Source organism: Indicator indicator, chromosome 18 (assembly GCF_027791375.1).
Source record: "Indicator indicator isolate 239-I01 chromosome 18, UM_Iind_1.1, whole genome shotgun sequence".
Lineage (NCBI taxonomy): Eukaryota > Metazoa > Chordata > Aves > Piciformes > Indicatoridae > Indicator > Indicator indicator.
The window spans coordinates 6,685,789-6,757,457 of NC_072027.1; the positions used below are offsets into that span (position 1 = coordinate 6,685,789).

The following is a 71,669-nucleotide window of genomic DNA, read 5'->3' on the forward strand; positions in this document are numbered from 1 at the left end:
AGAAAGATCTGTCCCTCACCTGCACTGCATCAGTAGGATGCAGGGGGCGAGGAAATCAAAAGAAAGAAATAAGACAAAAATGCAATGCATGGATTCTGTTAAGGGTTTAAAAACCTGTGAATGCATGCCCCAAATGTGCAACTTTCAACTCAGTGTTTGTTAGAAAATGCTTTCTTAGACTAAAGAAATTTTGGACAAAATTTTGTGCCATATCATATACTTACAACATTGATTATGTGGGATAATTTTTTCGCAGCCAAGGTGGAAAAGGCTGTACAAAACAAAAGAACAAGACATTTCCCGTGGTTCAAAGGACAGAGCAGGACAAGTACTCAAAACTAAGCAAGTTACTGGGGCAAACAGGGTCATAAATCTGGGTTACAAAGTCCACAGAGACGATGTCTTGTGGGTATTACCACAATAGCTCCTAAAGAAGAGTATTTAGTGAGATGCAACTTCTATAAAGCTTCTGCAATTGTTCAGGCTCTCAAACCGTGTCTCAGTTCAGGAGTAGTACAAGAAATGCTTGCTTTCATTCAGTAAAATAATTTGTGTTTCTGCAACATTTCAGAGGTTAAATACTGGATGTCTGAGTCTCTGGGTTCTACCACGTACATGTCACTTCTTTCATTATGCATAAACTAGCACTGAGAGCAGAGCTGTTCCCACAGTTGTTCTTACCCACTCAGTTCTGTTGCTAAAATATTACCCCCTAAGTGATAGTCTTTGATGTCAAGTCTTTTCAACACTATCTTTCTAGGAGTAAATAAGTCCTTGCAGAATGAAGCTCTTTTCAGTCTGAGGATGTTTTTGTGGTTATACAGACAGCCAGCACTTACTCAGAGGAAGAGCAGGAGTCAGTGAAGCTACTCACCTGTGATGCAGCAAAGGGCTGGAGCAAACAGCAGCAACATGCCTGTTGCCTTCATGGTGGCTGAAGCAACTGCATGCAGTGGAGCCTGTGTTTTGCCCAGTAACTATAGCTTTAATTCTGCCCTTAGGTGGCAACCATGCTTATATGCACACCTGCATGTTTGTGTGTGTGTATTCTGAAGAAACATTCCTAGCCTTTTATCAGGGTGGCAATCAACAGAGGTAAATCATGTTGTAAGCCAGGAAGAATGCTTCTTCATCAACAGGAGTCACAAGAAGTTCAGGTAAATTAGATACACCCTCTGTGTCATTACCTCAAGTGAAATATGTGACAGGTTCCTTCTGGAGAAGCACTGAAAAACTCCTGCAGGCAAAAGAGCTGCTCTGCAAACCTAAGCAGCAATGTTTTTCAAATTTTCTCTGTGTGCACCCATCAGGGTCTATTTACATGCAGTGTTTTCTTGTGAGCAACACACTCAATGAACTGCTTCCAGAGTGGAAAGCCTCTACTTTCATTCTCTTGCTTCATCCCAGGGAAGCATCATTAAGTTACAGTGAAACCAGGAAAGCAGTGAACTGAGAAGGCAAGCAAGAGGGTGTCTCAGATACTGAACAGAGTCCTTGGACTGGACAAGAGATGGAGCAACTTTTATGGGCATATGAAAAGAATTTACAATTGTTATTTCCCCTAAAGGCCATTAGCATTGTGGGTTAGATTTGCAGTAATGGACTGATAGTCTCGTGATGACAGAATGATATGAGACCTTAGCCTGGATCCTAGAAAAGTTGAGCTCAATCTGGATATCACTGCTTCATCCATCTGCCTATCTCAACATAAATCCTTTGCTTTATCACAAAAGGATGGCATTTTGAATGACCTCATTCCATCAAGGGAAAAAACAAACACCCTCCTCCCTTTGGCTTCCAAGAAGAAATGCACAGGGGGAGGGGGGGATGTTACTTTTTAGACAGGGTATCCCAAATTTATTTATGTTCCTCTTGCATGAATAATAAAAAAAAACAAACCAACAACCCAACCCTCTAATTCAAATACTCCAACAGAGGACAAAAGCAAAATAAATTTTGTGGACAATACCCCAATGACAGGTCACACTCTCAAAAAACAGAAGGATACTTTGTGCTTGTGTTGTGCAATCCTCTGTGGGCTGGCAAAGAGTGTTATGTTATTAAAGACTAAGAGAGAACACAAGTGGGCAGGAGTAGGAACCATCCCTAGTGGGGCATTTATCTTAAAACACTTGCAGGTTATTCAAGGGTGATTTCCAGATGAGAAAAACCTAGAAGTAGGTAACTTGGAGGACCTAGACAAACAGACAGGTGAAATACAGATTGAAATGCTTTGGGTGAGGGCTGTGCTCAGGAGGCCAGAGATCAGCTGTCAGCATGGACACTACCACAGTCTGAACAGGCTTTGCTAACGACGCCTGCACAGGGAAAGTGCACCAGAAACAACACCTCAGAAGAGAGCAGCTAGTGCCAAGGCTCCAGAGCAGTATTTCAGCCCTTTACAATGTCAAATGTCTGAAAAGAGTCTGAACACTAATGTAGGCTGACTATCAGTTATGTGAAAAGACACATAGCTCTGAGGTTTATGTATCTTTATTTAATTTTCTGCCTTTTATGAGAGGCAGGGGAGCAAGATGCGGTTCTTGTTATACCCCAGAGCTAAAAGCATGTAACCTATTCAGTCTGGCATCACCATTCAAAAAAATCAGAAGAAAATGTTTTATGAGACAACACATGAAACAAGACAAAGAAATGTTGCTGATGCAGTTTATTGAGAAAGAAAATCAGGAGCGAGCTGAGTTCCCCAGAGGGCAAGATGAACTGAGGTGAGATCTTTAGCTGGGATTTGCCAGTGGGGATACTGTGGTGAATTCTCTCAGCACTGATACTCAGCATTTTCCAAAGTGGCTTAAAGTGAGAGTCCCATTGCTGTCCCTGAAAGCAAGAAGAGGGGGGAAAAAAAAAAAAATCGATTAAACACAGAGCACTGCCTGCTATAATCTGCCCATCTGCTTGGCTCCTAGAGAAGGCATCAAAGCCCCAGAGCCAAAGAACTTGCAGACTCAGAGTCCCATTAGCTATTTGATTATTAAGAGATGAGTGAAATGGTTTAGCCCATTCTTAAGACTAAAAATATTTGGGGGGAAAGTATAATGAAACTTCAAATTTAATTTTCTTTGCAACATGCAAGAAGAAAAAGAAAGAAAATCCATTAAAGTTAATGGCCTTCAAACCATTCACTCTAATGAACCAGCCATAGCTCATTGTACGCTCTAATGAAGAAACTGAATGGTTGGCATGATGGCTGGTGTTCTCTCCTGCCTCAAGTCCCTAATTCAGCACTGGTCAGCAAACAGGAAAGCGGCAAAAGACACAGGAAAGTGGGAGACAGCAGACAACACGGCAGTGATCCGTGTGTGTACATACATGGCTGCATTGCAGAATTCACACTTATTGCTGTATGTTTTGCTGTCAGATCCACAGACAGGCCTGTAATCAACCACACAGGCAGGTTTGGGGTAGTCACTGCAGTCAACCTGCTAAAAAGAGAAAAGGTCTAATGTGAAGGATATGAAGGAGTCAATAGCAGAAGGGTTTGAACCCCTATCTACAGCTGCGGTGCTAATGATAACGATCTAACTAAAATTAACTTCCTTGCATAATCTGATATAAACTGAGGTGTCAGTTTCTCCTGTGCCAGAAGAATTTAATAATGTAAAAATAGATCATAATTTCCTGTTTGAAGAGATGGATATCAGAACCTGACCGCAGCATTTCTAAGCAGCAGCACTTCACTCTGTGAACGTGCCATGCCTGTGATCACCTTGCATCGTGTTCCCAGCCTGCCCAGGAAATTAAATGGAAAAACACTGGTGTCTGGAGAAGTGTGGGTGCTGATGCTTGTATAAGGGTCTTAAAACAGGAAGATCAGCACTCAGCTAGATGCTGCAAGAGTGAGGTTTTGTTTCTATGTGCAACGCATGCCACGCTTGCCGAGAGGTATTATAATGCAAAAATTGTGTATGTCCAAGAAGAGGCTGAGGAATTGCATGAAGGAGAAATCTGTTGAGGCTTACAGACTACACAGAAATTGAAGTTCAACACCTAAGAATAGCCGGAGTGTGGAAAAATAGAAGTCCTATACATCTTCACTCTACTCTTACAGCCATTCTCTGTTCCTATTCTCAGTTCTACCCTGATGGATTATTTCTGCGGCTGCTCTTTAGCTGATCCCTTCCTGTGCAGTCACTCTCTTCTTTTGCTGACACGAGCATGGATAATGTGTATTACGTGTGGAGAAAGTAAAATCTTCCCTGTGCTGAAGCACAGCAGCAGCTGCACTCCTGTAGGGTACTGCTAGTGAGGGGGCTACTGCAGACACTGGCAGTGCTTTCCCTGACATCAGCAGGACTGAAATCTGATTTCTCATCACACAGGCCACTTACTGTAACAATGTCCTTCTTACATTCACCATCAGACTTCTTGCCAATACTGCTTCCAGACTCTCTGGGAAGGGAAGAGAATCTGTGTTAGGAAGCTGTGTGAGCAACCAGCTTTGTTGAACCCCATGTCACCACAATGCTGATCAGCCTCAGATACAATGTATGAGGGACAGACATGCAGCTTAGGCTGTGTCCACACAGATCAGGTGGTGCCACAGCCTGCCAAAGTGCTGTCTGTTAGCATGATGCAAAGGACAGAGGAGGGCCCAGGGTATTAGGGTGAGTGGGGAGTTAGGTTGTGTGAAAGTGCAGATGCACCTCAGGTTACTTGCTGGTGTCTGCAAAGCAGCATCTGCCACACAGACCCTTTTAACTTAGTTAACAGAAGGATTCTGTCCTGTGTTAGATCCTCACCCAGCACTCTGCTTCTCTCTTTAGATCAAAGACATGGTTTTCTTTCTAATCACTAAGGAAAACAGGGTCTAATTATCAGGCAAAGAGGAGGATCAAAGTCCAAGCACCTTACAAAGAAGGCCTTGGTAGACGTCCTGATATTCTGAAAAGCAGCTGCCAGGAGCGCCCAGCACTCCTTGTCCCTCACAGGAGAGCTCTGCACACACGGTACTCACATGCTACGGGCACACAGCTGGCACTCATTGTCATAGGTGATCCCATCAGTGCCACAGACGAAGCTGGAGTCTCTGCTACAGAGCAACACTTCTTTGCCTTCCTCATTTGTTGTGTTGGGATATGTACTGCAGTCCACCTGTTGAGAGAACACACAACATAGCAGTGGGGAAGTCTTGTTTACAGGAAGCAAGTAGATCTGACGTGTGTCTGGTCTCCTAGGATAATACCAGAGCAGGAAAAAATGCTTTTGTGTGTGTCACTGTGATGACAGTTCACTTGAAGATAGCAAAGGCAGGATTCTAATATCTCATGTGTGCTCTTATTTAGTGTTTGAATTATTTTGGGGGTGAGTCAATAGGCAGCTTGGACATGCTCCTTCTTTTGCCCTTGGTTTCACTTACAGGAGCACCTTCCTTGCATTCTCCATCATGGTCTTTGCTGACATTGGTTCCATATTCTCTGGAAAAAGAAAGACAAATATCAGGAAGTTCAGCAAAGACGTCTTACTACATCCTAGGTGCTGAAAGTATGTAACTAATATAAGGGAAAGCTGACTCTTTGGCAGTCAGTCTTATATAGATATGTTCTCTCTGGCTTATATTATATCTTCTCTGATCAGCTAGCACTGCGTGGCTGGCAGGAATGTAAAGATCCTGAGAGCTTTAGGACCATCTTGGGCAGTTCAGAGCACAGCATCTCTCAATCCTTTTGCTCTTGTTCTGCTGTGGTGACATGTGCCCTGCAGGCTGTCATCTGTCTGATCCTTGAGCTAGAGAAGAAAAATCTGAATAAATTACATCAGCAAAAGAGAGACACAGTGACTAAGGCTGTGTTTAGGCAGCAGAAAACCATACAGTGGTACCCAAGCTCATTTTGAAGGAATTGACACAAGTGACACACTGCAGGTCACTGTTGGAAAGTGGTGCTGCCAGGAGTCCCAGGCACTGCCTGTGGGGTACTTACATATTGTAGGCACAGAGCAAGCACTCATTGCTGTAGGTGATTTCATCACTGCCACAGATGGGGCCAAGGATCTCATTGCAGACCAACATCTCTTTGCCTTCCTCATTTGTAGTGTTGGGATACTTACTGCAGTCCACCTGCCGAAGGAAGGTACAGCAAAGGTTAGTAACTCTTATTTTGCATGAGGCAGAGAGTTTTTCACTACCACAGCACAAAATTTTGCTGGTGGATCAATCTGGTAACCAGTGAATCCTTCCTGCAGAGACATCTCCACACAGCAGGAGACAAGGAGGAGAGAGCTATATCCATACAGCCCCCCTCGACAGGGTAAATCAGTGGTAGTGTCTCACACTCACTTGGCATCATTATACAAAGGCTATCCATCAGTCCCTCGTTCTTATATTCTTGTAGCCCCTCCAGTGCACTTCTGTTATTTCTCTTTCATTCTTGACAATGATTTTTTTTTCCAGAGGAGCAAGACTAATCACCTAATGACCAGTTTAAAGTTTGTGAAAAATTAATTTAGCCAAAAATTTCATATTACTCCTGCTACATTATTAACACACAGCATAGATGTAGAGCTAAGAATAGTACCATTTAATGTTTTACACTGTGGAATCTGATTACAATGACACGAATTTCACACTAGATGAAAAACAGCTGAGCATCTACAGGCTTGAGGTTCTTCCACCCCTTTGGTTATATCCTTACCAGGCCACAGACCTAAGAAAAGTGACAGAAAGAAATCTTCCACTCACCTCAACCCCAAGGGCAGCATCTGGAAAAGGATAGAGAGGCAAAACATGTGAAACAAAGCCAATACGATAAGGCCTCAGTTAAAGCTGGAAATCTGGACGTGAAATTCCTACCCACAGAACCAAAGGGAATGATTTCCAGTGACGAATTTCCTGAACTAAATAAACTATGTACGACATTTTTTTCCTCTGTTGATAAGTATAACAGCATTGCTTATTGCTAGCTGTGATGAAGCATGGTTTTGAATAGCTTTGTTCTTTTAATTGAAAACAGAACAGCTTTCCCTTCCTTATCATTTTACACATCCGTTTTGACCCTAAAGTGTTGCTGCTACATATCTGAAAAGAAACCCAAGTCAATACAGATAAATGCAAATGCAAATAGTCACCAACAGGATAAGCAAACACATAAAGGCATCTGCTGTCAGGAATATGCATTTTAAGGGAGATGAGTGTGAATAAAATAGTGTCTTTGTAATTCCATCAAACACAAATATGCTGTGAGTACATCAGACTCTGGCTTGTTTTCATCTCTCGTTTCTCCATTAGCAGCAAAGTATTGAAGAAAAGCTGCCAGGCTCCTGCAAAGTACTTGCTTGTGCCATTACAACATTTTCCTGACTGGAGGTCTGATGACCTCATTACAGCCTTCTTTCATTAATCCATTTCCTGTAATGTACACTTGTACAACAACAAGTGTAAGCAGTGTAACAGTGTGAAACCAAGAATTCAAGAAGTATACCAGCACTAGATACCAGCACAGGAGTCTGCTTGCAGTTATTTGTACTAATGACAGACAACCAACTACAACAATCATCCATTTAAGCCAATCCTGCCTTTGCCTCCTACACGATGTCAACGTACCGAAGCAGCCTGGCCCTTTCTAGGAGAAGATTTTCTCTCTTTGAAGCCACTCTCTTATCCTTTAAAGGACAGTCAGGACTCAGACATGAAGCTTTTGTTGCACTTTGAGAGTTACTCACCCGGGAAACAGCAAATCACGAAGGAGAGGAGCACAAACACACCTGCCGTGGTCATCACGGAAGTATTTCTTGAGTCTGCAGGTTGCCTGCTCCTGCTCTGCTCACAAGATGGTCTCTCTCTAAGGCTGATTGCAAATATATACAAATCCAGTGTCTAAACTGGTCAACTGTAACATAAAACAACCCACAGAATCTGTCACCAGTACAATGAGGCTGGCAATATTTATTGAGGTCTTGACTTTCAGGTAATGGCCTGCATCTGCTAGGCAATTGATTTTGGCTGGACATTTAGTTAATAGCTTGAGACAAGTTCTCAGAGGTCAAAATCAAACAAACAGCTTTTTATACAAAAGAAACTGCTTTAGGATTCTGTGTAAGGAGCACAAAATATTGGGAGGACTAAAGAGCAGGTCCTTCACTCCTCTCTGTGGAGTGACATCCCCTGCCAGGGAGCAGCTTAGGCAGAGCATGTAGTAGTACCCTGCTTGCAAATCAGGCTGACACTCTCTGCTTTCCTTTTCTGGACTTGGGTGGGGTTTTTTTTTCCCCTGCATTCTCAGATATTCACCACTGTGTATGAACATGGGTCAGGTGTGGTTTTGCCATTAGTAGAACTTGTAAAGCTTTGTCAAGTGAGTCTGGCAGGACTGTGTCTAACCTGGGAAGCTAATGGTAATTAGCACTGGTTTGATAAAAGAAAGGTCTACTTGACAGTTTCAGAGCCTGGCTATAGAAGAGCTCAGTAGAAGACTTGAAAGCAAGTTAAATTTTGCCAAATACCACTAAAAATGTCACTTGGACCTTATCAGCAGAGAGCATTTATTTACAGACCTAATCACAGTTAAACACACTGACCAATTCAAAGTGTTCTGCCAAGCCGTATTAAGAACAAAAGACACTGGAGATTTGGGAACCTATTTACATAGCACCAACTGCACTTGTAAGTACAGTAGGTCCTTTCCTCCTACAGATATTTTAGAAAATGGTACTCAAAACACAGAGCCTGTCCCAATTTTCCTATCTGTCTCGCACCTCCAGCTTTTGTGCCATCTCCAAACTGCTCCTTCCTAGGAGGAGGGCTGAACCTCTGCTGTTTTAGTAGGCGTAATTTTTGCAGGAGTGGGCTCTGTCTTTAACCCAGGTTTCTCACCATGATCCAAAATGGCAAGCATACCTGGGGTTTTTTGATCATAGGAACTGAGCATTGTGTTTAGGATAGGCCTCAGCACTACAGGTGCTGCAAAGTACAAGATGCTTTACAGGTGCTCCCTTGAACAAGCAGGGCACCACCCATGAAACAAATGAAATTCAGCTGAAATCACTGAAAGTTGAGCCAAGTAATTGTGTTGGCCACACCACAGTGATCTCAAGGACATACTTTGGTCCTTAAATGTATAGATGGCATGGTGCATGGAATCACCTCTCCTGGGCACTGGCGTATTAGGAAGGCTGCAGCACAGCTGGGTGGATATATGGGGTTACATTTTTATCTATAAGAGACGGATTTCTTCACAGGGAGAAGCATTCAAACGATTATGCTGCTGGGTTTGTTTCTATAAATTACAGGGAGCATGCATGATTTGGCATGTCTTCAAGATGTATTGTCCTAAAGTGCCTCGTGGATGGCATCTCTGGAAGCCAGAAACTTTTCTCTGAGAGTGTTCAAGGGGCATGCTGAGGCTGCTGTCACATGCCATGCTTCTTGTCTTCATCAGTTCACACGTACAATCTCTGCACAGTCAGAGGAAGGTACATCTTTCTGGGTCAAATATGAACTTTCCCACTGTCTTCTCCAGCCAGGAACTGAGACCTCTGCAAATCATCCTCACCAGCTGTCCCAGCCACAACCTGGCAGCTTTAGACAGGTTGCCTCCTGACTGGTGCATGCATGCTGCTGCTCCAGATTGCTCCCTGCCCCAGATGGTGCTTTTCTCTGGGCAGGACCAACCTCTTTCCTGGTAGGTGGATAGCACCTTCCTGCCCAAGGCTGGTGTATGTTGCCTTTACACACCAGAGAAAATTTTTCCACCGTAACTGCCAGCTTCAGCACTGGGTTTGGTACTTACTGACCCTGAGCAATCCAAATTTCCTCCAACCACCTCAATGCCTGTCTGATGTTCAGCAGATCCATTCCTTCACTCTCACCTACAGACGCTCTAGGAAGTGACTCAAGTCTCTGACTGTTAAATGCTGATTGGGGAAAATCAATCTCCCCTGAGCTGCTCAGGTACCTGCTCCAAGCTACAAAGATGACACCCAGTCTTCAGACTCCAGTCAGCCAATGTCCACTGCCACTCAGGGTTACAGTTCCAGATTATCCTGCCTTTGATAACAGTGTGGAAAACCCCCACAGCTGCTAAGGCCAGGTTGCTCAGTTCTTAACTACTCCTAGAAAAACAGTTGGAAAGAGGATTTGGTCTGCATTCCTGCCACTGAGATCCTACTATAATCCACTTTGCTATGGTCTTCTAATTCCCAAATTCAGATGCAGCGCATGGCTTAATGACCTTTTAGTTGAAGTAAAATCTTCATGTGTGCCAAAATGAGGATGAGGGCAGGGATCTGCAAAGTAAGCAAAGGCAACGCCACATCTCTGGGTCTCACATGTATGGTCCTGACCATGACAGGTGCTGCAGGCTGACATCAGAAAAGGATCTGACCATTAGACAACATCCTGTCTCACTTATCCAAGGAATTACTTGGTTTACATTTCCCATTAGTTTTTGCCAGGATTGATTTCATACTCTCTGGAAGCATCCAAACTGATGTTGGGAGATTTCCTTAGTGGATATCTGACCTCTCAGTGCAAGTAATACACCCATAAATGAATCACAAACCATTCATACATTTTTCCAAACATTCCTGTGTTTTGTCACATTATCTAATTAAAAAATAGCTGTTGTAAAAGTGGAAAATAACAATAATTACTTGTAGTTGTTTGATGAAATTGCCTCTAATCACTCCAAAATGCCTGCTAAATGCAATTCAGACTGCAGTTTCCATCTTTGTCTTCCTCTTGGCTGCAGCGCAGCCAATAACTATTTGTACTGAGCCATGTGCCTGGAGAAACCAATACAGAACAAATGGAAGATCTGCCTCTCACCCAGTGCCTGAAGGCACTATTTGAGCTAAGCAATAAAGCAAAGTCACTGATATGATTAAAATTTATCGATATGAAAACACATCCATGTGTTTATGGACTTATTAAATAGAGGTTGATTCAGGCAATGCTGCTGAATGTTTTCCTGAGCTAATAAGATCATGGGCAGAACTTTGTACCCTGCAGGTGAAGGCTGTGTGGTTTCACATTACTTATGCAATTAATTAAATGTACTTGGCCTCACAGCAGGGACAGCTCTTGACAGACGGGAATGAGTCCAGCGGGCTGGTCAGGGGCTGAAGCCATTCAGGCTAAGATGAAGGAGCTGGACTTCTTCAGCCCGAAGAAGGGATGGCTACAGGAGATTATATCTCTATCTGCAGCTCCCTGGTGGGGTTATAAAGAAGATGGAGACAGAGTCTTCTCAGAGCTGCAGAGGAAAAGAATTAAATCCTGACCAAGTCTGAGAAATTATTCTTCACCACGAGGGTGATCAAGCAGTGGCACATGAATCAGAGATGCCATCCGTGTCCTAGCTCTGTGGTAGTGAAAACCCTGCTGAACAAGTAAGGCCTTGAGCACCCAAAGCTAGCACTGACTTGAGCATTGCTTTAAGCAGGAGCTGGACTAGAGACATCTAGAGAACTCCTCCAGCCTGAGTTATTTTATGTACACAGTACTCACATAATGCTCTATCCTCTAGATAGTTTTTATTAATGAAGGAACATAAAAATTTTCCATGACCTATGAGAACAGCCTTGGAGTTTTCCTACAACCTTTGCTAAAGGGCCACAGGTAAGTTGTACAAAGAGCTCCCAGCACATTTTTAACAGGGGATGACCAGTAACATGCAATCACTGTTAAATCCACACACATGCAAACTAAACTATTCAAATTCGAGAACATTATTAGCTCTCAGTGATTTCAACATCTCTCCACTTATGCAACAGCTCAGGTCACTGGCCATCACAACACTTCCCCAGAAGAGCACCAGAATTTAAACCTATAGCAAAGTTATCTGCACCACAGATGCCAAAATAGTGATCACTTCACCTCTGTGCTGCAGCTTCAACCAGATGTGGGTCTCAGCAACATCAGCTCTGAGGACGTACCTTCACCTCTTGCCTCACCGGCTCATGCTGTGCACCACCTCTGAGCAGTTTCTGGATGAAGACATCAGGTCAGGGCTTTATTGCACATGGCAAGAGTTACTCACATGAAAGCAGGAAAATTCTAGAAGGAGCAGCAGAAAAACAAGGCATTAACCAGCAAAACATTTAGCTAGACAGTGGTCCAGGATTTTGCTCTTTGAAGCAATCACACTGCAGGGAAGGTGGTTTGGAGGTAATGTAGACAAATGCACGTAATGCTTACCCTACAGCTGGTCACGGGAAGAGAAAATCATTTGTTTAATCAGTTTTCCTGACACTTTGGTGATCTCAGCTGTACATCACTGAGTGACTGTTTCACTTTTGCCACAGCCCAAGCAGGAACAATAAAGAGATGGCTGAGGGGAGGTAGCAGCCAACCTGGGATTGACACCATTCATGGCTACCTGATAGGAGAAAGTAAAGCTTGGCAGCTTTACTGATAAGGCTAGGGAAGTCTCCTTCAGGAGTTGTCGTCAGGAGAAAATTTTCCAAAAGGTAGGAAAAGAATTTTTTTTAAAGTTCAATAGATTCTTATCTGCAAGGGGATATTATTTATAGCTCAGTGCACAGTTAAAATAGAACGAATAAGCATGTTCTGCCATGAAAGCAAATTGCTTTGTGGTTATATAAACCAGGGGAATAGATGAACATATCTCCAAAGGCCAGCAGATGAGGCATTTTCAAGCTACCAGGCATCTAGCAGCACACACGTCATCGAACTAGCACACAGCAGGGGGACCATGGCTGTGTCCCTTGGATTTCAGACAGCTACACAAAGCCACCAAAGACTGTCATTGCCAAGAGAGGCTTATAAGCAGAAATAAGATATTTTAATTGACTAACTGGCAGGGCTGGGAAAAGTAATTCAGTCTGACTGGGATGAGCAATTGCCGCATACTACTGAGCAGCAAAGAGGAACATGAAGGCCTGAAGGAAGATCACTTGACCCTGGTCAGCTGCATTCGAGAGTTTGTTCACAGAGGGCTGAGCATCCCGGATGCCACTACAGCACGAAGGCTATGGCAAGGCTGGCTGGGGAAACAGGTTACAGTCTTCTGTGAGCTGCCAAGGCTCATTAATTTGTCATAGGAACATGCCTTCAGTGCTCGCTCCCCTCAGTTCTGTTCATAAGATTGACAGGCATGTCTGTAGACCACAAAGTGTTCTTGACAAGAGTGTAATTAACCTTCAATGTTTACATCTCCCTGCTCTTAGTAACACACCAAGTTTGTACATTTTGGGGATGACTGTCTGTAAACGAGTGAGTTTCCTTTTCTGTTCTTGATCAGAGGTCAGGATGGCTGGAAAAACAAATTTTCTGAACTTTATCTGGAGTAGCTGCCAACTGAATAAGAATTTCCTTGAGTAAGTGGGCCAAGCCTTGAACTCAGGTTTGTAAATGAGATCCCCACTAATCTTCGGCTCCACATCCTTTCATGCCAAGATCTGAGACCTGCCTCATGCAAGTTCAGGAGAAGGTGAGCTGAGGTTCTGCCCAACTTGAGGGAGCTAGAGGTGCAGAAGTTAATACACACATGAGATGCATGAAAGAGAAATTGTTCTGAACTGATTTTTTTAACGTGAGGAAACAACCAGGAGTGCAAAGCAGCTGTTTCTGGAAGTACTGATCCATCACTGTCACAGCAAGAGAGGCATCACTCTGCCTGATAAGTGTCCCAAGAAACATCAACATATCACATCTCTGGGAAAAGTTTTCTTTCCATATGAAACCACAGGATGATGCAATGTAGAACAGGAGCAAGCAGAGCATCAAGCAAAAAAATACACCCCTGGATCCCAACTTATCAGACAACAAACTAGCAAAAATTCATTTCAGAAACAATGCTTGAAAGAGACAAAGGTGCTTCACTTTCCAAAAACCTCTGGGATTTGGGATGAATGGTGATTTGTTTTTTAAGAAAGATATTGTAAATAAAGCAGCATCAAGGGATTTTTCTTCCTGAAGGAATAGAGTATGATTGGCTAAGAATTCGTCTGCTTTCGGTAGTAGGAAAGAAAGGGGAGAATAGGGTGAGAGACAGGATGCATCATGGTGCATTGAACACTTGGCTGGATAGGGAAGAAATGAATGGAAAGAATTCTTATAGCTAAAGCATCACAACCACTGAACACTTCTTCCGTCATTATTAACATCAAGAGAAAAGGGAATAGTTTCATTTATTCTGCAGAGCTGAGCTGTAATGAGACCACTGGCTGGTTCTTTACAGCTGGGTGTGGTTGAAGCACCATTGATGCTGACATAAAGAAACATGCTGCTGAATTACAGGATTTTGCTTTCTCATAGACACTGAGGCAGATCACAAGACTTCACAAGACCTCTTAACTACTCCACTAGGCAAGTAATGAAATTATTTACTTAATATGTTAGTACCTTCCCGAAAGCTGCTATATTGTACTTGATCATACAGCCCCTACATCCCCTGGCTTAGGCACTTGTGCCCTATTTGCAACCTGGAAAAAAATTCTTATCTCACTAGAGCTAGATGCACTGATATCTGCCAAGGTTTTGTGTGTTTCCTTTTCTGGACTTGCAGCAGGTTGTGCTGCACTTCCCTGATTCTGGCAGTGAAGGTTGTTTGTGCTTGCTTGCACAGCAAAGAAATATTTCTGCTACTCATCTCATATTTTGCATCATTTTGCCATCCCTCTCTTCGTACATTTGAATGCAGCCTGTGGAGAATAACAATATTAGGAAGCTAGCATTAAATCACTGCCAAATGAAATGTCAACAGAAGGTATATGCATCACTTACATCCAATCGTACGCTGCCTGCTCAGCATCCGGCTGACAATATTTGGGATGCTGCCACAGAGAGCAATGGGAGCTCAGGCTGCTTCTGGGTTTGCCTCCCTTCTTAGTCACTGGGATGAGTGCCGTTACTGAGTCCCTGGGTGTGCCATGTTCCCTGAAGAAGGGAAAGTCTGCCATTAGAGGCTCAGTATGACCATTTTCCCACAGAGGGAAGGGTGCTGGGAATGTAAATAAAATTCCCAAATGATGCAAGTGAATGAGAGCTCATCTGAGCTAGCTACCAACAACGAAGTAGTTTTACTGTCTCTGACTATTATAATCCTATCAGTCAAAAGACCTATGCCGTTCAAACATGCTGCATCACTTTGATTTCTATTCCAGCTATTTTCTTTTGCCTGCTAAATCTTCACCCCAGGCACAAATAGCAAGTTAAGATGGAGAAAAGCACGATAAATTAGAAAAGCACAGTGAGAGGCCAGGGGCTAGGGCATTGCCACTGGAAAGCATGTTCTTTCCATTGGACTGGCATGTTATAGGCATGGATCCCACATTCATTGGTGTAAGTGAAGCCATCTGTGTCACAGATCTGCTCCAGTGCTTGGCTGGGGTCCCTGGGTGGCCATGCTCAGTGATGCCCATGGGACATGTGCTGCAGCTAAGCTTTAGAGAGAAGAGCCAGGGTTTAAGGCAATATATTTCCAAACATTCCTCATTCCTCAGGCTTCACTTCTACAACTGAAAGGCAGGAAGCGATACACTATGCGAATGCTCTTTGTTTGCAAATTCATAGTATGTTTAAACTTATGGGGCTGCACCTCAGCTGGTGAGAATCTGGAAAAGCCTCCAAGTCTGAGTGGATGTCTGCCAGCTGGAGACAGGCTCCCTTCCGCTGCTGCTCTCTGCTTTTTTCATATCTACTCATTAATCAGTGGTGAGCCCGCAACCAGTGCCCAGAGCATGGCAAAGAATCAAGCAAAATTGTATCAGACATTAAATTGCAGCAAGGAAATCAACATTTCTGAGTGTGAACACAACAATGGATAAAATGAGTGAATACCAGGATTATATTCCTTTAAATACAAAGGCCCAAGGAAAATTTTTCAGTCCCCAAACTATTTTTGTTTTGTAATTGTTAACAGCCAATTAGACAGACTTCTGCAACTGATACAATGAATCTGCCTAATTATTTCTGGATTTCTCCCCCCCCCTTTTTTTTTTTTGAGGAACATATTGTTATAGAAATGTAAAAATTGATTTGAATATTCTTCTGAAAAGAACAGTTAAAAAAAAAAAAAATCAGTGGGATGAGCCCTGTCATTCTTGATTACTCCTCAAGAGAGTGACAGTCTCTAGGCACATCCACATGCCTCTTTAACAAATACAGCATGTGAAAAGTCCAAAAAGCTCAAAGAAGGATGATTAGCAGGTGATGTAACTTTGAAAGCTAAAGATTTTGGGGGAAAGGGTTTTAAATGAAGCTTAGTTACAGACTCCATGAAGGAAGAGATGGGGGGTGGGGGGAGTTCAAGTCACAGGTGGGTGAATCCTGATAAATGTGAAAAAAATTCTTCCAGCTCCACACAAAAAGGCTAAGTATTGATTTCCAAATTCCACTCATCAATCCAGACTTAAATGATTCACCTCATTCCTCCTTCTCTTTGTATTTTTAAGAAAAAAATACTGTAGACTCAGGAAACACTGATAGGGCTATAAAGATAAGTTAGACAAACAAAGGAAAGAGAGAGGACATTTATATTTCTAAAATATTGCCTCTGTGATGTGTATTGATGCATTTACAAGCCACAAATCCTGAGGCTGAGCCATCATCAACACGAAACACAAAGGTCATCATTCCTTGGTGTGGCTCAACTCCTGCTCTCCAAAGCCGGAGGGATGCAGCAGTTGCTGCAAGGCAGTGTGCAGAACTAGACCAGCTGTGTTCAGTGGTCCATTTTAGCTGCCTGACGTTGCAGTCATAGCAGACATTGGAAAATCAGTTTTGTCTTCACTGCATGCTTGACTGAGGGTATAAGGCTGCACCTGCAACTATTTCTGTTTATGGCAAGAGTGTTAAAAAAAAAAAAAAAAAAAAAAAAAAAAGAGTCCAGAGAAGCAGGACTAAATCCATGCTTGCATCCGATCTTTTTAGTGCCTCTTTCCAAGTTCAAAAGCAGGCTTTCCTAGCACACCACTTGAATGGTTTTTGAGAACAAACCAAATCATTTTGAAGCTGCTTAAGCTTTTGCCCAAGGTGAGTAAGAAAATCAGCCTTGGGTTTCTGCAGCTTTATGCATTTGGGAAGTGATGGAGTAGCAGGCTGAGCAGCACCAAGGACTCTTTCACCTTCACCTTGGAGACAGTTACTGAGTATATTTGCAGTCTGGTAAGCACTGAGCTTGATGTTGCCCAGCACAGTAATCTCTGCCTATCCATCTACAGAGCCAATTCTCCATCTGTGGCCAAGCAGGCACCCAGCTCAGTCAGCCATACCTCAAAACCACCTTTCAAGTCTCCTAGTGAAAATGTAAACCTTGTATTGTTCTACCTCTCTCCTAAGCCACAAAAATTCAATCTTTCCTCTTCAATGTGCTCATCTTTGCTTGACCATTGCTTCCTCATCAACACAAAGCAGAAATAAATCATCTAATTAACACACAGAGTAAATATCCCTGCAAGAGCTGAAAACCCACGTGGAGGCACAGAAAACAGCTCTGTCCCTGAGAAGGCTGCCTTGGTTTTATAGAGTTTTATTGCTTCATAAAACACCCACTGAGCCTGGGGCTTTTCCCATATTCTTGCCCAGTTTTAGTGATTTATGCCATTATGTACTTCTATGTGAAACCTATTGGCCAATACTGCATGGAAACCTGTCTAATGATGACTTTTGCTTCTTCCTCAAATTGCTCTGACAATTTCAACTTTGTGCCTCCTTGAGTTCATGTTTGCCTTTGGTGTCATCAGACAATGAGCTCCACAGAGGAAGCTTGGCACAGATGTGCTTAGCTAATGCCATCCTGTTGGATCTTGACAGCTTTACAGATCAACAGGCTTGCAAAAGCCAGGAGTCAAAGCTAAGTCCAAGTGAAAGTCTGCCAAAGTTCACCAAAAAAGTTTTTCAGGTCTTATCCTTGCAACTAATGAAGCAAGACTTAAACAAGACTAAAGCAGCATGCTCTGCAAAAACACCCTGATGGAATCAGAGAATGCATTGGGTTGGAAGGGACCATCAAAGGTCATCTTGTCCAACAACATCTTGTCCAATGGCAAAAAGATTATATAAACCAAAATAATGTTTACATTAGGACACAGACCCAAGAAAAGAACAATAACCCATTGTTAGTTACTAATCATCTTGAGAGGTACATGCCAGCCACAGACACTAATGGCATGGAGGTATTATGGCCTCGCTTCCTGGTACAATGCCCACAGTATCTCCAAGTCATTAACAGTTGCCTTCAGCCTATTCTTCTAGCCCGACAATTCAAAGTCTGGCTTTCCAAAGCAGTCCAAATAATTGTGCTATTCTCTGGTAAACAACAATGGGACACTGAATCAGAGAGGCACTAGCTATAGTCCAGAAGAAACCCTCTAACCCTGAAATAGTGGACTTGCAACAGCTTTGGTGACCTGGTGTGCAGGTAGTTGTATTGGCTGTGCCTATGTTGTCAACAGATGAAGGGCAGCCCCTAGACCCCCCCCCCACCTCCCTGCCAGCCATACAGGCACCAACAGCAATTATATCATGAGGTCCTGAGCTCTTTGACCTTAAAAAAGTAGGCAAAACGTAACTATGAGGCAGAACCACTTCCCGATGACTTGTTACACATTCTGTTAAAACTGGTCACTTGTGCCTCCTTTTCCTTCCCACAGAGCTTTAGAAGGTAGGCAGCTGCAGTGACATGCAAAGGCTGCCTCCCTCCCCAGACCAGATTTCTATTTCTGCTCAGCAGGCTGGAGACATTCTGTTGCAATAATAAATCAATAGATTTCAGGACACTTCTGCTGTCTGTGACCCTGAAGGGAGCTCAACATCCCTCTCCTGTAAATTATATCCTATAACAGGATTCAGCACAGAGGACAAATTCAGTGAAGACAGACTGGAATCACCTTTCCTGACAGCCACTGTTTTTTCCATGGGCCAGGTTGACCAGGCAATAGGAATCAGGACAGCGACACCTCTATGCTAGGCAGCCAGTTTCCCTTTCTAGCCCACAGCAAGAAAGGGCTGCTCTTGAAAACAAACCACCACCCACATCCTAGGCACTGCTCTGTGGAGGAGGTGGACCATGGCCCTGAGGTGTATGTCTCCTTGCATTGATTATAAAGATGGAGTTCATGATCAGGTCATGAAGATATAGTAATGGTTAGGTGAGACTAATACCCTCAAGGAGACTTTGAGGACTAAGTGCATACCTGGGAGCTCCAAGGGGAGGCCAGGCCCTCATCAGAGCACAGGTGTCAGGAAAAGATTTACCCACAATGTTTGGTAGAGCAGAACATCAATAGAAAAATACATATGCACCACTAGAAGTGCCATGTCAGGGACGAGAAGGGGCAAAAAGAATGAGATGTGGCATTAAGACAGGGAAACATTGCCAAGTGAGTTTATTGAACAAGTGTTTCAGGAGCTAAGGAAATGAGACAAACTGAAGGGAGGTTGCTGAGGAAGATCAGCCCATGGGAAGTCACATGCAAAGGAACATGCTTTCTTGGGCTGGAGTCCAGCATGCACTTAGCATTCAGTCATGCTCATGAGGTTGAGAGTCCTTCCACTTTTCCTGGTAAGAAAAGGAGAGAGAAGGGTTTGACAGAGCATATTCAGTGCTGAAGCCCTGTTCACCACTTCACTAGTCCAAGTGTTGGCTGGAAATAAAGCACAGTCTCAAAAAGCCCAAATACTCCCTTTCATTATCATCATTGAAGGAAAAATGAAAGGTTTCACACATTTGATACAGTTCAGTTGGTTTGGTGAAGTACTTTCCACATGCCCTGAGTGAGTCTGTGGGACAGATTATGTGACTAGTGAAAATGAGTAAAGTATGTTTGAAGCTAACAAACAGGAGGCCACATACTAATCGCAGAAACGGGCCTTTCACATCTTCCCTTCAAATGCAATAATACCCCATGTCTTTGCACAAGTCATGGTGCATATCTAGGGTATGGCCATAAGCAGCTAGTTAAAAAAACACAGAATGAAAACAGCCCTGCATTTGGGGTAGGTACAGGAATTGATCCTGAAAGGAAGGGGTTTACTCTTGTACGTACAGATAGGCATTGCAGAAACCACATCTGTTGCTGTATGTTTTGCCATCAGAGCCACAGTGGGGCATATATTCAAGGGTGCAGATAGAAGAGATTTCATCAAAGTCCTTGCAATGCTCCTGCACACAGAAGACAGACATGAGTCTCTGCTGGAGAGCAGACTGTGCCCCCCCAGCATACGGAATGCCACCCCATTCAGATGTGAAGCTTTATGTACCATCATAACAACCAACTCCAAGTTCCTCTGGTGGCAGATGTGATCTCGCACTCTTTCTGCCCACTGCCACATCTTTTCATGCACTGTACAGAGCAATGGAATGGATGTTGGCTGCTTTATGACCCGTGTGAAATTCCCAAAGGATCTCCTCAGGTCTGCACACCACTGCTGTCCCAAGTTTGTAATTCAGAGCAGAGGGTAGTCCCCCATGGGTTCTACAGACACTGGACCTCAGTCTCTTCCAATCCTTTCCCACTCACTGTGCTGGGGCACACCCATCCTGGATGGGGCTGAGAAGAACCCAGCCCCAGGTGGACAAAAGAAATTTAATCTGGGGAGGGCTTGGCCCCTCCCCTGCTGGGAGAAGGTGGTCCCCTGACTCAGAGGTGGTTTATTCCACTTCCCCTTCCTGTCCAGCAACCCTATAAAAGGGTGGATAGCTTGCTGCTCTTCCCTTTTTTCCTGCCTCGTCTGCTCGAGAGGACTTCCTGCTGCTGTTGCTGTCTCCTGCACCGGACCACGTGGCTGGGGCCCTTTCTCTCTCTCAGCTGAATCCACCGACATCCAGGGGAACACAAGGCCATCCAGGCTTGGTTTATATATTTTTTTTCCCACTTACCCTCATCCCTCACCTCTGTGAACCCCCCCCCCCCGTTACTGATATATATATATAAAAAATTAATTTTTTTCCTTTCCCTTTTGTGAAAACAGAAAAAAATTTACTCCTCCTACTTCCAAACCGACTTCAGAATATTTCTTTCACGAATTTTTTTTTTCTTTTCCCCTACCCCTTTTTTTTTTCCTTTCTTCTCTCTCTCCACCCTGCTGAGGAAAAAGGGAGAGGGGCGGGGGAGGAATTTATATCTATTATCATTTGAGCTCCTAAACTCAAAGCGCAAACTACCACACTCACTCTCGTAATATCCTCTTCACAGCGTCCATTCTTCCTTTTGCCAAGAGAGGTCCGATGTTCCCTGGCAAAAGGAGAGACCATCGTTACCCACAACCTTCCCCATTACAATTGCAGTGCAAGAACAAACCTGACTCCCACCTGGTGCACAGCAGCATTTGAGATAAACTGGCTTAAGCATTGCCTGCACAGCACTAACAAGAACACGCTGTGATGGGCCAAGCATGTGTCTCATGGAATAGCATTCTCCCCAGCTGATGCATCCTCCTTTACAGGGCTCTGGAGTTCAATACTCATATCAAACATGAACTGGGGCACACAGGAGGACATGGGCAAACAGACAGGACCCATCTAGCACCGGGTTTCAGAGAGAGAGGGATGGGTACTTACAGGTTGTGGGCACACAGCGTGCACTCGCTGGCGTAGGTCACACCGTCAGTACCGCAGACAGGGTCGTAGATCATCGTGCAGGCCATCAGCTCTCTGCCATCCTTCAGTGTGGAAGTTGGGTAGTGGCTGCAGTTGAGCTGGGGAACAAAGACAGCAAAAGCTCTGTGCAAGGGCATCCAGACACAACCACCCCTCCTCTTGTGCCTCTGCCGTAGGAGAAATTGTGGTTATATATCAGCTCATTCTTCATGGAAAACTAGCAATTTCCTCTCATAGCCTTGTAGTGGGGAAGACTGAATCAAGGCTTGAAGGTAGACATTACTCACTGAGCTTTATACCTGTCATGATGCCCCTATACCTTGCTGAACCTACTGGGATATTATGAAATGTAGCTCAAAAATCATCTGCAAATCCAACGGGCATGATTTATGCACTTTCCACAAGAGGACCAACCGTGACCAAGGTGTTTTTCACAGCCCACAAGAATGGAAGGAAGATGTGCTGACAGGTCTTTTGTTGAAAGAGAATAGCTCCAAGTGTTGAAATCTGCCAGCAGGATTGACAGCAATTGAGGCTGATTTACACTGGCTGAAGAACTGGCCTTGTGTTTTAGCACTCCCAGTTTCTCCAGCCTGAGCTCTTCCTCCCTGATTTATGTATCTCCCCCGGTCTGAGCACAGACCGTACTTGGGAAACAAAGGAATGACATTTCATAGTTTGTTTGTATAGAAATGAAATATCTGACTCGGGATGTTGACTCTTTCAAACATGCTAATGAGAGGGCTTTGTTTTTCTGTTCCCTAGCCAGTGCAAATAGTTTAGAGCTGGCCAAATATCATTAATCTGGTATTTTTACAAGATTCGTTGTCAGTATACAGAAGATTGCATTGCATTTACAAAACAAAACAAAACCCAGAAAACCAGAGTGGGGGTTGAATCCTCTGATGCATTAGGTATCAGCTTTCAAAACACAGGCAATTTTCTAATCTTTGCAGAACATCCTTTTGTAAAATGCAAGCATCCAGAAGGCACTGACTACCCTGGGTCCTCTGCATCCCCTTCCCATGTTGCCAAAACACACTGCTGAGTTCCCACGGCAGTGGTGATAGACTGCTGTGGGAAAGGGATTTCTTCTTGTAAAGCCTTAAATCATTCATAATACCTGTCTCATAACTCATTCCTCACCTGTCCTCTCCTCTTTCTTTTCCTGACTACGTGCAGGAAATGCACAATGTTCCCGCAGCCAGAAGGGTGATATTCACCCGCAGAAGAAAGGACAGCACAGGCTATGACCCTCAGTGAAGGCTACACTGCCAAAACCAACCAAGGTTTATCAGAGTTGTGCAATTAGCCCCAGGCTCAACATTTTTCATTCAGTTCCACTTACTTGGGGAACTTCTGCGCACCTTCCATCGTGCTTCTTGGCAACATCGGTTCCAAACTCACTGGAAGAGAAAGCAGAGTTTAAATTGTTTAACAACTAGCTCAGTGGAGCTCTCAGGAGGTGACCTTCCTGGTCTTACATGTTATGGGCACAGAGTGCGCAGTCATTGCTGTAGGTGACACCGTCTGTCCCACAGATCTCACGCAGGATGAAGGGGCAGGCTGCAATGGCTTCGCCGGTTTTGGCGTTGCTCAGGTACATGCTGCAGTCAACCTGAGGAGACAAAATAACGATGTTGGGTCAGTAGCTAAGAGATGGAAGAGTGCAGTGGGCATCTGCAGTCTGCCCACTTTGATCCTCCAGATTTTAAAGGCTTCTGCCAGAGGAAAACCACAGTCCTTTGAAGTTCAGTCTTCCATTAGAAATGCATTCATTTTAGTTGGGTTTGTTATTACCTTCCAACAGAGAGAAGAAAGGAACAGCTGGCCAAAAAGGTTATTTTCCTAGAGCAGTACATATGCAAGTTTTAAAACCAGCATTAACTTAAAATTTGGGTTTAAGGTGTTTGACATAAAGTCCAGCTTGCCATAGTTAACTAAATCTGAGATTTTATTTTGGCTTTTTCAAAAACAGCAGCAAGAACTTCAGCAGCTCTTGCTGAAAAAAAAAAAATACAATATATAATACCTACCAGTTTAAATACCTGAGGATAAATAGACAAATACCTCTTGGAGATCAGTCTACACTAGCTAAGCATCACTGACACTTCACTGTCATTTTGCATAGTTTCCCCAATGCAGTGTTTCTTATTATCCATATTTTCCACATGGTTCAAGAGCAAATTAAAGCAAAGACATTTTTAATGATGTCTTTACTATAGAAAATATATTGCAGTGTCTCAGGATGCATGAAATTGTTTTCCATGCTTTAGAGCTGCTCTGCATAAGCAGAATAAATGTTTGGGGATATTATTGGCACGTATTGTTACTGTGCAGAATACTAAAGCTATTTCTGTATGCATACCCAAGAGTAGATTTTTTCCCTGGCTGACCAGAGCACAGGGAGTTTTTTTAACCTGCTTGTCTAGTACAATGGAAATCCTAGCACTGCTTGAATACACAGATATCTAAACACAGCCTTCTATCTTTGTCTCCTACCATGCTAAAATTGTCTGCATGGTTCTTGGGCTGCCTCTGATGATTTCTGTTCAGAGAGCTGCAGTAGTGGGACATTTTGTCTCAGAAGTCACAGACTGTTCCCACTCTCTCTTGCTCTCCTGTACAGCACATCAGTGGCAGGGCTGTGAGCAATTAGGAAGAACAGCAGCACCAGCCCTGTGCATCACCCCTCCATGCAACCAGGAGCACAGTGGTGCACTGAGCCCAGACAGGGTCTTTCTGGAGACTAAAGAGAGAGCAGGAGATGGTGCTCATTTCATAGCTAGTTACACTTACAGGAGTACTTTCCTCCTTGCATCTTCCCACATGGTTTTTCTTAATGTGAGTCCCATGTTCCCTGAAACAGAGGAAGGCATTAGAGAGGAAGCTCACCAGCTAAGCCCTGCATCACCCAGGTGCCACAAAGCAAACCAAACTCATAGCCAATATGTATGCTAAATGAAGCATCTGGTTGCCTAATGAACCAGCTTCTCCCAGTCATTAGAGCAAGCATAATCTAGTAAGAGACCCATTAGGTGTCCTCCCTGTGTGCTATACAGCAGCCCTCATCCACTCTTTCCTCTGTCCAAATACCACAGCCCTTAACATGCTCAGAGTGAGAACTGACTCTCCTACAGCTCCCCTAAGGGGCATGAAAAGATCGTCAGGGAACAAAATCAAGGTGACAGTGGCTTGATAAGGTTGAAAGAGAAAGAGACACAGATATATGGGTATTAAAAAAAAAAAAAAAAAAAGGCCACCTGAAGGACTAACCATGGCTTGTCACTCCAAAGGAGTCCTATGTGCAGTACTCACAGGTTATGGGCACAGATGCCACATTCATTGTCATAAGTAAATCCATCTGTGCCGCAGACTGGGAGCAGGATCCGTGGGCAGCGGAGCAGGGCTTTACCACCCCTCAGCGTTTTTGATGAGTATTGACTGCAATCAATCTACAAAAAGCAGGAATGTCAAACCTGGGGAAGTCCTTGTTCTCAGAGAAAAAACCCCTGTAAGCTGACAAGACTTAAACATGTGGAGACAGGCCAGGCTTCAGGCCAGCTCACTTTCAAAATAAATGTAGCCTCAGGGAACGTTTCAGTTGATACAACTAAGAGGAAGAACATGCCTTATACTGAATGCTTACCTCAGAAGTCTCTGGTCTGCATTTTCCATTATGCTTTTTGCTAACATGGGTCCTGTGTTCTCTAGAAGAGGGAAACAAAGATGAGGAACTAAATGCTTAACTTCTCGGTCACAGTCACGTGCAAAACAAGGCAAACCACAACTTCAAATTCTATGAGAGCATATTAGAATAGTTACATTACTCATGAACAAGCTCATCAGGTCTTCTCATAACATGCAATTTAAAGCAATATTCTGAATTATTGCTTCCTCTGCTCAGTTACTGCCCAACCCACAGACTAATCCAAGGAGCTTGCCATCTGACTCTCATGAGCACAAAGAAGGTATCAGAAGGAAACTCCAGGCAAATTCAAACCAAATCCAGTTTCTAAGAGACTTGAAGAAATAGGCACAAGCAGAAAAGCAGAAAGATGGTTGTCAGGACTGTAAGGCATTGCTGGCTACTTAGAATGAGTGCTGTGTGTATGACACTTACCCATTGTGGGCACAGATCCCACATTCATTATCATATGTAATGCCATCTGTGCCACACACTGGCTCCAGGTTCCTTGGACAGGATACTAATACTTTGCCATCTTTAGTGTCTTCTGTTGGGTACTTACTGCAGTCAACCTGTCAAAGTAAGAAGAATTATTAGCTATGGTAGAACCCTTGATATGCAAGAAAAGCCAATGCAAAACATTTTCATTCTGTATCCCAGCCTTCGTTGTTTCCTCAACAGGACAAAGCCCTGATACACTGAAGCTAAATCTTTGGAAATGAGCTTTCAGATTATCCTAGTTCTCTAAAAAACAAGAAGGAGGACTATCTTGAAGAAGGAATTCTTCAGGTAGAAGACATTCCTAAAAAAATGGATCTTGAATTTAGTGGGAAACATTTTTCACCAGCTGGAAATCTGACTAGTACTGGTTTGATTTGTGTTGAGTTTCTCCTTGCTTCCTTAGCACTGTGATTGTTAACCCTGTAGTTAAGCAAAGGGTTTGAAAGGATGGAGAAAAAAAAATGGTTATCTGTTGGAGCATAGACTTTTTTACATCCCAGAAGTTCAGTGCTGAAGTACAGGAGCTTCTTTTCCTGAGGCACCAAACTCTTGGCCTTGTAAAAATATAACATAAACTATACTCTATAAATATGTATGCTTAGTGCTTTCGTGAGTCTCTCCATGTCTGTGAAAGCAAGCAGCATGGGAGCTGCGAAGGGTGGAAACACTTGTGATCCCCAGAGAGAACTGCCAGCCTGCACAGCACGTTGGCAGCTGAAATCTTGGGCGTCCCCTTCTCCTGGGCACAAAACCCAGCTTAATATGGAGGGAAGTGAGTTCTGCAGCACTGCCTCACTGCAGGCTCTTCATTTCTTGTCCATCTCCTTCCTCCTACGTCAGCTTGGCGTGGTGTGCATGGAGCGACCCTCTCTTTGGAGCACTGAGCAGGCAAAAATCCACCCTCACTGTGCAGAACAGCAAAGCACAGACAGGGTCCCTCATAAGCCTTGTTTTATAGTCTTCTGGCAGTTTTCTTGGGAAGTATGCAGGGTTCTTAGGATTCTATTAACAGCCTCAAGAGATAGATTTTTTTTTAATTCTGTTGTACTCACAGAACCAACTTTCTGCTTGCATTCTCCATCGTGCATTTTGCTAACATTTGTTTGATGTTCTCTGAGAGAAAGAAAGAAACACTTTGGTTAGGAAGCCTTGAGAATAACTTTTGCCATTACACTCTAGGCACTGGGACAAGAAGGTGAAGTCCTACTCCACCTTATCGGACACTACTATTGCTTGAGTTGTCTGAACACACTCCAGAGATGGCAGCAGCAAATGCACATTTCCATGTCACATGCTAATTAAGTGTTAGCAACAATTAGGTGTTACAAGTAACACTTTGATCTGTTCATGGCTCTACTCTGGGTTACCCTCTGGTTCTTCTGTGATTCCCCTCAGGAGCATAGACAGAAATCAGGGAAGAAAAGTTGTGTGCACTGGAAAACTGGGAGAAGCCATTTCCAAAGAGACATGCAGAAGCAGTTGCCTGAAGACTGGTGTTTTACAGAGGGGCTTGTGAGAGCCTTAACTGTCACTAATTATCCAGAAGGATGTTCCATGCACAAGACTTACGCATTATAGGCACAGATGCCACATTCATTGTCATAAGTGAAGCTATCTGAGCCACAGACTGGTTTCAGTATCCTTGGGCAGGCTACCATGACGTGACCATCTACTACAGCACTTCGGTACCTACTGCAATCGATCTGTAAAGACAGGAAGAACAGAGAAGAAAAAAGAACCATGTTTTTAATATAAAGATATAGCAATCTTATATAGTCTTCTTACTCTCCCCCCTGCTCCCTCCCCCGCCCCGCCCCCAAGCCTTTGGGGACAAATCCAGCATCAAACTAACTCCACTATCAAAAGTGGAAGCCAGAGGGAGTTCTGTGGGAATTCTCTCCTGATGAAATAAAATGGCATAGCAAGGAAGACAGTGATTTGGATTTTCTGAGGTTGTTCTTCTTTTCTGAGGCTCATACTTGAGCCAACCAGGTGGTGAGATCCAACCTTCAGCCAACACATTTTCATTTTATTCCAAATTACAGAGGCTGGATGTCTGAATTAGAATGGACAGAGACATGGTACCAGATGGCCCACCAAAACCCTCTCAGCTTTGGTTATCATCAGATTTTAAATCCCTTTATGCTGTGCAGATCAGCTGTGCATGTTCTGTTTTACTCTTGTGTGGTGTTTGAACTGTCCACTTTTACAGACAGCTGAAGTCTTCCATAGACTTTGTCTTACCTTAACAGATTTTGGCTCACATTCTCCATCATGTGCCTTCCCCACACTGGCCCTGTGCTGGCTAGAAAAAAAGCAGACCTGTGTCATGGATTGCAGAGAGCAGCACGCCTCAAGGCTCGTGGTGTTGGCACCCAGTTGCTAACTCACACGTTCCTCTGCCCAGTCCATCTTCGGAGAACAAAGCTGCCACCCTTAGCTTGAACCCCTTGCTCTGCAGCTTTTGCTAGGCTTCCAGCAATACTCACTTGTTGTGGAAGCAGATCCCACACTCATGGTTGTATGTGTTGCCGTCAGTGCCACAGACTGGCTCCAAGTTCCTGGGGCAAACTACGATATCTGTCCCATCTTTGGCACGAAGATAATGCCTGCAATCAACCTGCAAACACACCACAGAGCCCCACCGTTGGCTCCCTCATGGAAATGAATGCCATGCAGGCTCCCACCACCACAGCCACAGTGCCTGCAGATCCTGCCAGGAGGTAAATTAGAAGGATTATCTTGAATCTGTGCAGGCAGTCAGGAGGAGTGGATCTTCCCTACAGAAGTTTCTGATTATGCTTTCTTCCCAGAGCCTGAGGGAGGCCCAGCATGGAGGAAGAATTATCATGGGTGAGACAGCACCCAATAAAGGTGGCTGCTAATTGGGAGTCTGGCAGTATACCAGAGCCCCTCAGCTCAAACTCTGATAATTTCAAATCATACTGCAGTCTCTGGTAACCAACAGGAGTGTCAAAACTGCATAGGAAGAACCTACAGACAAATCCATTGCATAGACCCTGTTGTTTTCCTTTCTAGGATGTAGGTATAGAAAACTTATTCAAGGAACACAGTTCTGCAGGTCTTACTGTACAGAAGCAATTATCAGAATCATAGCCTCAGATACTTTCAGGCATATCATCTTAAAACCGTATTCCTCATGAGGAAGTAACCTACTTGCCTTTGACTTGGAGTAACGAAATTATGTCTAAGAGTTAATATAATAGGATTGCATAATTCTCTCTTCATTTGATTTAATGAACTGAAAATACTGTAAGAAACAGAGGATCTTTTACTTTCTCATTAAATTCACAATATCATTCAATCATGCACTGGCAAGTATTTTTTTTTGAACAGCCAAGCTTTCATTAGATTTAATCCATTTGCTCATCAGGTAATTACATACTGTTTCTGCTTCACCAGAAACCTGGAATAGAACAGAATGAATAGACCTGTAGCTCACCTCAGTTCCAAGGGCAGCACCTGAGAGGGGAAAAAAATGGAGATAGAATACAAGAAAAAAAAAATCAAGTTATTGATATGCATAGAAGCTACATGTAAATATTTTCATGAAACTTAAATTCAGTGACTGTTGTTGACTAGTTTATTTGGTTTAGGAAAAGACGGAGTTCTACATGATACCAGCAAATGGTCATAGGAGGTATTAAAAGTTACTAAATAAAGTTTCATTTGCAGGGGAGATGACATTTATTGATCCATCCCCATGATGTTACAGGAAAGAGATACAGGCTCTAGTTGGATTTTAATCTCTTTTAAGAGACTTTGTACTTGACTTTCAAAAGTTTGGTCATGCATGTTTAAGAGTACTATTGACCGCTGGTGCTGTCCACCTCCAAACACATCTTTCTCAGTCACCAGGTGTAGCACAGTAAACTTCCAGAGCCATCCTAGAGATCAAAGATTGCATTTATATTTCTCACTGGGATAATGATGCCATTTCCAGCAGTTTGGCTTTGCCCTTATACGCAGTGCCAGTATGTGTAAGCTCCGGCCCTGCACTAAGATTGCTCCTTCAGCAATTTGCTTCTACAAACCAAGAAGATGAAAAGAATTGTTTCAGTCTTCAAGTCTAATTTTTTCCCTATAATCCCTCAGAAACCATATTTCTTTGTGAAATAAGGCTCTTGTCTGTGTTACAAGACCCAAATACTTTTACTGAAATGAAAATCCAGCTCCCATTCAGTTAGAGCAATCCCTGCGCAACATCCCAGGAAATACTCACCAAAGCAGCAGCAAATGGCTAGAGCCACGAAAGCCCCTGTGACCTTCATGGCAGACAGAGGTACCACTTGAGTGCAGCCTGCTAGCTCTCTGTGTGGGAGAGGAAGATTGCAGGTAGGAGCAAGAATATATAGCACACCACAGTATCAAGTGGTCCCACCTTATTGGCAATGCTCCAAGCCTGTCATCAACAGTCGAAGCCAAAAATCTATTTACCCAGTTCCAGATTTCTAGCTAATGATTGACACAGGCATTTATACCAGGAAGGGGCTTTTTGCTTAGCTAGAGAGAAGCAGAGAATGTGCTAGGATCCCGCTCTTCCTGGATGGATCTGTCCTAGACATGGGCTGCCCCTTGTAGAGCTGTGGCATGTTGCAAGCTCACATCTACCCTGCAACTGGGTAAATACAATTAGATCTTCCCCCTCTGCAGTTTTCAACTGAGCTGTCAGTTGATAACCAACTCCCTTGTTATCTAAGCTCAGAACAAGATTTTGTACTCTTTAGTGCTGTCTTTCATCCCAGTTTGAGCCCAGGCAATTTCAGCCAAGAAGGTCACCCTGTGCTCTGCAGGAGAAATTCTGCTCTTCTGGTTTAAAAAAAAACCTCAGCAGTGCCCTATTCCACATGCCAACCTTTTCTGTACTACACCAAGGAGCAAAAAAATATCAAGCTTAGTCCCAAAATTCATGCATTTGGCTGTTTACTGGTGACTGCCATGGTACCCTCTGCTTGTTGGCTACCACCTGTCCTATACCAGTTCCTGACCCACCTCATCAAGCCTAAGTGACACCATCCCACAGGGCAACAGGCCAAGTGCTGCTGGTGTTTGCATAGACTAGATGTTCTATATTTCCTTTATCTAGGAAGTCAGCCAACTTTGCAAAGATTGATATCAGCCCATGCATGGTTTCCCTTCTGAAAATTCACTGTGTACATTATCCCTTTACACTTTGTATCTTTGGTTTTCTTTAAATTTCTGCTGAAGGATTGCCTGCTCTTAAAGTAACAGAATTTGGATTGGTCGTGAACACTTTTTTTTGTCTAATTAAAGAGATTTCTGGCAATTCTTTGGATTGGTTTCAATCCCAAAACTTCTCCTTTGGGATCCTAAATTCTCCAGATTTCTCACTAACTGCTAATCTTTCAAAATCCATACTTGCAGATCTATTTCTGACAAAATTTAAACACAGCAAGCTTGTGTTGAATCGTCCCAGTTTTATTTTCTAACAGAAGGACATGTCCCAATGCTTTTTTCACTTGAAAAGCAAATCCACAATAACACAGTTTGGGGGATTACCTAATGGAAAATTCTATTTGCTTTTCTATCCAGGAGCTCTGCTAATATTAATAGCTTGCAGCATGCATCTGCAAAGCTAAAGTCTCTCCAAATTTCAGCATTTTCAGCTGCATTAGTCTCTAGTGACACTAGAGATCTCTATTCATATCATCTTGGTTTTATTCCTTCCCCCAATGTTCATTTCTAGCATTGTGCTCAGGTGGCCAAGGCCAACAGCATCCTGGTCTGTATCAGGAACAGTGTAGCCAGCAGTGGCAGAGACATAATCATGCCCCTGTACTCAGCATGGGTGAGACCACACTTGAAGTACTGTGTTCAGTTTTGAGTCCCTTACTACAAGAAGGACACTGAGTTGCTGGAGTGTGTCCAGAAAAGAACAATGAAGCTGCGGAAGGGACTGGAGCACAAGTCTTATGAGGAGTGGTTGAAGGAGCTGGGATTGTCTAGTCTGGAGAAGAGGAGGCTGAGGGGAGAACCTCACTGCTCTCTGCAACTACCTGAAAGGAGGTTGCAGTATTGGTTTTTTCTTCCTAGTACCAAGTGATAGAACAAGAGGAAATGGCCTTAAGTTGCACCAAGTGACGTTTAGATTCGCTGTTAGGAAACATTTCTTTACTGAAAGAGTGGTCAGGCACTGGAACAGGCTGGCAAGGGAGGTGGTGGAGTCACCATCCCTGGAAGTGTTCAAAAAACAGGCAGATGAGTGGGCATGGCACTTCAGGACATGGTTTAATGGCCATGGTGATATTAGGTCAATGGCTGGATTTGGTGATCTTAGAAGTCTTTTCCAACTGAAACAATTCTATGATTCCTGATGTTTCCTGCCCTGTCCCTTACCTCAGTTCCACTTTCCACCAACTGTCAAGGACTCCAGATCTTTGAGGAAACACAGGCCTCAGCTACGAGGACCTATATTCATCCTGATTATCATATCCATCTCTCAGGGTTTATTTCAGACAAGGCTATCACCAATTAATGCTTCCTGACAGAGGAAAATGTACCTTGACAACTTAATTGCCAGACTCCATAAAAGCTGTCGTGGTCAAGCAGATTCCTGCCAATGTCCACACAGATGACACCTGAGCCTTAGCAGAAATGAAGTATTATTTGCAAATCAAACCTGGAGTTAAAATAGATTGGCACAACATGTTCTGCCAACACCAGGGCAATTCTCTTCCAACTAAGTTGCTAAAGTTGGAGAGTAATTTGCAGTAAGAGACAGATTAAAAGGACAGAACAGCAAACACCTGTCAAGAACCTAGTGAGGGAACTGGGATTCAGAAAACATCACTTTGGGCTCCTGCCCACTGCGCAGGAAAGATCCATGCTGTGTCCCTACAGGTGAGCTGCCTGCTTCACAGTGATTCAGCAAAGCTGTTTCCACCAGCCATTTGTCTGCCAGGGCAGAGCCTTCCAGGCTCAGAGCAGGACATGCAGCACATGCCACCCAGGCTAGACAGGGAGCTGCAGGAGAGGGAGGTATTGGGTTGTCCTTAGGTGTTTATAGAATTGGCACTCACAGTCACACTGTGTTGATATTTACCTATTTATTTTCCCTTCACTGGGCATGCCAGAAGAGGGAGGCTCTGCAAAGTCCACGTGGCCAAGCAGCTCTGTACATGAGCACTCTGCTCCTTTCATCTGCTGCCTCTCCAGATTACCTCTAGTTCCAGCTGTGAATCAGCTGACACCTTTTCTGCAGAATTTCACTGACAGAGGCCCAGAAATGAAGTGACCCCTTTGAGGCCAGAAGACAGTAAGGCCAACTTTCTTTTTTTTCCAGAAAGATAGATAGAAATTGTCTGTACTTCCCATCCACAAACAAGCATGGCATTATTTCTACATCTAACACTAAACAGTTTCTTTTAGTACTGTTGACATCAAAGATCTGGATTTGTAATTTACAAATAGCTGCCTTAACATCTTCCTATTTTTAAGGAATAATTTAAGTAGAGTTGCTTATACCTTCACACAGGGGAAAGCATTGAAGGTTACTGTGCTGCTGTCCTTGTAAGAGGGCTGGGCACCAGGAGGGCTTCTACAGCAGACCAGAGTAGGAAGATCCCAAGGAAATAGCCTAGACAAGAGCTCCCTGTAGCAGGGAGACCATTGCAAGGAAAGACAGATGTGCTAACAGATGCCAAACAGGAGCCCTAAAGAGAAGAAAGAGAGAGGTTTATTCACCAGTCCCCTGCATAGAAGCAGATGGGCTGTGGAACAGATACTGTGATAAGCAAGGCAAGTGATGCTGAAACCCCCAGGTACCTGTACACAGCAGTAACTTGGTGGGATGAAGTGTCACAGGGATGTAGGAAGAGCCAGAAAAGAGAGCTCTGCAGCAGACCCAGAGGAGCTTTGCTGCACAAATGGCATGAATCACTCAGTTCTTGATGAAATGAATGTCCCTAAACTGCAAGAAGTCTGGCTCTGTCTACAGTAGCAAATTGTGAGAGGTCCCAGGCTGGAGCAGACCATGCTGCCATGCACAGGGTCTCCCAGCATGGTGGCTGTGAGAGCAGCAGGGAGGTAGTGGGCAAAGCTACCAAATAGACAGACTGCAGAGGATTGAGAAACAACACAGTGAGTTCAAGGTCTGCTGAGGTATCTGTCAACAATCCTCACTATATACCTAAAGCAGCATTTGCACATCCTGAAGAATTGCATAAGTACCTGACACTTTCTAAGGAAAGGAGGGAGGGGAAGAGACAAGAGACTCAATGTCCCTGCAGAGAGTAGTTTAGCTCAAAACCCAACCATGTTGAGAGGCCTGGAGACCAAAGCTGTCAATTCATAACACCAGTTCTGCAAAACCTCAGAAACTGCTGTGAACCACATGGGGTCTGTGGATATTGGCAAGAGAGACCCTTAATAAAGTCTAATTTACAGCTAACTGAAGAATGCTCAGAGTGCTGGTACCTTTCCAGTTTCATAGAGGGCTTTTCTGGCCTCATTACTGTGTTAGAGGGCAACAAAAAGGGTAATCAAGTGCAAATGTAACAGGAAGGGTAATAAATCCCCAATACCTCTTGAGCCTTTGCCTCCTTCTCCTCAGGAACTGCACAGAAATAATGTGTGGCATCACTCACGCAGAGCTCCACTGCACACAGCACTGCTCAGGATAGCCATTGTTAACAGGTGAGCCCTTGGAGCAACCTGCAAAAAGGGGATGAAAGCAAGAAAGGACTGACAGGGCAGGCTGCTGAGAATAGGAAGGAGTTAGCATTGCTGTCTCTGGCACAGGTGGGTTTAGCAAGTCACTGTCCTGTACCTTATCAACAGACAGCTTTGGCATCTGATTAATGATCCCCTATCACCAGCTACAATTTTTGTGAACGGTAATTTCTGCTGGCAGCAGGACAAATTCAGAAGATGCTCAAACACTGACAGAAGAGACTACTGGGACACCATCTTCATCAGTTCAGTGCTTTTGGAGCACAGTTGATGCAAGTTTTATGGGTGATTATTTCAAAACCTAAATACTTTAAATCAACTCCAGCTGATAATAGCTTTCAAGTGCACTGATTTTTCGTTTGCAAGGGTTTATTTCAAACCACAAATTGTGCACTGCTTTTATAAAATCACGTAGAAGCCCCTGAACATGGTTTTATAGCTGGAATCAGTGAGCAGACATCATCAGACATTTTTACTGCCCATTTTCAGACTGCATAAAAAGCATCCAAGAATTAACTTGTTCCATCACAGCTTAAAGGCAGAGGAACTTTGCATCTTCCAAATCACAGAATCAACCAGGTTGGAAAAGACCTCAGAGATCATCAAGTCCAACCTATTACCTGATACTTAACACCTCCTGACAACTAAACCATGTCTCCAGGTGCCACATCCAATCTTTTTTTGAACACCTCCAGGAATGGTGACTCCACCACCTCCCTGGGCAGCACATTCCACTGGCCAATTACTCTTTCTGTGAAGAACCTTCTTCTTACCTCGAGCCTAAACTTCTCCTGGCACAGCTTGAAACTGCATCCTCTTGTTCTGCCACTGGTTGCCTGGGAGAAGAGACCAACCCCCATCTGCCTACAACCTCCTTTCAGGTAACTGTAGAGAACAATAAGGTCTCCCCTGAGCCTCCTCTTCTCCAGGATAAACAACCTCAGCTCCCTCAACTTCTCTTCATAGGACTTGTGCTTGAGACCTCTGTGCTAACCAGTAACCAAAATGGTGACTTTCACCCTGCAAGACTGCACTCAGTGAGAGGATTTTCCATGTAGAAAGAGGCAGTAAAAATTGACTGATTTCTAAATTATGTTTGCTCACATTAAAAAAAAAAAAAAAAAAATCAGCACACAAAATATTAACACCTACTAATGTCAGTTTGCTGATAATAAAAATCAGATTTTATTATTATCAGAAAAAAAATGCTTACGCAGGCATCGCATTCTAGAGAAGGTAAAAATCGATTCTCATTAACTGTAATAGAAAAAAGGGGGTTGATAACTTAATTGATGGAGAAAAAGATTTAAAAAAAAAAAAAAATCTACGCCTTTCAGTGAGAGTGACATCAATTAGTGCTGGTAAAATCCTGCCAAAATCTGAAAAATAGTCACTCCAACTTCATTTGCAACAGAAATTGTTTACAGATCAGGTCACAGCTAAAACGGACTCAAACACTGTGTGTGTACTCAAGGTCTCCTGGAAATGTCCTGCAATGAAGTTTATACAAATAAAGAACATATTTGCTTTAAGTAACAGCTATAGAAGAAAGTACAGGAAGTGCGTGCAAACTGCCAGGTTTCTGTTAATCCACCATGAGAACCTCCTCCTCTGCAAATCCCACTCCACTCTCAGATGCATTGCCCCAAACAAGCCAGGGGAGCCCTTAGCTCAAAGGCTTGAGCTTTGTCTTAAAATAGTTTCAGACTATAAATGAATGAGAACTGTCTGTAAGGCAGCTACATCCCAAAGCAAGGATACTTTTCCTTAAATAACTGAAGCCATTCAACACTACGGAATGTCTCACTTCTCCATCTCACCCAGCACCAGGACCCCAGAGGAAGGATCAATACCTGTAAGAGATGATTCCTCAGATGGACACTGGTCCAACCCTTGTGCCCACAGGGCCTTGTTTGGGGAAGGAATTTCAGGGCAAAGGCAGAAGGGTTACCCAGAAGAGCATGTTGAAAGCCCATGAGCCACCAAGAGGGCTGAAATTGAACAGCGCTGCCTCAAGGGTGCCATCAGTACTTCTGCCCTCTCAAAGCAAGAAATGCTGCTGGCCGAATTCACACTTCCAGATCCAGAGACCTTCCTGGCTGCATCCTCAGCTCCAGCTTTGGTGGGTCAGGGCTCAGCACACCATCTAACATGACTGGTCAAGTTGTATCTACCTCCTGCAGCTGCTTAAAACAAAATGGTCTGCTTTTCCCAGTGCCTTAGATGAGGACACAGTGCAACAGCTAAGTTCTCAGTCCAACGTGCAGGGTGCTTTAAAGCCAAATTTTCTCAGGGGGTTTCCAGATGTAAACCAATTAAATCTCAAAACAAATTTTCTCCATGGGTTTCCAGTTGTAAACCGATTGAATCTCAAAACAACCCTCTGAGGTAGGTAAGTATCTTTTAATGTCAGTTTCACATGCAAGAGAAGAGGGCTGAAAGGGTGGTGAAGCAATTTGATTAAAGACCTCATGCCGAGTCAAAAAGAACCTGATCCCTGGTCCTTCCTCTCAAACCCCCAGACCATGCTCTTCCTTCTCAGCTCCAACATCTTCGCTGGGTATTTACAGCAGCTGATGCACCCCAGGGGCCTCTGAGCCTATTGCCGAGGGGCCGCAGGGTGTAAAGCTGGACTGGGGACTCGCTTGTCCCTCCCACAAGGCTTAGTGAAGAAAAGTGACATGAACCTGCTGAGTTATCTTTATTGTAGAAGCACACTAAGGCACAGCGAGGCGGCAGAGACCGCACCGGCACACGTCAGGCAGACCTGGGAAGACACCGCCGAGTCCCCACAGCCCTTTGCCCCCCACCTGAGCAAGGACAGCCCCGTTCACTGCAGAAGGGGATTAAGGCAGCTCCAGCAGTCTTGGGGACTCGACAGCTCCCCAGTGCTCAACATCAACTCTTCCTTTATTCGCCCTAGGGAGACAGGAAGAAGACAATTTATTACTATAGTCCCAGAAGGCAGAGAGACCTGAAACGACCAACAGAAAACCTCAAAGCTGTGATTCTCCCATGCTCTGCAGGGACTCTAAGCCATCTCTGTCTCCCCACAGGAGGGGCAGAGCAGTATACTGCTCTGCCAGGACTCTCCCTATTCTGCAGCAACAGCCCCGCTGGAAAAACAGAGCCAGATAAAGGAATGGGCAGAGCTCACCACCATGTGCACTAGAGGGTTTGCACATTCCCACAGGCTCAAATCCACCACCCTACAGCTGCAGCAAGAGGGGAAAAAGCACACTGCAGAGACCTTTGTCCCAGCCCTGTCAGCCTGTCCAGGCAAGGCTGGACACTCCAACCCCTGTGAAAAACAGCTTGCAGAGGACAGACTGACTAGGAGGGGTTAAACCACTGCACTTCTCTGTACCTTTGGTCACAGCTGATCCCTGGTGTTTGCTGGCAGTCTGAACTCCATTATTTCTGGAAAGAAAGAGCAAAAAAAAAAAAGTCCATCCCCAAGCATGACCACTGCTGTGTGACACTTGCCAAACATTACTATCATTGCGACAGCCCCTCCAGCCAGCTCAGCAGCACAACTGCAGCCGAGCCCAGCACCAGGGCAGGCAGTTGGCTCTCTGCCAGTCTAGGAAAACAAAGCTAATTTCAGCCAGAAACTAGGTGCTCTCCACACCTACTACCTAACAAGGGAGGGCCTTGTGTTTTTGTCTTTTTTCTCCTTCTACCACCTTAAAAAGAAGCATGAAAATATAAAGAGCATTGTAAGAGAACTGGGACTTGCCCACTGCAAACCTGGGAGTTGTCTGTTAAAAAAAAAAAAAGATTAAAAAGGAGAAACTGGAGAACTGACTAATGTGGTTACACTGTTTCCTACCACATAGGTGATTCGTGGAAAAGCAAATAAAGGATTTGTGAGATATAAAGTAATAAAAGTGAAATGTACTAGAAAGACCCACAATTAATTCATCTGTGACATGGCAACTGCAAGATCAACAAAAGATACCTAAACCCAGGACTCAGACCTACATTTATCTTCGGTAAAACAGAACAAGATCAAAGTAATTTGGTTACAGCACAGACCTCCTGAGGAAGGTGGTGAGACCAGCACTAGACAGCCTGAGGCCCTGAGGACAGGCTCTGTCTGCAGCAAGGTATTCCACCATGGCAGTGCAGAGATAAACCAGTTAGTGTCAGCTCCCAATCCTTACTACCAGCACCCTTCCCTGATGGCAATCTGGTCACCAGGCAAAGAGAGTTGCCAGAAACATCTGCAATTCCAGTGGGAGCTTTACAGGCAGGAGTAGATGCAGACACTGAACTGCAAAAGGGTGAAGCAGCTTGGACAGACATTTTGTTAGGCAATCTGGCACCCTCCGTGCCTAATTTCAAAATACAATTCAAGGAAATATTACATTTATGGGGTAACAATTTCCTATCTTCATCCAAAGCTCAAGTAAATGCCTTTGCATTTTCATTCTGCACATTGCAACTGTCTAAAACCCTTTCTGATGCCAAAAGCACTGCTGGAGCTGGTTTCCTCTGGGGTTCAGTAGCATATATTAGTGCCTGAATATTCAGTAGAAAAGAATTCATTATACTGCAAGTGACCATGAATTTCAGTGCTGAAAATAACATTGCTCTTCATAAGCTTCCATAAATTTCTGATCCAGGTCTTCAGGTGGCATAACATACCTAAATAAAGAATAAATCCCGGGGGGGTTATGCTTGGCTTTTTTTGCCCCAGGGAAAAAGCTTATCACTTTCCTTTTTAATTGCATCCAACTCCCCTTGGAATACTTAACACAGCTACAAGCTGTCTGACTAAGGTAAATGGTATATTCCTCTAATTGCAACAGCTGAAGAGCTGTAACAGCTTGGTAAAACACAGAACAGTAAGGAATTCCAGACCAGGCACAGTTTTGTGGGAATCCTCTCTATTTTTCAGTTGCCATGGTATACCCAATCTCATCTGTCATGGGCAGTGTGAGCACAGTCACCAACAGGCTTGGGTAGTGCCTATTCTCCCTGCAGCCCCAGAATACGCAAGACAGCAGTGGCTCCGTCACACTAAAGGTCTCCAGTATGATCATGGGCAAAAATATTCTTCTTTGCACTACAATTCCTCCAATTTTAAATAAAAGCTGAGAGCAGCTTTACAGAAAAGAGAAGCTGGGATGTTTACTTTTTAATGGTTTGGGGTTCTACTGGCATCCTGGCACTGAGCAGAGGAAGGCATAGCATGACCCTCTGGAATGAAGGCTATTCCACAGGAAAGCTTTTCATTGCCTACAAATACATTGACACCAAATCATATTCAGAAGCCAAAGATCCCGTCCAGAACTTTACAGAACTTTTGGACGATTCAATATTTTGATTCTCTCCAGGTCTGGAGCAGAAACAAATCTCAGTATTTCCCTGGGGACAAACATTCAGTTTCTCAAGTTCATGCCAATACAGAGGATAGCCCTTCCTGGGTGCTACAGGGCATCCCACACACTCACGAAACACAAATTGGGAGACCTTGGCTGCCAAAGTGCTGGAGTCTGCCAAGCTTACACTGGTAGAAAGATAAAGTACAACTGAGAAACGTTTAACTCATCTGCTGCGTGGGACTGCAAAAGATGTCAAGGCTCAAGATCTTTCCCAAAAGTATACCACTTAGCAAATCATTTTCATCTTCCAACTATCATCTTAGATATCATTTGGGAAAAGAGTCCGTTATGGTTTACCAAGTCCTAGTCTTTCTGGCCTCACCAAAGTCCCATAAGGAAAGCCAGCTCTTTCCCCAGACATGTTACTCCTACCATACAACCTAGTTAAAACATGGAGATAATACCCAAGTTATATATTAAATCCAAGTTTGAACCTGTACTGAAACATCTGGACCACAAGCACCCCACAGATGCAGGGGCCAGGCTGAATGTGGAGACTGAGATGCCACACAGCCAAAAGATACTTTGAGTGGCTGCTATTCCACTCAGAAATATATCTTATCCCAGGTCAAAAAAACAATTTTAAAGCCCCACAAACAGAGAGGGAGCTCCTATAACCCTCTTCCCTGCCAGTCTGCAATACAAGCAAACCCTCTCCACCCACAGGACTCTCCAGGCTGACCCTAATAGTACAGAGCATGCTGCATCACCTGACTGAAAAGCAGCTCCAGAGCATGACTTTAATTAACCCCTTAGTTCAGTTAACTTGTTCATTCAATTAACCTGGTAACCTGCCTGCAGAGTCAAGCTGTTGACCCCCAGCTATTCCTGAGGATCCCAGCAGGGCAGCTGGTGACCGACTGCCAGAGGCTGCTCTTTTTTCACTCTTCATTGCAGCTGCCTGGATCAGGCTTCCCCAAGCTGAGACAGTGCCACCAGGGGAGTTTCACCAGGGGAAAAGGAAAGATTGATGTTTCCCCATCCCAGCTGTGGCACACTGCTTACCACTTCGGGGGCAGGCTTTCGGCATTCACCTCGATAATTTATTGTGACGTAGTTTGAAGCTCTCCTGCAAAAGGGAAGACAAGACATCACTCATTATTCAACTTGCAATGCCCCAGCCCCCCACCATCAGCACGACAGTCCTCTGTGGACTCTTAATGCTTTGTTGCCACTTCCAATATGATGGCATTTATTACTCCCCAAACAACCTCATGATTGGGCAGAAAGGGAATAGGAGACTCTGGAAAGCTGTGTATCTTAATTAGCTGTCAGCAGATTAATCTCTGGCATTTTGATCTATGTTTGCTTAACAGCAAGGCACCAAGGACACACTTGATAGTGAGTCATGATCTATCAAAACAAACACTGCTGCAAAAGACACTCGGGAATGGTGGATGGCCCTGTATTACTGAAATCTCTCCACCTACTCACATGGCAGCTGAACACAAGTCACATTCATTTTTGTATGTTTTCCCATCAGTGCCACAGACTGGTTGTGAGGATTTGCTGCAGAAAATCCTTCCACCCTTCACCCCGTGCAGAATTCGATCACAGTCCAGCTGAAGAGAGAGAGAAATCACATTTGGTGCTGGTTCATTTGCAAGAGCCTCCTTTACCTGGCTTAAAAGCACTTACAAACCCACCTTGCCATGGGGCCCTTCTGCCCTGCAGCACATCCACCACACCAGCAGCAAGGCCAGGCTTGCAAAGAGGTAGTGTCTCTTACTGGACCACCCAGCCAAGCTTTCAGGGGCAGAGCCCTCCCTGCCCTGCTGCCAGGCACAGATCCACTCATCCAGTCCACTTCAGTGCCTTGGTCCAGGACAGGTTTATTTCTCTCTCCAGGGATCCACAAGATGCACCTATGCCTAGTCCTCCTATTCAGCATTTTGATGCTGTCCTGTCTCCAAGAAGGAAGATGAAACTCAATGCCCAAAACTAAGGAAAATTCTCTACAGCAGACTTCTGCTGCCCGAGGGTGGTGTGACACGCAGCACAACTTCTAACACCCACTGAGTTAAGAGGCACAGAGAGATCTGAGCAGCTATGACTAACTAAGAGTGCCCTCTTGTTTCCTCTTGAGCATGAATGGGAACATTGAAACACAGCTTTCCTTACAAACCATACATGGCACAACCAGGACAAACTGACAGTAGCAAGGAGTGGTGGCATTTGCAGACCCCAAAAAGCCTCTTGCACTTAGGTCTCCCCCTAGAAGGGCACCAGGACAGGTGCCTACAGAATCACTACAAATCTTAAATAGCTGAAGTCCAAGATATCACAGCCTGTTCCCCGGCACATACACAGCCCTTTCCCTCACCCTGGCAACCCACTTCTGCTCCACGTGCTGAAGAAAGGTCAAAAGGAAGGAGTGACTAATGGGTTCCCATCCCCTTCTCCAGGTGCTACAAAACATGTTGCAACAACTGTAAATGGTGCAACCCCAGGAGAACAACTACTGGGAGAGAGAGGACATTCCATCTCCAATCCCCACTGGAGATGCAGCATTTATCACAAAATGATGGTTTATGAACATCACTGCAGGGCAGGAAGCACCACAGGGAAGGAAGGTTTCGTGCCAGGCAGCACAGGGATTTCCATGACGTTGGGGTGCTGTGATAGTGCCTGCTGGTTAAACATCACTTGCTAATTTCATTAATGTGCTGCTTCCTCACCTAAGTAATTACTGGTGACGTGAAAGCAGACAATGCTGACCTTTGCAGTTCTCTACTAGATGCATGCCTTCCTACGCACCAGACATTGCAGCCTGCAGTAGGACTCGAGTGCCTGCATTGCAGCTCAGGGCAGGTGGCCACCCCACTGGTGGCCCCACGTATCACAGGTCCCAGCAGCTAGTGCCACCATTCCTGTGGCTCTGAGGAATTGCCAGCGACAAAACCCATGGGTGATCATGCAAAGAGGAAAGGAGCAAGATACACTCTCTGAATCATCTCCTGCCATCAGGCTTATTAGCATCCACTCCCCCTCTGGTGCTACCAGGAAATACCTACAAAGCCCCAAAGGAGACTGTCCTTGTTACACCTAATGCTTCCTCTGGAATGCATGCAGTAGCTGAACCACCAACAGGGATTTTTAACTCAAATATCCCTTTCCTAAAAAGCAGTCAGTGACAGAGACTTCAGAGAGAGCTGAGGCAGTTTGTGGTAAGGTCTCCCCAATCCCATAGAAACACATTTCCTGTCCATTCTAAAACATTATTTAAATTATTGTATGCAAATGCTAGAGATTAAAACACCAGATCATTTTTAAAAATTATCCTAGCTCTTGACAGCACCCTGTGACACTGACATGCAGTTTGGGCACCCTTTTTATAGTAACTTATTTTTTCTTTTTAGTTTCCTATTTTCCACTTTTAGCTTTTTTGAAACAACTGCATTTTCTTTTCATGGAGACAAAGGAGAGTGGACATCATCATCTTCTTGATATATTCTTCCATACACAGCTGTCATCATATAGTGCTTCCCCTTTGACAGCTCCTTCCTCCTGCCAAACTTGTCCTCATCCTTCTGTCAGCTCCACTACTCTGCTCTGGCCAAGGCTTTTAACCCAGCACCTTCTCACTTGTGAAGGGCAGCACTCCTCACCTCACTTTGGCTATGTGTGGGGCATCCAGCCTGAGCTTAAGACCGGCACCCCTATAACTGATATACTTCCACGAGAAGGCAAGCTCAGAGGCAAAACTGGTTTAGGAGGGTCACATAAGTGTACATCCAGCCCCACTCCTCTTCCCTCTGTTTCGGTGCCAGGTGATACAGGGGTACAGATGTTTCCACTCATTCAAACACTTCTGAGAACATGGGGCCAAGTGAGACACTTTAGTCACAGCAAGAACAGGAGCAGCTGCTGGGAAAGGAACTGCCTGGGGGCTCAGCACTGGTAGATGACCATCCCATGGGAGAAGTCCCCATTTCTGCCCATGCAGCTTCCATCTGAGACGCAGGGGGTGGATTTACCAACTCGTAGGTATCAGTGTCCCTGTTCTGTGTCTTGCGGCCAGGTGCCCGGTTGCAATTCCTTCCACTCTGAGCTGCATTTCCTTGTGGGCTATTAGGGGAAAGAGAGAGAGAGAGGAAACAGCAAATCACATCATCCCTCCCAAACAGAGGGAGCACGGTGAGAACTCACCCTCCCCCCCACACACCCACATAGCTCTCAGGGAGCTGCTTGCACAGTGGCACCCACCCACCAAGACAGGAGAGGGCAACCATTAGGCGGACAGCTGGACTTAATGATCTTAGAGGTCTTTTCCAACCTTAATGAGTCTATAAGCACACCAGCCCCATGACAACAGGGAGGCAGCCGGTAACAGGACAAACCTTACCCTGTGCTCAGAGCAAGTGCATGACCACCCTGGGGCTCTGCAACCCTGTGTCTGCTGGCATCAGTTGGTGGATGGGGAGGTGAAGGGACTGCTACTGCTCCAGCCGGAAAAACAAAAAAGTAAGTCTCAGAGCTCCCTAGAAAAGGCTCTGGAAAAGCTGCTCAGGTCCAACAGCTATAAAACAGACAAGAGTGACTAGCCAGTGCCCAGAAAGCACACAGTGCACCAGGCAATTGCCTCCAAGACAGCAGGTGGGGATGAATCAGGGCTGAGCAGACATGTGGCCTACCAGGAGGCAGGGTTTGCTGTGCAAAGGTGTTCTGAGAGGGATTTTAAGGACAGCAATTACTGGTGCTTCATAAAAAGGAAAGTCAGGCCCTAAAAGGAGCAAGAGTTGCATGAGAAACATGCCCCATCCTGCATCTTTCCCCCATCACCAGCTCAGCCAGCAGGGAGAAGTGCTGTAACTGAGCACCAAAAACCACAGAGCTGTCTGTGTACTACTGAACCACTACTGCTCCAGTTAACCTCCTAGGCACTCCGGGGGGTGGGGAGGGAAATGTACATAGAAGAGGCCCAGTGGGGTAGGTCAGGGGAACAGGCTGCAATCCCAAGCACTGCTGAACTCACCCTCTGCTTGATGAGGGATGTCTCTCATTAACACTCTGCTGTGACCCTGAACCACCGCAGCTCTTCTGCAGAAGGGGCAGGATCATATTCAACAAACATAGAAACAACTTCTACACAACTAGAGAAGAAGCAAAGTTAAAGCAGCTCCTGTCCTCCCTCCTCCACCTCCCAGACCCAGAAAATTATGGGGTTGTTGTTAAAGAAGCAGGTGTGATGTTTACTCCATTCCCACACACTGGCTTTAATACCCACCAAACGTTATCATCTAAGGGTTTGCAGGATTGTGGGGACCCTGAGCCTGGCCTTTATCTCTAATATAGCATCACATCACTGGGAAAGTGAGACAGGCTATTCTGCCAGGTCTAAATGTGTCTGCTTTGCATGCTCACACAAAAGTCTGTTCTATAAATGAGTGAGGCTTTGCAATACAACCTGCTTCTCCCCCATCATTAGCTGGCTCCAGCATCCCAAGCACCATGGCTGACCCCAGAGAGTCCCTGGCCATCAGGATCCCACAGACTCTCACTAGCCCATTTCTCTGAGTTCAGGGCAGGCTCAGAGGTCTATCTCACCTGCTTTGTACGCTCTGAAGTAGATTGTGTGTTGCGCTGGGCAGTTCCACCAGACTGACCTCCTCTTTGGGCTTCCTTTTTGCTAGAATGAGAGAGGAGGAAAAGGGAGTTCTACAGCAATGCAAGTGCCACCAGCACCTGAGGCTGCCCTGTAAGCCAGCATCATGCCGTTAGGCACCACCTCCACTTCCGTAGCTCCTGTTCCTGGTGGTCCTGTTCCTAATTTCCACCCCTAAGCCTTGTCCCTTCTCCTCACCATTCCCACTGTATGCTACATCCTGGATCCAGGTGGCTGCTTTCATACCAGGGCTGCTTCTGCATATGCTCTATGGGAGTAGAGAGAGCATCTGGAAGGCAAAGTACATGTGTGGGAAACTCCTCAGGAGCTGCCCACACCCAATAGTCCCCTGGGAAAGGGTTTGCTCTCTCTAAACCTTGCTTGTCCTCTACTCCACACTGCTTCTCACCTGCCCCTGGGCCCTTTGTGCTGGAAGGAAAGTGAGAAGAGGCACAATGGCTGGAGCCCTACTGGCAGAGCATCTCTTGGAGGGCCACTGGGATCCAGGACTCTCTCCCAGGCATTGCCCAGATGCAGCTCCACAGGCAGAAGCTGCAGTTTTGCTGGAGGTTTCCCCCTCTTTGCTGTTGTTGGTCAGAGGAAGCTGTACTCACAACTTCTCAGCACACATGAGACATTTGTTGATGTGCTGCTTTCCAGAGGAATCTCGGACTGGAGCATTTTCCCTCGTGCAGGACAGTCGTCCACCAGCTTCAAACCGGGAGCGAAACTCACTGCAGTCATCCTGCAGAGGGAGAGCTGTGGTTAGGGCACACTGTCCTCCTGACTTTATGAATCTGATTCTTAGAAACTTGGGGGTTCCTGCCAGGAAGGCGTTGAACCATCGCAAAAACATCACAGGAGAGCCTGGGTGTGGGTGAAAGAAGGTAGTGTGCAGTACCAGCCACTTAGTATGTAAACAAAGGAGTGAGTCAGAAAAATTGTAGGTCCTTCTGCCTGCACAGCACGTGTTGGGAGTTTTCTAGTATGCTCCAGCTAATTACTATTCTCCTCATTGGGCTATCCAAAGCATGCCAGTGATGTGACCGATTCAGTAATGAAGTCACTCCCACTCCTGCCAACATCCTTAATACACAGCTACTGTCTTTGCCAGATTGTAGCTCAGATAATAATTTCATTTGCAAAGTGAGCAGTATCCCCAAAACCAGCCACACTTTGGGGTGTGTCAATCATGCAGCAGCAGTTAAAATATAAAAAGCATAAAAGCACAATGCAAACACACTTAATCGTCCGTGAGCACCAGAAGGTTGTTTGGAGAATGGATAATTAATTTGTTCCCTGTTCAAAATTACTGTACAGAAACCTGTTATGTAACTTGGATGTAAACATTCAATCTCCTCAATTTCAACTATTTCAGACACTGCAATAGTCAAATCCAAACAGCAAGTACAGAGGGTAAGTAACTGAATCCCACTTATCCTTTGTTTTTAAAAAACAGGCTTTAACACTTGCAATTTTCTGCCCATTTTGTGCACAGGAGAGTTTGGGCTAGCTTGCATCAAGGTCGTTAGCAGGGTGCTGGCCTCATCCTCAGCTTTGCTCAGATGTTTCCAGAACCTCATTCTCTCTGCCAGGGGACAAATTCTTCAAAATTGTGTCCTGCATCCCCTCCAGGGTACCTCAGCCTCCAGACCTTCAGCTTTGCTACCAGACCAGTGCTGGCAAAATGCTCAGAATACAAATCCCCATGTTTCCCTAATGCCAGACTAACCCTGGGTAGGTAAGACATGGCCTAGCACAGGATAAACCTGCATCTGCTGTGACCAGCAGCCCTGTCCCATCAGAAGAAATGTTGCACCCCACTTTGGAGGGGCTCCCTGAGAGCCTCACTGCTTCTTCCCATTACCAGTGTGCACTCACCCCCCTCTGCAGTTCTGGTGATGTTTTCCAGCCCTGACAAACCCAGGAAAGCTCTCTAGTCCCTCTGTGCCTCATGCCCTGAGACCAGCACAGAACTCCAGTCCTCTGCCTCTGAGAGAGATCTGCCTTCCCATAATAGGCTCTCTCAAATGATTTCCTTTTGAACCAGTATTTCTGGAGCTCTGTTAACTTCCCAACCTCTGCTGCAAAAACCTTGCTGAGTACATCCAACGCTTGCATTTGCCTTTTTCATGGCCTGTCACATCCCTGACCCACTAATAAATGCAGAGCTTTCGTATCCTTTGTCACTTCTAACCGACAAGCAGGAATTCTTGTTAATCACTGCCTGTGTGATCTTGCACTGTTATTACATTTTATCTTGTTTCTATTACTCCAGGCCTCAGCACTATCCAATTAGTCCTGAGTGATCTGCTGATCCTCCTCTGCTGATGCTGCCTCCCAGCTTTGCCATCAGCAAATTTCACTTACGCTTCCGTTTTATTTTATTTTTTTTGTGCCAAAGTCATTAGGAAAAGCACTGAAATAGGATTATGACTGAGGCTTAAGAGGACTGCACCAGTCCCTACCACAGAAGAAACTGAAAGGTAGGTGTTAAAAAGCAACATTTTTCCCCCTCTTACAGAGCTACTATTGCCAGCAAAGCGTCAATACACAGGGTCACAATGGCTGCAGGGTGGCAGGGCAAAAAGGGGGACTGGCATCTCCATGAAAACAAAGTTTCCAATAAGAAAAGCTAAAATTGAGCCACAGGCCCATGGAGATGGTGCAGAACTGGGCTCTTGTCCCAGAATACCATGATCTCTCGAGCTTTGCAGACTTTAGATTTAGAACTTTTCACTCATTGCTCTCTTTTGCCCTAGATAGCACCCTCAGCAGTGCTGATCCCTCCACCCTTGAGCCAGGTTTAAGGACAGCACATCTGCTATCTTACACTGATAGGATTTGCTTGTCCCTAGATACACAAGTCAGTGGGGCAGATCATAGCATTCAGGCACAAGTTGTTCACTTAAGGGATTCAAGAGCATGAACAAGAAATAAGAAAGAAAAGGAAAGAGGATCTCAAAATTAAATTAGCAGAAGCAGAGCAAACAAGCTGATCAATGCTATCTTAATCTTGGGTGAAAATCAATAAAGTCTCATATTGACCCACCTAATACTTTAATCTCACCTTATCTTTTCCTTGTCTGTTTTTAGCTAACTTCCGCTCGTTCTCCCTTTTGCTGGAAGAGAAGCAAGATGAGAAAGTGAACACCACAGAGCTGGAGGAGTGAGAGGTTTTCACTGCCATCAGCTGCAGGAGGGGCAAGAGATCCCAACCACTGGCATCAGCAGCTGGGTCACTCCAGCAGCTTCTCTCTCAACAGAAAAGATGTTTTGTTTTGTTTTCTCTACTCACAACTTCTCTGCACACATGATGCACTTATTGCTGTGTTGCTTCCCAGAAGAATCCCGGACAGGGTCATTTTCTCTGGTGCAGGAAAGTTTCCCTCTCTTGAAAAGATCCCGAAACTCTTGGCAGTCGTCCTGTGGAAATGCCAAAAGCATGGATTGACACAGATGTGCTGAGACAGACAGACACATCTTCCCCCAAATCCACAGGGATAATCCACCCAATGAATTACATTTCAAACGCTATTTTGCTTCCTTGAGGCACAAGTCTAGGAAACCATCATTTGCCTGATGTGTTCTCTTAAACTATAGCAGGCAACATAAATAAATTAGTATGTTTAGATGAGCAGGTTTGTCTTTTGCATCCAGGTTTGCCTTATTTCTAATAGCTAAGACCTGCAAGAGCCTGCCTGAAGGATCCAGGTTGTGCTCCAGCTGTAAAAGCTAGAATCTCTCAGAGAATTTGGAACAAGGAAGTCAGTTCTCCCATTTCTCGTGAAAGAATATACTACCAAGAATTTTTAAATCCATGCACAGCAAAAAGATGAAGCTGCAGGCATTAAGAAATACATCCTTGCATTCCTAGATATGCCAGAACAAGAGGTAGGTATTTTTACCTTCCACCTAATACGACATTATGCAGTAATTGAACCAAAGGACTCATTTTACAACAGGCTTTTGGAACAAAAACTGCATAAGCATTTCAGCCTGGTCTTTTCTTTTTTCTGAACAGCTTTTCTGTAACTTTTGGATCACACAAGCAGGTTCATAGCATAAGAAACACATGCTACATGTCTTTAGATTCTTCTATGCAGCACTCTTAAGGTTATCTGCCATAAGATCTGTAATACATTTCCCATCACCACCCTTTGCACTGCATAGAGGAGATGGTTTGATAACTTATCCCAGCTCTGCTGATGGGGAAGCGAAGCCTAGAAAATTACTTGCCAAAAGCTAGACAGAAAATCCATGGCTGAACAAAGGAATTCAGTGTAGGTCTCATCCTGATGCTGTGAAACTGTCCTGCTTTCAGGACCACACTTCAAGTAAGGTCCTTTAAAAAAATCTCTCCCTTAGGACGACTATACTTTACAAAGCCTCTGAATTGCCCAGACACACAGGAGCTCAGCAGCTGCCCTGCCTAACCAGATATGAAAATAAATAAATCATTGCAACCAACACTATCTGATGGAAACCAATTCCCTCCTATCTAGAATAAAAACACAAGGCTCAGAAAGACAACTCCCTCCACAAAAAGACCTGCTATCCAGAAAAACAGCTATGGGTAAAAGAAACCAGCCAGGTGCATCAACAAGATAAACAAGGGACAATTAGAGCCAGCCTGCTCCCACACCCTGCCCTAGTCAGAGCTCACATGCACCATCACTGCTATTAATTGTCAGATGCCAATGGTGTGCCTTACAAACAGGCAAGTATCCTCCTTAGCCCATACTCAGGATCAGGCACAGACTGTGCGCACAGTGTTGGCAATTGCCCGATGGGGACTAGATTGCCTGGGAGGAGCTCTGAGGAGTTTGGAGTTCTTATGTGCTTGTGAATGGCACCAAGACTCCTGCTGCTTTGGATCTTACTCCCATTGCCAGGCCCTTTTCCAATCAACCACACCAGTGTTTCCCATGCTACAAAGAATGAAATGTGCTCAGCAAGTGGGTCAGAGGCAGCTGCGCGATGCCACCACATCATCCCGCTCCCACGAGGCTGGCTTCGGTAGCGATGTTTCACCTCACCTCTCCCAAGGAGTTCACATTCCTGTTCGCCTCTCCACCACTCCCTTTGTCTGAGTCTCTTTCCCTGCAAGAAAGGGAGGCATGAGTTACAGCAGCAAGTGGACATAAACCCAAAATAGCTGGTGATTAAAGGCCGGTCCTGCCAACCCCACCTCCCCTTGCGCAAGGCAGCGGGACGGACTGGCACAGGGACCACAGCTCAGTGCGATGTGTTTGGGGTGTTTAGAATCTCTACACTGGGGGCAACTGACATCCTTTCTCTCTTCCTAACATCCTATTAAACACCATCTATAGGAGCAAGATATTGGCAAACCTGCATTAGTGGAGGGGTTGAACTAGATAACTTCCAGAGATCCCTCCCATCCTACGATTCCATGTTTTCACTCTGGACTTGCTCCTCACACTGTGGTGTGTGTTCTCCATGTGATGAGCTGCAGAGAGCTACTGGTTTCACAGGTTTGCTGAAGAGCTACTAACTGGTCTGTCTTGCCCAGGACTACAATTTTACAACATGGAGGGAACCTCCTCAGTGCGGGCTCATCAATACAAGGATATGCTGCAGATGGGCAGGACAGTCACTGCAACCAGCACACAGCTGATACTCACAGCAGTCTTTGGCACATCATGCACTTATTGAGGTCTGCTTTGCCATCTGGGCTGTTGACAGGCTCCTTGGTGGTGGGACAGGAAAACTTCCCACTGCGCAGAAGTGACCAGATTTTCCTGCACTCATTCTGAAAAGCACAGAGGACAGTCAGTGGAGGCTCAGAGTCCATTGAGATCCTCAGAACAGTTATTTCACATTTAAAATTTTTAGAGTGGGCTACAGCAATAGTCTGTTCAACACTAGGCCTGAGGCTACCACATTGTTCCACTCCCTCCCTCACCATACACCACATGTGGTACAGGCTGCACCCAGAACTCCACTCGTTGCTCCTCAAGGCAGAAAAAAAACAAGGTGAAAGTTCAAAACACCCATTGCAAGGACCATTATTCATGGGAGAAGGAATACATTTCATTTGCATGCAAATTGCTACCTGCTGGGGAGGACAACTTTATGTTAAAGTTAGTCAAGAGCAGAAAATACAGCCCTGGAAGTGGCAGTAAGATGCAAGAGTAATGAATGAACCAGAATAACTGGAGAGGAATTCAGGTGCAAGGCTGAAGCAAGGAAAGTACGATCCCCTTTGGAAGCAAAGGGATAATATTGCGTAGTGCTGCAGTAACCAATTGCTGGGTGACTGAAATGCAGACTGGGGAGAATCAATGAACCATTGAGTTATTTTTGGCTACTGTGTTTTCCAAAAGGGTCTTTACTAAGGAGAGACTAGCTTGTTTAATTAAAACATAAATGGAGCTGACTTCTCAGTCATTGAATCAAATAATTTTCTGAGACTCAGAGGACTTGCCTTGATGCATTTAATTATCAGACCTGGGAATTATCAGAACCAGGGACTTCTGCTGGATCAGAAGTGAAATATCATTAGAAATATAATTGATGCCATTTCTAACTTTGTCTCATAAGATGTCCAGCCCAGAGGCATCCAGATGTGCTCATCATAGCACACCAAACATACACTGTCAGCTAGAGCCATGGTTGTATTATAACAGCATTGTCTCTAAACATGGAGAAATTCACTGCTTTTTCCACCACTGTAAAAGCATTATGATGTCTAAGTATAGTCAGCCTAAAAGGCTTTGCTTAGAGCATGCATTAAGCACTGTAGTTGGCAAAACAAAAAGAGAATCAGAATAGAAAAGGTTAGACTTGCCTTAATTGAAGCTTGGCTGGCAACATCTGCAACAACAGAAGGAAAACAACAATGAAACCATGCACAGTTTTTGAAGAGAAATTTTAAATCAAAACCATTTAATTAAAATACTTGACGCAGTTTCCTAATCCACTCAAATACCTCCAGATGAAAGCTAATCCAGTGCATTATTGTACACTGACAGAAAGGGCTGGGCATTAGAGACCTTCTAGAAGATTGCACTTTGTCATTCAAATGCAAAAGCACATCCATTTCCTTTGTGCCTTCCTTTATTGTTACTTTTCTGTCTTAAAAAATCCAAGTTCCAAGGATGATTCAGTAACTGTTGTTCTATTATTCTACTCCACTGCCTTGGTATCAGTGGTATCAACCTTATCCAAATGTTCTTTTTTTTTTTCTTCATCCTCAGTTAGAATTGGAGTGCCAGAGTTGGCTCATGATATCATGTGCTTAAACCTTCAAATTCCTTTTCAAGGTCCATTCCATTTGCAGTACTTGACAACAATTACTAAATTAATAACGAGTCATCAGGTGGGTAGCTGATACACCTCTCTTTCTACACTCTTTAGAGCTGGTATCATACATTTCATCCTTTCCTCTTACATCATCAGTGGCATCACAAGGAAGCATCAAGAAATCCTCCTTTAGCTCTTTTTCAGTAGAAATAGGCAGCAAAGTGGAAGACCATTACATCAAGCTTAAACTCCTGCCAAAGCCTCTGTTATAGCCATACTGAAAATGTATTCCTTAGAGTGTTGACAAGAAATCTCCATTTTTCTGAAGTTACTAAGAATTGTATTATGCTTTTGTTCAAAGTCAAGAATTTTATGCAAAAATTCCATCTGGTTGGAAATTTGGCTTCCTCCACTCAGACAATTGGGGGGTTTGTTGTTGTTATTTGTTGCTAAACTGTTAATTCTACTAAAAACAGATACTGTGGGACTTCAAGATTTTCACAAACAAGAGAAAAAGTCATCACCAGGAATATGCTATAACAAATCAACATGAGCAGCACAGCAAAAAATGGTCTTCTGGTTATGCCATAATGCATGTTAAAGAACAAGGGCTCTCCAATCCTCTCGTCCTCTCGCTGTCTTTACAGCATCTCCCAGGCTGTGTCCTCTGCCAGTCCCAGATTTCAGCACAGAGAACATCAGAAGTTACTAACCTGAGAAGAAGCAGAAAAATGCCAGAGCAAGGACCACCGAAGCACCTTCTATTTTCATGGTGAGGGTGGCAGCTGTTTGCCTGTGTTGATTCTATTAGTGCATTGCTCAATGAAACCCAAAGAAAGGGCTTGGGTCAGATCACATATATATAGATGACCAGATTCTCCGCCTTCATTATGACATAATCCTCCCAAGAACCATCATTAGCTGCAAAAACCAGTTTGATGACAGTGGCTCTAAATTCTAATGATCCCATTAACACAATTAATTTCCATAAGGATGGGACATATTTGAGTCACTCCCTGCATTTTGTCAAGCTAAGAAAATCATAAATAGACAATTTCAGGTTTTTCTGTACCACTGGAGGAATTCTTGCCACCTTTAAGGGTTGCTCATGAGACAGAGGTACTCCAGCCAGCATATCACTAATACACTTATATACCTCCCCAAAACAGCTGAAAGGGTTTTATTTTAGTATGTTGGATCCAGCAGAGGCTAGGTCACTTGAGACCTCTGGAATTCAGTCTACTTTTACTAAAGCACTTCAGTGTTAACCAAAGGAGTAAGCACTCAGGTAAGACTGAAAAAAAAAAAACATTAAGTTTGAGGCCTTCTTGAAATTCTTTGAGTTTCATGCTACAGCTCACTTATCAGCTGCTCTACTGAGAAAACCATACAGATAATTCCTCAGCCCTCCCCTGCCTCTCCCTGCTATCTTCAGAAGAAATTGCAGTGTTATTAGTGAAAACCTTTCCTCAGCCCACATGGGACCTGGCAGACCATATAGACACTGCCCTTCAAGCAGATCAGTGCCCATAGAGAGCTGTTGTTATTGATGTAAACAGTCCAGCCAGGTGTCTCCCAAAGAAGAGATAAAAATTAAGGTTGTCATCCTGTGCAGGGTTTCTCAGGAGACCTGAGGGAGGAAAATAAAGATGACATCAAAGTTTTGGAATGTGATTTATGTGGGAAGCAGCTCTGTATGCCTTGTTCTTCAGTGAAAAAGGAGAGAATTCAGAGGGAAAAGTGATTTGCAAAGTTTGAAACAGGTGGATAAATGAGAGAGTCAAGCAGACCAGAGTGATGAGGGGAGCTTGAGCACAGGCAAGCAGGCTGTAGCTCTACGGAGAGGCAAGTCAACACCATCTGAGGAAGCAACCATATTTCTGAGTGACTTATATGTTTGACCAGACAGGCCAACACAGCTCAGTGTAAATCCTAGTAAAAAATTCCTTCCATGCTTTTCTCAGATCAGAGTAGCTGTTAGTGTTTACAACCAGAGCCAAAACCAAGTGAGTCCTATATTTGGTGAGTGGCCACCCCCAAACATTTCTTTTCAACTCAAAACAAAATCATGTGCAGTGTTCACAGAGGAGAGTTTGGAACAGAGAAGTAAACTGCCTGAGGTCATGCAGATGGTTCATGGCAGAGCTGAAAAGCTATGTGCTGTCTTGAATCATGAAATAATTTCTGCATGCATATTTGGGCATTGAATTCAGTGGGAGGCCAACAGAAAGAGAAAACTAACCTGATGTAGCATGTCTCAGTAAATCCTTGGGAGAACTAGAAACCTCCAGAACAGAAAAGGAAAAGTGTGTATAGTAGTTTAAAGGTGGATAGAGATAGAAATCTATTTGAAGAACAAATACAACAAGATGTTCTTTGTCACTGGAGTGTCTCCCCATGAGTCACTCACAAGGTGGTAGGTTTGAGGGAGGGGAGGTACAATTTTAAATGGGTTTTGTTTTTAAAATTTTCTTTTCCTCCAAGAACTTCATTCTTCTAGAGAACTGAAACAGTTCCCTGTTTCAAAAGCTGGCTGACCACCCTGTTCCTGAAGGAATTACAGTGGTTACCAGACCTGGTCAGACTGGCCAGGTGAGAGCAGCAACCAACTTGGCAGCACAGGCTGCCAAAGAAGACCAGAGAGACGCCCAGATTCTGACCCCAAACAGGTCCTATGACCACCATATCTCTCTATTTCATTGCCACATTACAGCACCCTGCCCATCAGCTATACCCTCATCAACACATTGGAGAAAGTTAGAATGGTCCAAACACCTTGATTCCAAAACCAGAACCGTGTCTGGCTTTAGGAAAAAAAAAAAAAGAAAAACACAGAACAACCAATGTTGTGAAATGTGGTATCAGGGCATGGGGTCAACCCTGCAAAACCATATGGTCTGGAGAATTTGCTCCTGTGTGCTTGAGTTACAAAAGGAAACCTGAGCAGAATAATGAGGGATGACAGCAAGAGTGCATTAAACATAAACCTTGCCTGACTCACTTGATTGCCTTTCTTGATGGATTTACACAATAAAGTCTCAATCCTGCACTGGAATCAGACAGCCTATTAATTTCCACAGGAGTTCATATTGCAATATCAGATCTGTAGGAGACCTAATCCTGATTCTTCAGCAATGGGTTTTAGTACAGCACCTTGCTAATCTTAATTTTAAAATACTATGCTGAAGAGCAATATGCTGCTGAGAAAAGCAGCTGAGGGCAAGAAGAAATACTACAAAGACTCTTTTGTTCATGTCTCAGTTAAAGTTTTGGAAAAGTAAACAGCATATAATGATGCTATGCCTGGTGGGATAGCTCTCACTGTGTCTGTTTTCTGCCTCACTCTTCCAGAGCAGGAAGCAAGATAAAAATAATCATGGAGGAATGACTAAGAAAATGCAGGAGAGGGAGAAAGGGAGAAATGGGAGCCTAACATGAAATTCAGGCAAACTCCTGTCAGGTAGAAACTCAAGAAGTTGTAAGGAGTCCTAGGGACAAGGTCCTGCAGCCACTGACCTGGGCCAGCACTGCAGTGGGCAGGGCACAGCCACAGGGAATATTCACAGCTTCCCTCTTCAGGGTCCCAGGGAAAATGGGGAGGAAGTCCAATAAACAGGCAAATTATTCACACTTCAATTAGCGATGAACATGCTTATGCTCCTTTTCCTATAATAATTCTCCCATTTTTTGCTGTTCCCACATTTCACTCCTTCACAGGCTGTGCCTACACAGGAATGTATCTATAGATACATAAAAATAATTCCCATGCCTTGTCCACTCAGAAGATTTTTCTTCTGTTTAGTGGCATAACACCATTTTACAGATGGGATCAGCTCCTTGCTAATGGGATTTAGCATCACCAGTGGATGTTTGTCAAGACAAAACTTCCTGGTACTATAACTGGTTGGAGGTTTTCATGGGGTGGGGGGGAATGAGGAAGGGTTTTTTCTGAGTTTTGTTATTTGGGTGGTTTGGTTTTTCTTGTGGGGGACGGTCTTGGGGAAGGAGGGGGTTTGTTTGGGTTTTGGGTTCTTGTTTTTGTTTGGGGGTTTTGTTTGTTTTGCTGTTGAGAGGGTCTGTTTGTTTTAGGTAGTTAGTTCAGTATTTGTGAGTTGTTTTTATCTTTTACATCTCTGCTTTAGTAGCTCTTCATTGCTTCAAAGCCAGTCTCTAGCCCTCAGTACTCAAGAACATGCACAGCCCCATTCTTACCTCAGAGCCAGGCAGCGTTTTGGCTCAGGTTTCCAAAGCCATAACAGCAGGACAAAATGAGCTCTAAAGAGGATCTGCAGACCAAGTTTCATCAACGTTGGCACTGCTGCCACTGCTGTCAGGGACAGTCCCCTTCACAGCACTGTTAGCATTTTTATTTCCCCCTCACATTGGAAAACTCACATCTCTGTAATCAGTGCTATGGCTTCAGTATTGCCTCTCAGCAAGCAAAGGAATCTTTACCCAACATCACTGCTGGGTCCTTACACCAGACTGGTAAAGCAACTCAAATCTTTTATCACCATCAGTGCTGCTCACTCATCCTCCTGAGCACCAGCCAAGCTTGCACCACCACAACCTTCACAGCCTCACAGGTGGTTTGTGCTCTGCCATCTCTCCGCATGCCCTGTTCACACCTACACAGACATCCATCAAGACCAGATCCCATCCACTGCTCTTTCTTCCAGGAAAACTAGCTCTCTCATAACCAGTGGAAAGTAACAGGAGTAGGAAATTGAGATCTCATATTTCTGATAAGAATACAGACACGCCTATATTCCCACCACAGTTCCACAGTTGTCCTTTCTGTCCAGACTGACACACTTTCTACTTCATTATCTCTTCCCCCACAACCCAGCCATAAGAGAAGCCCCACCAGCACCACTGCTTAACACTTCTGAAACACTCAAACATCTCTTTGCCAGCTGACTACTACATACACCTCTCTCAACCCAGAGATCCTCAGGGCTGAAAGAAGAGGCAGAGATGTTTGGTACATTTAACAAAGGAAACCCATGGTCAATGGTGTTTTGCTGAATGGTCAAAGAGCTCTCCACTTCAGCAGTGTTTCATGGGTTATACCTCCAAAGTGAGACATTTTGAAATGCAAGAACTACAAAGACACTTCCCCATTCTGAATGGTTCTATCTGCATTAACACTTTAGGTTCAGAGCAAGAAGGCCCTGGCAGCTCACTTTGGCCTCATCTGTCACTGTCAAATAAGAAGGGAAGATTATTGAGCTGCCAGAAACATGGCAAGCCAACAGAACCTTCTGGGTTGCACAAGTGTTGCACACAGAGAAGGTCTATTTGCACATCTTGCCTAGTGCCTTAGAGAGGGTCTCACCTCTGTTGGCAACCACCACATCGAGATGGCTTCCTGCCCCATGGGGCACTTAGTTATGCATCCAGTCTGGGCTAGACTCTGCTGCAAGAACAGCTTCAGTCTCACCCATCTCCTCAGTGCAGCTTGGGAAGTACCTCATCTGCACATTTCCCATGCGAGAACAAGGTTTATGACACTGGACAAAGCTCTTCTCTTCTGTGACCAAAAATCCCAGTTGCTGATCAGCCAACAAGCCAGTCAGCACCAAGCTGATGGTGATGAGTTCAAGTGTCAGGACCACAAAAGCCACATCTCAGGGAAACCCTGTTCATACCTATCTGTCTGCAGCCCTCAGATGAATGCTTTCCAGATCTCCAGGGAAATGAGTCTTGGTCATCCTGAAATCCCACCGTCACTACAGGTACCCAAGGTCTACACCACAGTCCTTTCAACCAGGATGAACTTCCTGAGCCCAAGGTAGAGCTCCAGTATGATCCAGTGAAAAGTCCTTCCCAAGTGGCTGCCTATTTCCACTATTGTGTTGGGTGTGCAGCCCAGCTCGGCAGCACCTGGCTGACTCTCCACATCACCTGGCTGCATCACTTTGGATGCAGGAGCAGAGTGTGTTAGCTCTCAACATCCTTGAGCACTATTCCCCCTCTGGCAGCTCATCAAGAAGTGTGAGCTGATAAGGGCCAGGAGAAGAATGATAGAAATTTCCTGATTTCATTCACCTCTTAGAATCAGGTGCAGAGCAAGTCCTGTGCACATGGAGCCTCAGTAAAAAGCAGTTCAGAAACATGTCCAGAACATGGCAACAAACTTGACTGAAGAACAAAACACTTAAAACCAATCTATATCAAGTGGAGCTACTGTATCAAAAGGAAACAAGCATATAAAATTAGTTTGGATCAGTTACTTGGCAATCTGTGCACTGAAAGCATCTAACAACTTTCCCCCGATCCAACATCTGCTGCATCATCCTCTAGACCCAACATCTCACAGGTAAAACCATTCCCTGTCATCAGGTTTCCTTTCTTGTCCAAATCCACATTTTAGCTCTCATCTAAAAGACAACAAAAGCATCTTGGTTTATGACCTCTTGCCATTTGCACATTATCCATCATAGAAAGCTTCTGTGTCTCCTCATGACATCGACAATACAATGGCAGGCAGCAATTTCCAGCACACTGTGCTTGAACCAAAGCATGGGTCTCTTCTTGGAACCCTTCCCAGGCCATGAGCCACCATGACATGTGGCTGACAGGCCCTTGTCACTGCTGACTTAGCTTGATGGTGCCAGGGAGGAGGGGGAAATGAATCAGGAAGTGAGCAACAGCAAGAGGTGTATGTCCAAAAGGCAGGGATGAGGCCAACACTAGAAGATCACAATAATGGCATGTTACACATGCCATCTTCAAAGGACTAATGAAGCCCTACAGGGTGCCCCCTGTTATTATTTGCATTTCATAGATGGGTACATTAAGATGCAGAGGGCCACATTATCCTCTGGGTCACACCTATTTCAATCTATTCATCTCTGGTCTTACACTGGAACTCATCCCTGTGGTGTGAGAGATCCTCCCACAAATCAAAACAACAATGCTATCTCAGACAGCCTTGTATGGGAATCACTGGTGTCTTTTATGGTCTGCTGTGCAGATGGTCCTATGGACCTCTCTTGGCCTTGAAAACTGATCAGCTTCATTCTTCTTCCATTCCATCAGGCTGAAGGATACAAGAAGCTCTGGTTTACTGCTAGATTGGATTTGATGTATACATATACACACACGCTTTTCTTTTTCTAGATGTGAAATACAAGACAAAGGAATCCAGAAGAGAGATGCATCCAAGTGTCCAACCCACCCCAGTCTCATTCCACCCACCAGCCTCTGTCTGGCCATGGAAACATCCCACCTTCCAGCCAGGAGTCTCCCTGAAGCTCAACAACTTTTGTTTGCAGAAGAATGAAGCTGCCCTGAGAAGCTGCACTCGCTGGGAGAACAAAGTTGCTCCCCAAGCTGTAACCAATGCCATGTGGGGTTGGGGATGCTGGAACCAGTCTGTGCATTCAGAGGGACATCCCAGCATTGAAACAACGTGCTCTCCCCACTGACTCTGGGGAAGCAGCCTGCCATTCCTACTGTCAACGCTTTCCAGGGCAGCATTTAGCTCATTGAAAATTGTAAGGCTGGAGATGGCAAGAGCCAGGTTTTGATCTACAAGGCCTCAGCAAGCAACATCTGCACAATGAAAGGATTTCCCATGGCAAAGCACCACAACATCCCACAGAGCTGCAAAGAACTTGCAGCCTCAGAATGCCACCAGGGTCTGTGCTTTGCTGGGCCTTACCAGAGCTAGCTGATTTCATTGCCGTTAACAGTATTTGTAGTTTAGATAAGGGTAATCAAAATCTCATCATTCAGGGCGTAAACTGATTGCCTGCAGGGGTTAGAAAGGAATTTTACTTCATGTGCAGCATTGCATAACCATCCAGATTCATTGTGGGTATTCTCCAGCCTCCTCTGAGCTCCAGCTGTAGGCCAGGGTAGAAGCAGAGCTCAGCACACCGGCTGCAGAGCCGGAGCCATGCAAAGCAGCAGTCCCATTGTTTGGGAACAAAGCAGACATTTTTCTGACTCTGGCTCCAACTCACACATGAAAATAAAAGACAATGACTGTCACCGGGTTACTGAAACAGCAGAATTTCAAAAGAGGAAGAAAAGTCTTTCTTGAGATTATTTTCCTGTGGGCAGCAAGAAGAGTGCCTGGAGAGCCTGTGAGCACAGAGCATTGAGGCTTATGCTGCACAAGATGACCCACTTGAGTAATGCTGCCCCATCCTGTGCTGTCAGCTGCACCCTGTCAGTACCATCCCAATGAGGGGGTACCAATGACCTGCCTCCCAGTGAGAGCTGAGCCTACCATGTCACCCAACAGCCCTCAACACCATCCATCCATCCCCACCTGGGACAAACCAACGCTTTTGTCTCTACGAAATTATTATTTGTGTTTTACCAGTAGCAAAGGCTCTATAGTGTCGGAATTGGCTGCAGGGTGTGGTGGCTTAAGTGCCAGTACCTATAGCTGCAGCAACAGCAGGAGGCCAGAAACACACCCATCTGGGTGTTGGTTGCTCTTAGATTATAGTATCGCCACACCCCGCTCTGCTAATAGTGCTATGAAACCCTGATCTCTACCCTATCCCTGATGGCAGCTACCCTTAGCCCTGCATGTGATCCCTCGAGGCATCAGCCATTCCTCTTGAGGAACCTGCAGGAAGACCAGATCCCAAATTTCTTTGCCAAGGTAACTGAGAAAAAGGTGTTTCTGTGCATTTACCTGGAAGACCATGGTGCCAGCACTAGAGCTGTCTGCTAGCATTGCAACTAGAACATTTTTTTTCCACAGAACATTATCAACTTTTCACTAGAAAGTTGAACAACTACAACAGAAAGAAGAATATTTGCATGTAAACTATGGACTTTTCATTATCTTCTCTTTTTCCTTCCATATCCCCCAGACCTGGGACAGAGCATACAACTGACATGGATATTTGCATTCGGTTGATACCCCTTATTGTTATATTGGAAGTCATGAAGCATCTTCGAGGCACTCAATTTTCAGCCACTCTCCAACCTTCCCCCAATGTACTGATGTGGCAGTACTTAGAGAAGAGAAGGCTTGTCCCTTTATCTGAGATGGAAGAGGATTTAAACATCATTTTATGGATAAGGGAGACATGCTGCCACATAGCATCGTTACCTTCAGCAGCATCACTGCGGTTGTTAAAAGAATAGTTCAGCATTACCAGAGATAATGGCACAGCTTCAGAGGGGAGAGGAATCACCAAAACCACATCCGGATTCTGGGGAATCGTTTTAGGTCTGACATACTTTAAGAAAACCTTCACTGAGTCCTCAGTATTCAACTGTCTACACTCACACACCAAAAGTTGCATGCCATTATTCAGTGCCACCCTAAAGTCTGCTCCCCTGCACTGTGGTCAAACACTCCAGAGTTCAAGTCTGCAGGCATCAAATTCCTTGCAGCTTGTACCTGGTTTTCAGCTGATACTTTTGCTACTGATCTAATGATCCCTATGCTCTTGTGGGAGTGTTTGCCAAACCCTTCTTGCACCGTGGCAAATTCCAGCTAGCATGACTTCTTTTACACACAGACATGAGGCTTCTCTACACCAATGTCCCACAGCAAAGCCCTGACATGGAGGCTTTTCTACACAATACCTTCTGTCCAGATAACAGCAAGTCTTTTCATCCTGAGTGGCAAAGAGGTTCCTCTGACCATGCTCTGAACTCCCCAAAAGCTGAGGAAACACACTCCATCAAACATCTGTCCACCTGGCCAGTGTGCTGGAGTACTTCATGCTCAGGAAAGCATGATCCAAGTCCTGCCCACTCCATGGGTCTGGCTTGCCTCTGGACTTCCCTACAGGTATGGACCATGACTTCTAAAAGGAGTGTTAGCACTCATCAGTTGTTGATTTGCTGAGTTACAGACACCTTGCAGCATCTCCAGCAGACATGGCTGATTGACATGGCACATCTTGGTTGGATTCTTTCAGCTTTTCTTCTGAGGAGAGAGAAGAGAGAAGCAAACTATCTTCCTTCCCTACATCATCAGGGAATCCACCTGTGCTGTTGGCTCCCTTTTTTTTCTACACTTCTCCAACCTCCCACTCATGCTCCATTAAAGAAGGGAAAACAGCCTTTCCCCAAGAGTTTGCAGGTTTCTTGGACTCTTTCATTCTGGTTGGCACTGCCTGCAGCATTTCCTCAGCTGCTGCAAACCATCCTCAGAGTCCTTTTGTCTGCTTCTCAAGCACATACACTTCTCAGGAGTTCAGCACACGTTTAACCCAAGGGCTGTTACAACCCTTCCCACAGGCACTTTGCACACACAGCTCCGTCATCCCTGCAGCAGGGATGTGCTCACTGTGGGAAGTCCTGAGATTTACCTGGTGACATTTAACTACCTGTGGCTTTGCACTTGCATTTAATAGCCCTGTTTCACACAACACACTGGCCTGTGCACCCATACCTGACTTAATAAGCATTCCCTTGAAGCCATGTGGCTGGTCTAATGGTGGAGCAGATCAGCTAACAAATGCTTAATGACAGCAGTGGGAAGCATGCTCCCCAGCACTGATTGATTACCAAATTGGCCAGTGAGAGTGGCATGTGGCAGCCAACAGCATCCCAGAGCTGAAGCCAGGCCAGGGAAAGACCCATATCTGTCTCATTTCAGGTTTTCAAGGAACATGGCCCTCTGTCATCACCAGTCAGAAGTGTGAAAGCAGCAAAACTTCAAACAGATTGTATGCAGCAAAGGAGTCCAGCTCTCATTAGTGTTCATCTTGCCTCAAATATCCCTTTTCTTGGATGAACATACTCCAAGTTATTGTTCAAGACAGTTACAAGGCCAGCAGCAAAACTGTCTTTCCTGATGGACAGCTAGGATCTCCCAGACCGTGGTCCCTTCCAGGTCTGAGATTGTGTTCACTGTTTCCCAACTGAAAATAAGGACATAATCCAACATTTGGGCTGCAGGGATGGAGCCTTCTGAACAGGATTTGGTAAGTTTGCCTGGAGCTTGCATTTGCACCTTTTGTGGGAGCTAAAGATGCCACAGGCTGACTATTGCCTGTGAGTACATCTCTATGAAGGTGGCTACACTTTACAGAGCGTGAACCAAAAAGGAGACCTTTGCTTTGCAGCACCAAAACAGGGAGCCAGTGACAGACAGAGCCCTCAGGGACTGAGCTACTGCTTCAGAAATTTCCCTTTCTTATCAGTTAAGTCTCTGCTTTCACAAGATAAGCCTCCTGCATTTGCAGAGTTCTTTCCCTTTCTGTTTCTTCTGAATCTGTTGCATGTACCTTTGATCTCTGCTGCTGCCTGTCCTACCACCCAGCTGTCTTCACTGCCGAGGTTCATCCTTGTGACTTATTGCCCTTCCACCCTTCACTGGCTCAGGACCAGATGCAGCACACAGCTCTATTGGTGTCCAAAGGCTGTTCATTCTTGCATTCATTGCTGTACAATTGGTTCCATGGGCTGCTTGCTTGGTAGTCTGCCTTAAAGAGACACACTTTGCTTTAAGTCACAGTTCATAGAGCCTTCTTCCAGAGATGTAGGACACACAGTCATGATTCACTCTGGCATAGACACTGCACTGCCTTCACAAAGCACAGAAGTGGAAAGGACCTCCTGGGTCATCAAGTCCGTCTACCTGTCGTCACTAGTAACCACATCACTAGATCAATTAGGAGATGTTTGATTGGTCTATCACAGCTAATGGGCTGCTCAGTCTGGTAGAGGAATAACAGGATCCAAAGGCTAGAAAGCACAGCCAGGCAACAGCAGGCTGGAAACAAGGAGGGAGCGTTTAACAGTGCCTGTGTGCAGCAGAAGAGCAGCCCAGTGCATCCCTTCATAGGCAAATTTTCAGTCTAGGCTGAATGTTTTCACAAGATAATCACACCCAGTGGCTTTCTGCTCCAGATCCATGAGTCTCTGGGAACTCCCAGGTTGCTCTTACATGGCTTGGGAGAGGTAACAAAGAAAAGCACTTTCCATCAGCTATGTAATAGTGCACTTTCTAGGACTACTTCTTTTTCTGCTTCTCTCTTTTTTTTTCTTTTTTTTTTTATTAAATAAGGATTTGCACCTTCCCTGGGAGATATTCAGAGGAATCCACAAACTGAAAGAAAAGGTAAAAAAAAATAAAATAATATAAATACAATAAATCACTGCTCTGAGTGAAACAAGAATTAACTCAGAACAACCCTCTGCCTGCAGCTAACTGGCTTAAAAATCCACCCTAAGAGATACATTCATCACCAAGTTTACAAAAGGAAGCAGTTAAATGGAAATTATTTGTTTTCAAGGTATTTTTGTTCTCAAATAAAAAAAAATAGCACACCCCTATGCCCCATGCTTTTCTCCCCCCTCACATACTTTTGGAGATGCTCTCCTAGAGATTAGAATGGTGTCTAAAATAATTAGCATATCTTCAGGCTGGAGATTTAATTAATAACAAAGAAATAATTAGTCTCTTACAATGAAACCTAGGCAACTTCTGTTGTAATATTTTCTCCAAACTGAATATACATACACAGCAGCATGGTGGTTGTAGTGGTGCTAGTACCCACTTACTGCTCACTCTCAGTTTCAGGGGAAAAAGCAAAGGGTAGATACATTTTCAGGCCAAACAAATGTTTTGCTTCACTGTCAAGCTTTTCTGTTCTCCACACTTCACATAATCGAAGTATCTCACTTTTAACTGATGCAAATCACTACAATGATGACTGCAAGTCACTGTAGCACCTGAGACATGAACATGAGCACTGCCTGGGGTTATGTTTCAGGCTTGTGTGGGGTACTTCGACTATGGTGTGGTGGAATTGCCCAGAATTCACAACACATTCTAGATAAGGGATCCTGAATTTGTGGCATGAATATAATGGAGGGGATTTTGAATTACTAAGTGACAGGACAAGAATTCTCCTTGCCACTGAGCAACAGGACAAATAGCTAAGTTTTGCTCAGGAGTGGAAGACATCCCCATAGCTTCTTGATGAATATTTGAAGGACCTCTCAAAGAGCAACAGCCTTGAAAAGGTGCAAAAACCCCATAAAAATAAAACAAAGTCTAACTATTTACATCTGATTATGGTTCTGTTCAAGGGAACAATTAGTCTGAATGAGTAATCTGAACAAGGATGTCTGAAGACTCATTTCAGATGACCATCCCTTCTTAATGAGATCACAAGGCCTCTGATCACAAGATCAGAGGACACATGCTGAGGATTTGAGTTGCACATAGACAGCTGGACAGCTTTGTGCACATGTGTTAGAGCTGGTCATGGGCAGATCACTAGGGTCTGCACATTGTGAAGGGGCTCAGGGACCTCAAAGGTAAAGTATGAAGTCTTGTTGCAAGAACAGCAAAACTGGAGGTCTACTGGGAACAGAGATACAGCAGTGACAAGTTCAAGAACACTGTGGAGCATTCATACAGATCAGTAGCTAAAAAAAGATAAATAAAAAGAACCAAAACACTGAGGAGAAGGGAAGTCTATTCTTTCACACTTCAGATCGTTCTCTGAAACTAGAAAGTTCTGTCAGTAGGATTAAAAAGGTCAGTGCAATGGAAACAGATGACTGAGGACCAGAACATCAGTTGCATGCTGGAAGCTAACAGGGTGGTCTCACATCTGGACTGCCCCCTACTCAGAGCTAGGGAAGAACTCATGGTGTGGTCCACATGGTCACAACCAATGCAAGACAGAGAGAACAATCTTGAAGGCAAGATTTAGCTAGTAGCTACCTGGCTAAAGGCCAGGACCAACTCAGTAATATGCTCAGAAGTGCTTCCCCCAGTGGCCTATAATGAAATCCAGAGTCATTGCAAGATTCAGACTACAGTGCCTTGAAGACAGGTTTGAAGAGGTAGAGCCTGTACAGTAAAAATCCAAGTAATAAATCCAAACAAAAATGCATCAAGGCTACTGGCACATAAAGATCTTCACATTTGTGCAAAACTCAGCAGCTTGACAAGATGTGGTTAGGGAAAATGCAAGCTCCGGTGGAAGGAGTCACAAAAAATTTGTTTCCTTGAATAGAAGGATAGGAGAGAAGCCAGAACAGTCAGAGAGGAAACAACAGCCTGCAGTCCCAGCAGATATCCCTCTCAGGCCTGCAGGGAGAGAGAGAATAGAACAAGACACCACATAGGCATTTCTATCCAAGCACCAAGGGTCTAAAAAGGCAGGGTGAATGAACAGTAGTGCCCTGGTTTCAGATGGGGCTATTACCATAACCAGAACCTCAGAAACCTGGTGGAGGGAAGATAAGCAGCAGGACATGGTAATGAGGAGGTACAGATTACACAGGAATGAGAGTAGGCTGTGCAGGTGGAGTAGCTGAGCATCAAGGAGCTGGGAATTAAGGCATACATTAAGGAGAGTTTAAAGAGCACAACCAAGTTAACTGTATCAACAGGTGCCAGAGTCCCTAAGACTGCAGTCCCATGGCCAGACACCACAGTGCTAGTTACCTCATCACTCACCCATCCACAACAAGGCAGCAACTGCAAAACCTTAACAGAGCTGAGCAATGCTATGACAGATACAAGAGGAAACAAGCCCAAACAACTGGATGCCCATCTTTCTGTAAAGGTGGGTGTGGTGGGTTGAAAATTCCACCCCCCCCAACATTAACTTTGCCAGACTAGCTCAGGTGGAAGCAAATGGAAGCTGTATTTACAGGCAAAACCACAATCTACAATGGAATGCAATGAATATGTACAAATAGACAGGATTTACAACATTTACAGATTATTACCATTAACAAACAGCACAAGGACCCCCTCTGGCCAAAGACCAGGGGAGCTAATAGCCTCTCTCTCCTCTACCCCCCTGTACAAAAGGGAAGAGAGACAGAAGCAGAGATGTTAGACTTAGCCAAAACAATGCAGCCAAGGTCAAGCAGAAGCAAGTTAGTCTCTCCCAGAGCAAAGCAGCAAGGAGAAAGAGATTGTTTTGGGAGCCAAATCTTATGGTGGATATCCCTCCAATGGGATTGCTTAGATTGATGTTTATTTTCCTTTTTACACCCAATAGTGATTTATTTACATTTTACTACTTTCTGTTCAAGATCTGCGAAAAATTTTAAAGGCATAGCCCAAAACTACCACAATGGGAGAACTGGCAGGAGGGAGTATGTCTGCATTTAAAATGGGAAGCTACTGTTCCCTCCACCAGCAATTCATGACCAGTAATTCAGATCCTGAGCAGCACCCAGCAACTTGTGGGTTTGAATTCGAGTATATTGTCAGCAGCTCTTTGCACCTTAAAACTGACAGCATTAAAGGTAGCCTTACAAACCTGCTACTGGAAGTTCAACCTGAAGGAGGAGCTGCCTAAATCCAGACACTTCTTCAAAGAAAATCAGAAAGGAAAAGCCAGTAAGGAAAAAAACACACCCAGGAGGTGGGAATGACTGTTTGAAGAAGTCATTAAAGTAAGCATGCATGTCTCAAGTGGAAAAAAAAATAAGGAATAAAAGCTAACATGCTTAACAAAGTGGGGCAAATAACAGTAAAATGAGGCTAAATAGAAGCACTGTCCAAATAATTAAAATGTAAAAAAAAAAAAAAAAAAAAAAAGTGTAAAATGTAAAACCTGCAACTGTGCCAAAAATGCTGAGCAGAATTTTCCAGCTGACAGGAAGTAATAAAAAATAAATACATTGAGGAATCCATGATCACAGGGCTAAAGGAGCCTCCAAGGAAGATAGCACCATAGAAGAAAAGCTGAATTAACATTCACAATAAACTGACAAATCTCAGTAACACAGAGCCGTAAGTCAGGGATTAAACTCTCCCAGCAGCTCTGAAGGGGCTTAAACGTGCAGTCACCAAGCTCAGAGTCCATACTGCACTTCTGGCAGAAAGGGAGGAAAGCTCACATAAACAGAGGAATGAAACACAGAGACTAGGGAAGACTTGTCACAGCTTTTGGAGAGGCAATTCCTGTCTCATCAGCCCATTAGATTGCTCCCAAGTGTGGGCAAGTGATGGCACTGCTTGACACAATGAATTTTTGTTTCTAATGAACCATTTCAAGATCCCTTCTCTAAACACTTCTGAAGAATGTAAGGCACCATAAAGTAACAAAGCAGCTTGACTTAAAAATGGTTAAAAATTAAAACAGTAATAAGAGGTCAGCTCTCCCAGTGGAGGTCAGACCCATTAGGGAATCTCTGCAGCTCAGCTTTTTATAAATTACTCTGAAAAGGTGATTAGCAGAGGAACAAATGGAATGATTCAGAAGAGTTCAAAGCCCCAAGCCAACTAAGAGAAAAGAAGCATAAGTCACTCATGACACAGTGGCAGGACAAGAAAGTGGCAGACAAATTTCAGCACTGCAAAATGCAGACAGGAGAAAAAGTCATCTGTGCTACACCTGCATAGCTGTGCTACAGCTCAACATTAGCAATCACTTTTGGGGGGGTACATTATGGAGACATTGTGGGAAAGGTCACAACTAAATGTCACCTCACTGTTGGGCAGCAATCAGGGAGGTTTAGCATCCAGCAGGAACTGTTAAGCAGCAGAGAGGATAAAACAAGTTAGTTCTATTATGCTGCTGTACAACTGCTGGGTCTGCTCAGCTGTAGGATTCTGCATTTGTGGCACCATGGTCATCACAACAGGGAGGCAGGGAGCTAGAAAGGGCACAGAGAGCCCCCCTCTTGGCCACAGAGAGAAGCAGAAATAGGAAGGGCTTTTACCTAAACTCACAGAAACTCCTACAGAAGAAAGCAGGCTACAGTGGGGGTTATGGTCATGACAATTCACAAAATCAGGAGTGACCCAAAGAAAATGAACAGTAGATGTTGTTCAGGATTACTCATAGCACTAGAATTAAGGGATACTAAATAAATTATCATGTAATAGGTTTAAACAAACAAAAGGAAGTGGTGTTTTGTTGGTTGTTGTTTTTTTTTTTCCATCCTCACAAACTAATTGCATTGTGGAACTCATGGCCCCAGGATGCTGTGGATGCCAAGCATATGAAGGGAGTCAAAAGTCAATTAAACAAAATCAGGGACTGGTCCATCACTAACTATTAAATATGATGATGGAGATGCAGCCTCTGGCTGGCAAGTCCCTAAGCCACATGAAGCTTTATCACAGGAAGAATTACTTTGTGCGTGCCCTGTTTATTGCCCTCAGCATGCACAGCCAACCATGGTCAGATCCAGGACCCAGGGACAGGAGTTATCACAAGTTGGTGCAGACTCTGAGTTCTCAGGTCTCAGCACATGCCAGTTCTGATCTAGAGTTCTGGATTACCTCTTTGTCCCTGTCCTGAAGTGACACTAAACCTTTTGAAAATAAGATTGATTGCCAACATCTTGAACTAAAATTTTGGGCTTTAATTCTCAGGAGATGCCTAGGACATGAAACTCAAAAATCACACCCAGATGTCACTCCTTTGTTTGGATATCATGATTTAGATTCTGAGTGACACTTCCTCTTCTGTCTCCCTAACAATGACAAAACAAAGAGCCATAAACAAATCCTGGCTCCACATTTTCCTTTGCCCTCATTAGCAACCAGCTTGGCTAATGCTATTTCATCAGCCCTTTGTTTCAGGGTGGCAAGCCAACATCAGCAAGACGAGGACACTTTGATAGGCTCTCCCCCCCTTGGGATGTGACAAATTCCCAGGACACTCCTGCCCAACACTCACTACAATAACAAGCATGGGGATGAATTACTGCCCTTGACAATGTTTGGTACGTGGAAAAACTTGTGCTTGCTAATTACCATGATTGCTCCATAAAAATCCCCCTCAGGCAGCCCTGTGCAATCCAGGTGAGCCACAGCCCTGCCCCTCAGCAGCCTGCAGCAGGAGCCCAGGTGGAGACATTTCCTCTTTCTGAAGAGCCTCTCAAGCATTGGAGGTGTCCCACCCACTCACCAGATCTATTCCTAGACATATCAGTTTCTATTTATTTTCCCACTGATTTATGCTGGTGCAAAGAGACAAGGTTGGGAATCAGTCAGACCGGACAGATAAGTAGGCTACAAAACAAAGATTTTCCTGTTCCTTTGAAGCCTACCATCCATTATTTTCCTGATAAGAGGTGCAGCAGATTTATTTCCCTGCTTTGAGCACTCCTAAGCCTCTTTGCTAAGCCTGGCAGCAAGAATCTCAAAGCAGGTGCCAAACCCTACAATCTTTTTATGTGTGGTAGAAATAATCCCTTTGCCTGGTGCCTGGGAGAGCTGAACCCTGACGTCCACATGAGCCACCGATGGACTGGCGCTGGGTAGCCGAAGTAGAGCCAGTGACAGGCTTTCTTCTCCACACAAAGCATCTTCTTTCCACAGCCAACCAACAAACTTTGCTTTGGTCTGAGATCCAGCCACAGTCTTGTGCCAGAGTTGGCAAGAGGTGCACAGATCTAACCCCAAAGCCCATCAGATCTCCCCACGCCAGGTGTCTACAGAGAGATTTGGCCAGCTTCCTCCCTACAAAGAATTCTTTACTCTTCCTTCTCCTACTACAATTTCATTCCTACATGTAGATGTTTTATTAACTGAAGAATGGAGCTCAACAAAAAGACCTGTGCAAAAGGGCAGCACAGTTCCCCAAAGCTGCCCATGCTTTCAGATAAACATTGGCCAAGCTATCAAGGGCCTTTTGGCTGGTTGGCTGCCTTGAAGTGCTGCAGTCAAACTACATGAATCCACACCACCACAGCCAAATCCTCACTACCAGGATAACTGCAGACTTCTTGATCTAGAACAAGCTGCAAGGGATGAGGAAAGCTAACCATAAAAGGAAAAACATCAAAGGGGAATACTGGGCATTTCACCTTTGACAGGGAGGGACTGATCAGTTTTTTAGTGTGGAGGAATAAAGAAGGACAAGAGGGAAGATCCACTTTCACTTCACTCCCAGGATGCCCAAGAACTTTCACATCCATGCACAGAGAACAGCTGCTCTAAGTCTTTACATCTCATAATGATAGATTCCTCATTTAAAAATAACCCAGTGCAGCCTGGGATGCATGCCAACACATTTCCCCCAGTTTTTCTACGTCCTACATTTTACAGGCAGCTGATGAGTTCCATC

At 44.5% G+C, this 71,669-nt stretch overlaps 2 protein-coding genes across 2 annotated transcripts; both read right to left on the reverse strand.

The window, feature by feature from the left end:
- Positions 1–2,789: 2,789 nt before the first annotated feature.
- LOC128972965 (ovomucoid-like) lies at positions 2,790–7,785 on the reverse strand. The gene is made up of 8 exons (XM_054389112.1): positions 7,675–7,785; positions 6,695–6,714; positions 5,937–6,073; positions 5,375–5,432; positions 4,973–5,109; positions 4,347–4,407; positions 3,328–3,437; positions 2,790–2,835 (listed from the first exon to the last, which is right to left on the reverse strand). The coding sequence occupies exons 1-8, from the start codon at positions 7,727–7,729 to the stop codon at positions 2,790–2,792; spliced, it is 624 nt and encodes a 207-aa protein (XP_054245087.1). The 5' UTR covers positions 7,730–7,785.
- An 11,512-nt stretch (positions 7,786–19,297) lies between these two features.
- Positions 19,298–30,033, reverse strand: LOC128972972 (ovoinhibitor-like). Its single transcript, XM_054389119.1, has 16 exons — positions 29,948–30,033; positions 29,168–29,187; positions 28,194–28,324; positions 27,949–28,009; positions 27,274–27,407; positions 26,757–26,817; positions 25,639–25,775; positions 25,165–25,225; positions 24,834–24,970; positions 24,315–24,375; positions 23,000–23,133; positions 22,864–22,921; positions 21,477–21,613; positions 21,090–21,150; positions 19,963–20,078; positions 19,298–19,475 (listed from the first exon to the last, which is right to left on the reverse strand). Exons 1-16 carry the CDS (start codon positions 29,994–29,996, stop codon positions 19,430–19,432), a joined length of 1,404 nt encoding a protein of 467 aa, XP_054245094.1. The 5' UTR covers positions 29,997–30,033; the 3' UTR covers positions 19,298–19,429.
- Between the last annotated feature and the right edge of the window lie 41,636 nt (positions 30,034–71,669).

Excerpts from the sequence above, each read along its gene's own strand:
- LOC128972972 (XM_054389119.1), bottom strand. The coding sequence starts at position 29,996 with ATGAAGGTCACAGGGGCTTTCGTGGCTCTAGCCATTTGCTGCTGCTTT. Across the intron at positions 25,226-25,638 it reads GGGATCTGTGCCCACAATGG|AGAACACAGGACCCATGTTA; the intron begins GTAAGTGTCATA and ends TCCCTCTTCTAG. Across the intron at positions 22,922-22,999 it reads GCACTCTGTGCCCATAACAT|TGAGTTTGGAACCGATGTTG; the intron begins GTAAGACCAGGA and ends TTTCTCTTCCAG.
- LOC128972965 (XM_054389112.1), bottom strand. The coding sequence starts at position 7,729 with ATGACCACGGCAGGTGTGTTTGTGCTCCTCTCCTTCGTGATTTGCTGT. Across the intron at positions 5,433-5,936 it reads TTGCTCTGTGCCTACAATAT|AGAATATGGAACCAATGTCA; the intron begins GTAAGTACCCCA and ends TTCTTTTTCCAG. Across the intron at positions 4,408-4,972 it reads CAGCTGTGTGCCCGTAGCAT|AGAGTCTGGAAGCAGTATTG; the intron begins GTGAGTACCGTG and ends TTCCCTTCCCAG.